The following is a 70961-nucleotide window of genomic DNA, read 5'->3' as shown; positions in this document are numbered from 1 at the left end:
GTGCACCTTTATATCATAAGTATACATGTGCAAAACCAAGGGTGAAGAAAACATGAGAAGGTTTTCTCCATAAAAGTTGCTGCTCTTTTTTTAGCCTTCAATCTGACCTGTGTTGGCACCTTTGGAATTTTAAAGGGCAGCATCTTTTTTGTGTCTACCAGAGAAACTCTTTATTGTTACTTTTCCTTGCCAGTTAATTCAGAAGTTTTGTAGAAGAGAGTTCTTCTAAGGGGAGCTCAGCAATGCAGTACCAGGCTTCTTACAATTGCTTGCCCTCCCCCTTCGTCTTCTGAAGTCCACATCTATTAGGTGCTTAAGTTTCTTTTCAGAGAGGTTTGTTTTATAAGAAGTTGCCATCTGGTACAGAAGCCTGTAGGATCACTTTATTCTTACCCATAGAGTGTAATGGTTTATAATAAGATACTGTGCTATATGTAGCATTCACTGAGAAGAGATGCTGCACAGTGTTTTGTAGCCTATGTGGTCACTTTCTGTATCTAGATGGACCATTACTGCTGAGCAGAAGTTCTTGAGTTGAACAGAGCCTGCTGTTTATGGGTCTCACAACTTGAGAGCACAAGTCAAAAGGCCAGACAGAACTTGTGATTTTTAAAGTAGTGTAAGCAATCTGTGTAGGTCCAATATTGGTGTTTGGGCAGTAAATTTGCCCTGAGAAGCTACTGGAGAGCAGAGGCTGATACAGCACTTGATAGATCACAGTTTATGACCTACTGAAATGCTACTAGTTTGAGACCCAACATCCTTGCTAGTTCATTAAAGTATGACAACCTTAACCCACAGTTTTTTGCTAGAGTAGCTTTGTATACTAAGCAGCCTGCATTGTTAACTGGTTTTGTGTTGTGCAGGCACTGAGATACCTACCCCCAAGATGGGAATTCCTTTCTAGTGGGATTATGCTAGAGGAGAGGCTTTCCAGTGGTGCTGATTAGTGAGACCTTAATACTGTCTCAGGTGAGGTAGGTTTGGGATTCTGCTACCCAGAGACCTCTCAAGTGATACCTGAATACAGCTAGGAGTGAAGGAGAGTTACAGGTCATGTGAGGAGAATTAGCTGGAGAGAGTAAAAAGAAACACTTTAGGACAAGGGTAAGTGAAAACAAGATAATAGCCATTGGGCATAAATACCCTTCTTGCTGCTTGTGTTGACTTGAAACTTCTTTCAGAGCTAGCATTGGCTCCAGGATATCCTACTGGGACATCATTTCTTCTTCATGTCAACTTCCTTCAGTATTACTATTTTAGTAATGAAACATTTCTTTGGACCTATATAAAAAGGGGCATGTTTCAGTTTTCTTTTGGACTCAGTTTTTCTATGAAATGGCATGCCACAAAAATCATTAACATTTGTGAAGCCCTCTTCTGAACAATGCTGTATAATTGGCTGTAGCTTAATTTGCCAGCTTCCCTTCACAAAAATAGGAAGATTGGAATTATTTGATGACATTTTTGTTCCACAGCTTCTCAGCCTTCTGAAAGGGTTTTACTACCTGGCTATTTCTGGTAGGCTGAAGAGAATAGAATAGGGAGGTCATTTGAAAAGTGTTTTTGAAACTAGTTCCTCTGAAAACATAGCCAGTGCTTTTCGTTTAGAGACTGGGAAAGTGCTCTTCAGAGACTCCCGAACATGGGAAACTTAGGAGCTCTATGTTGAAGGAGGGACACGGATGATTCAGTGTTCAGGTCAGGGTGCTGAGTGAAGAGCAGGTCCACACCTCTCCAGGCACACCTCGTTAACATGGAGCAGGTTGAAGCTGGTTGCCATCTTTAAAGGTGGCTTTAAGGGTTGCAGCCACATGCTCATCTACTCGCAGTGCACGATCCATGCCAGAGTTTCCAGACTCCATGGATGTACGGAGATTAGCAAAATACCCTTTGCAGAGCCATAGGGAATGCAGTTGAGCAGTACATTTTCCACCCTATTTCAGCTAAGCATATAAAAGCACATTGTAAAAGCATGTTTTTGTTGTCCTGAGCAAAAGGGGAAGTGAGGAACAAACCTACTTTTCCTAGTAGAATGCTTAATGGAAGCATTCAAGCTAAAACTCTTGTTTCCCAGTCTTCTGCTTAATCACTGAATGCTTATTTGGTTACTGTTACTTTTGTTTTAGCTGAAGGATGGTGTGCTATGTATACCTTTTTCCACCCTATTAAGAGTTTCTTTGATCATGCTCTTTGACAGAACTCAGTCTGTGCATGCAAGCTGTGAGCCTTACAGTAAATACATCAGAAAAGCCCAAAAGCAGTGATGTCATTTGATGGTGGAAGTTACTCTGGCCTGACACAATACCTGTGTCAGAAATGCCTGTATTCACCCGTTTACCAAACAGGAGGCTTAGGGTATAGCTGTATTTTGAGTCTCATTGCTTGTATCTTCCTACAAGGTATATTAAGTGGAAGAAAGATACCTATGTAGGAAATCGTTGCGGCAGATCTAAATGTAAATTGGAGCATGAACAGATTGATACAGAATTGTTCCATGCTGTGTGTTTTTAATGCCTTGCCCAGTCTGTTGTAGCCTTCAGATTTTGCAGGTGCTGCTGTTATTTAAGTCTAATAGAGCTGGGTAAAACTTTCACCTCGAGAGTCTGAATTTACTGAACACTTCCATCTTATTTTTGGTACTACATGCTGCTTCTGCCATGCTGGAAAAAAGCTCCTGTATTGCCTAATGGGGAGCAGATTTTCCTGTTCTAATTTGAAGTGCCTGTGTTACAAAAGTCATCTTTAATTTCCTCTGTCAACTTGATATGGGACTGTGTGTAATGTAACATCATAGAATTAGATTATGTAAGTGCCAAAGACAGTTTTCTGCTGGAAAGTGATAGTCCAAAACTAGTTCTAGCTGCATTCATTTGGAATTCTTCCACGCAACCTGCTAAAACTGGTATTTACAAGCATCTCAAGAGCTTTAGGAGACGAAAGTAAGTTACCTTTGTTTGCTTGCCTTTCATTGCTCAGTTCACTTAAGTAGCTTCTGTTTCTGTGAAACCAAAGAAATTAAATGAAGGATTTTAAGTGTAGCTTTTGTAGAACATGCAGAATTTATACTATGTAGCCATTATAGAGGAATCTGCAGAGCCTGTTTGCTTCTAAGTTGCAAGTGTCAAAGCTTTACTCTTAAGACTGATAAAATCTGGTTAAAAACTGCACTTTAGAATTTGTTAATTCATTCATCAGCCTTTCAAATTAGCATTGCTAATAACAGCTTGCCTGGAGCTTCATATGATCTAGCAAATTCGTCATTCACAGTCTGTTTGAGGCATTGCTAAATAATAATGTCTAGAGCTTAAGTCCCTGTTACAGCTAAAGTTCACTGCAAGTCAGCCTATTCCTCACAGAATGGAGTATGTTTAAACCAAGTACTTGCCCATCCTCATTTACAAAAGGGTTGTAGAGGAAAGAAGTCTTTAGCATGCGTGTTTCTGCTTCCCACCAACACATTGGATGCGCTCATGTTATACCCAGTTTATCAGGAGGCAGGCAAAAAGTATGGTAGTAAGAAAACCTCCACCAATATTGGAAGTTACAGACTTAAAGATGTTCCATGAGAGTTATCTGGAACATCTCTGTTCAAACAAAATTCCTGATGTTAGTTTGTAGGGGGGAAAAACCAAACCCAAGCAACTCACTATTGCAGAAGCTGATGAAAACTGTTAGAGGGCAGGAAACTGCTGGATGACTTGTCATGAAAGAATTTATTGTGGTTCCTCTGATTTCCACTATGCCTCTAAAAGACTGATTTTTGCGTATTTGACCCTTGTCACTCCGCAAAGTCTAACCCAAGGTTTATTCTGTTCTTGTTAAAATTTGAGTAAGTTGTGTAGAAATTGAAGTGTATTTTGTCATGTGGATACTTTTATTGCACTATCTTCCTTCTTGAATTTAGTAATACTTTGATTTTTAAGCTACCTCTTTATATTGAGTTCTGTGCCAATTTTGTATTTGAGTTTTAGGAAACTACACAATATTTCCATGTTTAAGTGGGAATTCATGACTTGAAGACACAGAGTCCTCCTGTTTAAAGTTTTTCTTAAAGGGCTTTTAAATGTAGTTAAAAGACTTAAGGTTTTGAAGGAGCAAAATAATTACACACTTTTAGAGCATAGATTCTCCTGTGTGTACTACTTGCTTTTAGAAGGGCCAGAAAGCCCTTTTGTAATAATCTCAGCTGAGGGCGTGACTTTTCAGGAGCAATAAATCTGGGCTGGGGCATTGTCATCTCTTTAATTTATTGCCAGTTAAAGAGCTTTTAGTTACTGGTTTTGGTATTGAAGGAAAAGATAAATTGAACACTTGAAAAACACTGGTGCTTTCTTCCAGACACCATTCTTCCCCTCTCTCCCCACATGCCATAAGCCCCATGGTGGTCTCTAGTTCCTTGGCTATAAGTTGTGCTTGCTCCCTTCAGCAAGGCAACAGGCAGCACAGGAGATTGGCACTGGTCTCTTGTGCTTGCTGTTCTTTTCACTGCTCCTTGTTTCTTACTCAAGTGCTCTTGCATGGATTTCCTCACCAGCCATAGTCCCTTTAGGGTTGTAGCTCCTCCTGAGTCTACTCTGTCTCTGTTCAGGCTAGGACTTTCCTTTCCCATTTCTCCTGCTCAGCTGTCTCTCTGCCCCTTTTTTTTCCCCCTCCTACTGCTGAAGCACTGTAGTCTGTTTTTCTTGTTACTTAGTGCCCTTTCTTAAACACCTGGACATAGGGAAGCAGTTTGTTACTGTGGGGGTGACTGAGCACTGTAGATGTTGTGGAGTCTGCATACGTGCAGCCTACTTTGATAGGTGACCTTGCTTGAGCAGGGGTTTGGACCAGATGCCTTCCAGAGGTCCCTTTAACCTCAGCTATTCTGTGATGTCTGTGCTGCCTGCTGCTGGGACTAGCACAGGGTAGCCCCTGGCCTCTTCCCACACACGACACCCTGCAGACCTCTCACTACTAAAACCCTGACAGTTATGTTCAATACATGACTGAACAAGGGTTTCTTGCAAATCAAGTCCTTACACAGGCAGTGTGGCAGATTTTGTGAGTGGTAGTTGGTACTGTATTCCTTCTGTGTTATTGTTGTCTTGGGTCAAGTAAAGGAAACTCCTAAGGATATAATCAGACATTTATAGCCAAGTTTTGTGTCTGGTTACATTTGCATCCCTGCTGATTTCAGAAGACAGAACTTAGACCTCCGCTTGACCAGAGGAGCAGCCAGAGGGGTAAACTACTTTCTTTCTGCTCAACTCTTCATCATCATGAAAACAAATCTCTGTATAGTCTCTATCCTGGAGACTTTGTATTGCTTCCTCATGCCAGTTTAATTTGAACCAGCAATCAGAAGTCCTTGCCAGCTGAGTAGCAGAGAAGTGGGAATAGTGGGAAACAGATTCACTGCTTCAAACAAAAATCAAGTTGTATATAGTTGGTGTGTGTATTTTTAAATATTTGTAATTTGGATTACTTGAATACTGTATGAGCCTTCCTGCATTAAAATGAGGACTGAAATACTTCAGAAGTACTTCCTCTTCTTTAACTGTATTAGTGTGCTGTTGTTAACTCAGAGTTGTACTGGTGAGAAGCCTGAGTTTAGAATACTTGATCTGGGAAGTCACAACTAAAGACAGCATAAGCTTTTCCACAGTGGACCTTCTATGGTGGTATACTCATATGTTCTGTGGATCCATCTTTTTAAGATGTTCTTTGCCATAGGTGAGGGGCCATAATAAGTGTTGAAATATTCAGAATAATTGCACTTACCTATTGTTTTCCTAATGTAATTCCTGTGCATACTAACCTGTATGCGCTGTACTTCACTGGAGGTATGAAAGGTAAATATCAGGTTCTTAAATTGCAAAAGGTAAATGAGTTTTGAAAGTAATTCTGTAAGACTGCATATCTGCCTGTGATCTTATCTTCTGAAAGAGGCGATGGTGGTAAGCCCGTGTGAATTTACTCAAAAGTTAATATTGGTGGTCTTTCCAGTCTCACTCAGTTTCTGAATTATTTTGATCATTTGAAATACAATTTCTCTTTACAGCTTTTGTAGAGGCTAATCTGTGTTAGTAAACCAACTTCTGGGTGATTTGTAACAGCTCTAATACTGCCTCCGACTCATACAGTTTGTATTAATGTCTTTGTAACTTATTTTGTGCCTTTTTTTTCCCCTGACACAAAATCTCAATAAAAAGCAGCTCTTTTGCAACACTGCAAACCTGTTTTATTGTGCTGATTCTTTCACTTGCTTGACCCTTTTGTTTTGTTTTCTGGAGGGGGATGAAGCTCTCATAATGGACCAGATATTTCTAATGGACTCTGCAGAAGAAAATTGACAAGGTGGAAAGCAGGTCATTTGCGAATGGCAGCGCTACAAAGTGCCTGGGAAACTGGGCCTGTCAGTACTCATCAATATATTCCACCATATCTATCACAAATCATTTCTAACAAAACCCGGCATCAGTGCAATGTGAGAATCAATTTACTACTGGCTTCAGTTGTGCTGATTGATGTGGAAAGACTGGAAACACTTTGGGGGGTTTTAGCAGAGCAAGATGTCTGTGGTGTTACTAACATTTGGACTGGGGGAGTTTCCAGGAACACTAGTTGGCACTTAACAACCCTCCTTTAAAGTGCTATGCATACGCACAAAAACATAGTCCCTGTCCTCGGGGCTTCTGCCTAAACATGGAATGGCAAAATCTGGACACTTCATTACCTGGAGGTGAGGTGATAAATAGCTTGACTGCATTTCCTAGCCCCTGGCCAGTGACAAAGAAAGTAACTGTAGTTGGTTGAATCTGGGTGGGGAAAAATGACTGTGGGGAAATAGGGATCCAGTCCTCTGTTTAAACTGGGTACCAGAGCTTCCATACCTCTGTATATGCTTTAAAAAAAAAGGTAATTTAAACATTCTTCTTGAATCCCTTGAGTAGGTGCCAAAGCACTTCATCTGTCAGGATTTCAAAGTGTACATGCTAAAGAAGGCAGGTGGTCTAAATGGTATACTAGACCTTGTGTTATGTTGCATTTCACTGTTCCTCAACATGGAGCTAAGAACAACTCCCTGTTCATGCTTCCTGGGCACAGACCACTAGAAGAATCCTTTTTGTGTTGCTTACTGCAGAAGCAAAATGCAACCACCTTAAGTATCTTTTCAGATTAATCTGTTGTATGCTTTCTAGAATCTGCTGAAGCTTTAAACACATCTTGAAGTCTTTTGAACTCCAGTGTTTTCATCAGCAGCCTGTCTAGAATGAGGAATTAGAATATCCGAAGCATACACGAGCAATCAAAGTTGTATTGTTCATCCCTTGATCTAAAGTTATAAATGGCTGTCTTTTGTTCTTGTTATTCCCAATGCTTGCGAGCCTTACTATTATTCCTCTATTATTATTATTACTATTATTTCTTACTATTATTACTTGAAGAATGGGGTTGACTGAAGAATGGGGTTGTAAATAAGTAACTTCGTGGATGCTAGGCTTTGTCAGCAACTATAGAGATAAGGAAATGACTAAGATAAGCATAGCAAGAACTGGCCAGAACCCACCTGGTGGTTACTGGCATGACAATGATCCTAAAATGAAGTGATGAAGAAGAAGGTGATAAAGAAATAACAACCAGGGGTCCCAAAGCCCACTACCGCATTTTAGTGTGCATGCAGGAGGAATTCTAGAAGTACGATGTAATGTATAAGCAACTCAATGGATATGTGTTTAATCTAATGAATATGTATGTTTAAGGACAATATAGTCACAGCCTGGTTGATGCTCAGATGAGACACACTAGGAGGAGCTATCTCTGGTGTCTTCTGGCACCACAATAAAGAATACATGCTTGTCAACTTAAGCTTTGTTGGTGAGTGCCTGGAGTTTTCCCCAAATCATACTTGAGAGGATTGAGGGTTTCATTTAGTTTTCACTTTTCCTGCTGTTTCACCACGGAGGTGGTGATTGAAGGCCCAGTGTCTATTTCAGTGCCCAACATAGTTCCACCCATACCATTCAAATTGGTTGTTCCCTCCTCTCTAATATGTTTTATCTGCATGCAGGGAACTACTGGCCCCAAAGGCTGCTTTGGTTGTCATCTGCATGAGGAGGAAGGAGTGCCTCGGTGAGCAGCCACTGCCATACTGAAAGGCTGATTTACATTGATGTACCTTTCTTTTAGAACTGGATTAACTTGGGCTGCTCTTAAATGCAGCTCTGCTTGCCTGTGCTTTGTCTGGGAACTGGCTGTATCTCGCTCTAACTGGAGCCTGTTTGACTACCAAGCCATTGTGTTGTGCTCTGTTGAGCCAAAATAAGGAAAAACGGTGCGACACCAAGAATGGGGGGAAGAGGCCACAAATTACATGTGGGAAGGACTGTGGGTTTTGTCAGTAGATCTTTAACCTTTGCTTTGTTGTGATGCTGCTTCTGTCAGTAACTTGTCACACTGAGAAGAGGAAGACACCTCTGGAAGTCATCAAATGGGAGGTGTGGAACTATAGTGCCATTCTTTGAAAGCAGGGACATTGAGAAATGTGTTTGTCCCTTGCCAATAGCAGCCAGTACTGGTGTTGAGGTGGCAGTAGGAAGTACTGCCTATTAAACAGCTGTGAGGCAAAATTACTCTCTCAAGCTGTACCAGGCTTAAATTTAACTGAAGTTCTGCTGGAAACACAGGCTGTTTCCAAGCCTCAACTCCTGCCTTTTCCAGCGTTGTGTAACCTACAAGATGCTAGATGACAGAGACAAGACAAATACTTGTGATCAAATTCTCTCTTAGTGAATAAAGGTCTCTAGTCCTCATCCATTACTTACTTAAGAGCAACTTCAGTGAACAATCTTTGCTGCAGGGTGGAGGGGGAACCTCAACTTACTGGTGAAACTATATATAATATAAAGTAATCTAATGTCATAGTTGGAAAAGTGGTTCTTGAGTGACTTATTCTTACCATTCCTTTTTCTAGTGAAGATGACAAAGATGCAACTGCTCAGATTTATCCCCATCTTAGGGAGGGAGGAGGTAATATGGGCCAGAAAGACTGAAGCATTCCTTTTGAGCTCATTTTGCCTTCCACACTTCTGTTACTGAAAGGTAGCTAAGATATGACAATCCTGCAATCTGTTCTGCAGCTAAAAGCAGGCAATTTTTGTTCATTTCTCTGTACTTTGTGTAATCCATGCAGGAGCTTGGCAAAACTACAATGGGGAATGCCATGAGGACTCATTGAAGAGAAGGCTGACTGAGCCATGCAGATGGGATTACTTGGAAGTCTGTAGGTTCAGAAACAACTTAAAATCTAGTTCAGCTTTATTTTGATTCAGCTATGGTTTGAGCTATGGACCTGATCCCAAAGCCTGGAGTGCTCTAAAGTGTATAGGTGGTTTGTTTAGTATTGGTTTAGGCTTGTTAGTTCTGAGATGCTGCATGTTGCAGTATAGAACTCCTGATCCCTAATCTGTTTTCCAGCTGCTCTGCTTACCAGCCATGCCAGGACAAGATGATGCCTTTGCTAACATCATGACAGAGCTGTAAAGCAGGTAAATCAAGCACAGGCAGCATTCAGGTACTTAGTGCAACTAAAACCTGCTGATAAAGGAAGTTGCTCATTGTGGGGTAATTCCTTTCTTGACCAACTGCTGCTTCTTCCAAGAGCTCCCGTAAGGCTTTGTCACCTCCCAAAGCTGGTAGTAGCACTTTGGATTTGATGGAAATCTACTTCATTTTGGATGGTGGGTGCACCAAATAGTAGGGACTACCCCTGCACAAGTCCTAGCAATTGGCTGACAGTTTCTCCCTCTTCCCCAAATACGAGGTGCGTCTTCCCAAATGAAAGTAGGAGCTGCAGGGCAGTATGCTTTGCATCAGGGAACCGAATGCTGGTCACTGCAGAGCTCTTTGTATAACAGGAGGGCAGCGGGGCTCCATCCATGAGCATGACTACTGCCGAAATACCCACCCTGTGAATGCTGCTTTCTAAATGACAGTGGGAGGGTTGTGCTTGCACAGGCCCCATTCTGTTTGGTTCAAGCTCTCTTTCTGGTTTGGTTGATGTTCACTGTGAAATGTTTGATTAACATCTTGTTAAAGAAGAGGAGAAGAATCCTCTGAAGCCTCTGCAAGGCCTGTCAATGCATAGGCTACGAGTGCAGCGATTAGGACAGAACCCGTGAGTACTGCACCTGAAATTAAGCCTCTGGATAAGTCACTTTTTCTCACCCAAGTCTGTTGCTTTCTTGAACCCTTGACCCCCACGCCTACCTATAAACTGGAACCAGTGTGAATTTGCCAGATCCCATTACGTTCAATTAGTGTTTATAATGATGATGCTGGGCAGAGTTAAAGTTGGCATGAAAATGTCATAGAGGAACTGAAAATTCCTAGGAAATTCAGTATTAATGCTTTGATCCTTGCATGGTGCATGGCGAGGGTGAGCTTTCGGGTTGGCGTGGCTTTCAGAAGCAGTATATACTGAGCAGGAGAGAGCAGCTTGCACAGTGGCCTCTTCTCGTGGATATTGGGTTGTTTGAATTGAGGGTCCATTATCTTCTCTAAAACTCTGAATTTCTGCTGTGGCTGTTTGGTCTTTGCCAGCGTTTGGCTGCTGGAGAGCGGTGAATGGAGCAGAAATTCACTCGGATGAGATTGTTGTTGTTTTTCCTCATAGCAGGAATTGGATTGAATGACCTCCTATGAATGCTGTTCCACTTCCTTTTCCCTTCTGACCCAAACTCAGCATGGTGGCAAACCAGTCCCTCCCTCTCCTACTGCATAGCTTTATTCATCTTGTTTCCTTATCTAAATATACATACATGTATCTGCCTGCCCTCCCCTCCCTCTATGAAAGCCCAAGGAGCAAATATATAGAGTCACAGAATGGTTTGTGTTGGAAAGCACCTTAAGATCATCCAGTTGCAACCCCCTGCCGTGGGCAGGGACACCTCACATTAGACCACGTTGCCCAAGGCTCTGTCTAGCCTGGCCTTGAACACTGCCAGGGATGGAGCATTTACCACTTGTTTGGGTAATCTGTTCCAGTTCTTCCCCACACTCACAGTAAAGAACTTCTTCCTTATACCTAACCTGAACTTCCCCTGTTTCAGTTTGAACCCATCACCCCTTGTCCTATTGCTGCTGCTACTTCATGCCCTAGCTTGGCCAAGCACCTTGCTCTGCATCAGTGCTTTTATTCCAGGATTGTGTCTCTGTCCCCATTCCTGCTTCCAGTGCCCTGAATCTGCATGTAGCTAGTTCTGGCCCTGAATATCTACCCTGTGTCCTATCGCTGCCTGGAGCAGATGCAGCACAAATGATTGGCCCTCTCCCTCTGGCAATTTGGCTTTGACTGCACAAAACAGCCAATAAAGTGGATAGGGCTGGGGAGCTGATTACAGGAATTAGCTCAAAGCTGTATAGTTTTATAGTCCAAGATAGAGGGGGAAGTGTCCACTTGAAGAATGCCATTACATTCCTCGTTTCTCCTGCTGCCTGCTCTTGATGATGACAAGTATTTAGAAGTTGCTGACTAAAAGAATAGCATACACATTTCCCAGGCACAGACTGAGGGCTGTTAGCTCGTTTTCCAGGGACTGAAGCTGGAGTGTGTAGCAATGAAGGTCATGATCTCATCTGTCTAGAAATTCTTTCAAAAGACTTTACTGAAGTCTCTGTTGAAATCCTCTCTCACAAGGCCGGTTCTCACTAGTTTGCTGAATCTCTTGATCTGCTTTGTGGTACATATATCATGCTTCTAATAAAGAGTGTCTCTCTTCTCATTCTGCTGGTGCTTTCATTCTCATCTGTATAGTATTCGCTCTCTCATAGCAATTGTTTCCCTCAGGGGTTCTTGCACTATAGAGTCAATGATTCTCCCCTCCTTTCTTCCCACCCAAAGCATGCAGTTGTCTGGCCCTTTCTTTCCCTGTGCTTTGCTTGAGACACTTCTACCGACAAAACCTTCCTTTACGCTCACTGCTTCTTCAGCTTCTCCTTTCCATCCTCCATGCCATGGCAACCTTGCAACATAACACCTTGTGTTGCCATAGCCTAGGCATCACCTATTAGTTGTAAGTTTGTTATCTATTACTGGTATGTGTGAGATGACCCATGCTGAGACGTTTGATCAGGCAGCTTTTACAGTAGATTGGCCATACCACTAACCAAGGTCATAAAAAACCACAGCTACTTTAATGTGGTTCAAACTGTTGCAGAATGTGCTTGTGTAGCCCTTTTCACTCTGTTTTTTTGTCATTTAAAGTCTCACTTTCCTCGCACACAAATCTCTTTCCCAACACTCAGAAGTAGCTCCCAAGGACCTGGCTCTTTGGGTCTGGAGACCCTTCTCAACTGCTTGCTGAAGCTGACTCATTTGTTCTGCAGTAATCACATTTTCATCAAGAGAACGCAGTAGATCTTATGGGTATGTAACTGTCACTGGCCTGTGAGACATGTAGACCTAGTTTCTAGTTCTGGCTCCAATGAATACATATATTACTAGTAATGTACTAATGTATGTATTTTACTAGTCACTGGATGAAGCCCACAAACACGGATGCCAGGCTGAGCCTTTTCTCCCCCATGTTTGTGTTTGAGTGACCGTTCTCGCTTAGTAGCGGTGACTTACTCAATTCGCTTCAAACTGCCATAAACTCAAGCAGTAAGCTCTCAATTGGGTCAAGCTGGACATAACAGCAAAGTGTAAAATTAATACAAGCTAACACTGTGCTATGGAGGGTAACCACATTAAAAATACCACGTCCTGGAGATGCTGCGGTCCAGCCTGATTCAGCCCCTCACACAGAGCTTCTTGCTTTTTGGCTCTTGTAAATCTTAGCTGTGGTCTGTCTGCCTGTCCCAGAGTTGTTGTGCTTCTAGATTCAAAGTCCTTTTCTTGACAGCTAAAAATAATCAGTCTACCAAGAGCCAGGCAAACCTATGCTGGGATCAAGAATTGAGGCAGCTTTTTCTCACCTGCCAAGACTTCCAGTGCTAAATGTTTTTCCAGTTGCAGTGTGCTCTGCCAGACACCAGGTTTTCTCCAGATGCTGTTCTTTCAACCATGTGTTTAAATCAGCGCAAACCTCTTGGTATGAAGTGCTTCCTTTTAGGCATCCAGGCCATTTACTTAGCCACATAAATAAAAGTGCTGTAAGGCTCCTGGTTTTGTGACTGTTGGCTACAAGTAGCATTTCAAGATGGTGGGACATCCTGACTGAAACAATAGATCAGTACTTGTAGTTTAGTGATGGATAAAACAGTGATAGAGGAAAAAATATCCTTTGCAGATGCTTGGAAATGGTCTAGTGGAATGTTTGTTTGAATCGTGATGCACTGAACTTGCACTATTTCAGTGAACCTCCAGAGGACAATACATGCATTTAGAACTCAAAATGCTAGTTTTTCTGCCCAACATCTCAGTCATCTTTCCTGGGAGCCTCGGAGCCAATGCAGCCAGGGCTCCCAGCTTCCTGCACCCCTGACACTATCTGAGGTGACCATAATGAACTTGGGATTTTCCAGGCTCTCTAAAAGCTCACCACACGGGGTGCCAGTGATCTTGTCAATACTAGAAGCCCTGCTGTGTGATTTATATTTGCTGCACAGTGGCTTGCTTCTTAAAAGCTGCAAAACTTGACTGGATTCCTGTGAACTTGCTAAGTTGAGGCTGCTCAGTGGTGAGTAGCAGCATCATAATGTCAGAATTTCCTGCATCCTCAGCTAGTGATCCTTTGGGAATGCTACAGTGCAGCCTGAAACCACTCGGGTTGTAAGTGATTTTGGGTTTCAAACTCTTCCCAGGTTAAGAGAACTCATTCCAAGCAAAAACTCTCTGCTTTTTCCTGACATATCCGGACTGGCCATGAATGGAAAAAAGATCTCAGGCTTGATAAACCACTGGACCTGATCCAGTGCTATGCTTTGTATGGAAATGATAGAAACCTTTAACTTGATATGAAGTGCAGGCCCAAGGCTAATGTGAGAACGTGCGGCAGTGAGAACAAGCAGCGTAGGCATGTGGAGCATGTTTGAGCCTGCCAAGTATTGATTGGGAAGGGGTGGGAATGAGTGGAGAAGCATTTCAAGTTGGCATCCATATGTGATTCTGATGCTGTCACAGTGAATTAGCAGCGCTTTCTTCTCCCTGTAGTCCATCCCAAGCTTTTGTCATTGAAGCATCCCCTTTGCCCATATCTACTTGTTTGAAAGACAAAGTGTAAACAAACCCCAAATAAATCCACAGAACTCGTGCCCCCAGAAAGCCTGTTTGTTGTGCTACTACATCTGAATGAAGACCCTCAACACTACTGAACCATCACTGCTAAAGACTGTCACAGAGTAAATGTTATAGAGGATCCAAGCTACAATTACTCATTTTGTACAGTCACTTAATCCACTAATGGGGAGAAATGGGGCAACAGTTTAAGAAAGCAAGAGAACTGTCAGAGGTTATTAAGTCTACTGGGATGATTTGTTTTGGTAATCTCTCTTGACCCAAGTACACGCTTCAGTTAATGCAACAGACTTAATGCCTCTGGTAATTAGAGCAAGAAGTGATGGGTTATCATTAGCAACTGTGAATTAGGGGTTATATTTCATTTGGAAGGCAGCATCTTCAGCAGGGCTTATTTTTTTGCCACTGCAGATCATCTGTGAGTCACAAGTGGTACATCGGGCTGACTCATTTGTGTGATTTAGTAGAGATTTTTCATACATGCTTACTGTTCCGTATGAGCAGTTCTTCTAAACAGTTGCCAAACAGAAAAAAGGCAAAATATTGGAATTTCTCATCCAGTGAATACAACTGCTGTTATTCACATGATGGAGGTGATGTTTTTATTGTACAGTTCGCAGTTCAGATTGGTTTTGATTGTAGTTTTGTAATATATCTGTCAGATCTATGAAACTGAAGAGTGAGGAAAGGAAAGGCAGGCAAGCATGGAAAGCATAAGTAAACGCCAGCTTCAGAAGATACAAGATCAAATCTAATACCATTCAAGGTATATACTCACAGAACTGTTTTATGTGGGTTTCACAGATCCACAATCAGACTCAGCTGTGGATATTGCCAAAGGCACGAATGAAGATGATATAGATTCAATATTTTTGCCGATATTAGGAAATTGCTAAATCCTCTTAGAAGAATATTGGCAAGAAAGGAAGACATGGGTACAAAGGAAATCAGCCACAAACTGAACTCCATTACAAGGTGCTGTGAGGTGGGAAATAAAACAAATCAGGGAGGGGTTGTGTGCAACATAGCTGAATCATTTCAGATGAATTTATGGAGATCAACAGGCAGAGAACTATGGCTTTAAGAAGACCCAAGATATTAAAGTGTGTCTTGAAAATGCTTAAGAACAGCTGGATAAATCAATGGATGCTCATCAAGAATAATGTGGGGGACTGCCTGTGGTCAGCTAGCTATGTAAGTAATGCTGGTAACCTTCTGGGAACACCAGAGAGGGAAGGAAGGTTGCAGTGTCCTGAGCAAGACCTACCTGAGGGTGATCCTCCCTCTCAGAAATATGCCCAGACTCCAATGGGGGCTTAAGCTTCCTCAAAAATCAAGGGAAATAAGGGGGTTCTGAGGTGTCAGAAAGGTAGCCATTCCCAGTGCAGACCTCACCTGCAGTGTTGTGTTAAGCTCAAGGGCCCCCAGTATAAGAAGGACTTGGACCTATTGGAGCAAGTCCAGGGAGAGGCCACAAAGATGCCCTGAGCACTGGAGCAGCTCTGCTCTTGAGACAGACTGTGAGAGAGCTGGGCTGGTTCATCCTGAAGAAGAGAAAGCTCCAGAGAGACCTCAGCAGCTCCCAGTGCCTAAAGGGGCTACAAGAAACCTAGAGAGGGGCTTTGGACAAGGGCTCTCAGGTGCAGGACAAGGGGGAATGGCTTTAACCTGACAGAAGGGAGATTGAGATGAGCTCTTAGGCAGAAGTTCTTCCCTGTGAGGGTGCTGAGGCTCTGGCACAGTGTCTCAGCAGTCCCTGCCCGTGGCAGGGGGTTGGAACTAGATGAGCTATAAGGTCCCTTCCACTAGACCAGGTTGCTCAAAGCCCCTTCCAACCTGGCCTTGAAAAACTGCCAGGGATGGCAAGTTCTTCCCAACATATTGTTTCTCTCACTTTCAGAACCTGCCTTTTGTCTGGCTTCCTTCCTGGCTCACATACACTGCTAGCCCCTCAAGTGAAAGACAGTAAGTAAGAACTGAGCAAGCATGAGGTATGATTCCCTAAATACTGAGGGGCTCATCTTTTTCAGTGACCAAGTCTCATGGAAGCTGGTTTGGGAAGTAAATGCCTGCACATTTTTGTGGAGTCCTCAAGTCCCTCAGGAAAAAGATGAAGGCAGATGCCTGGGAGACACAGAGAAAGGTTTGATTTGTAGATCCTGAGAAACCAGATGCCCTGCAGGTATTGGTACTCCATTAACATACTCAGTATTTGACTGTTCATAAGGAACATCATGAAGGTTAACTAGCAACAACAGTGCCTGCTCTGAGGTAGCACCCAGTGCCTACCGAAGTGCTGCCTTTTGCCACCTTCTGTAAGAGGTAATAAATCAGTCAAGGGATGTCAAAGTTCAGTTTCCAGGAGAAAATAATGATTTTATTCACAAGTGGAGTATGTCTTTCTTAATAAGGGACACTTAGCAGCATGGGATCTCATCTCTGTACTCCGTTGCTCCCTTCCATGTGCTGATGTACCATTTTTTCTAACAGCCACCAGCCCTTTCTGGATCAATAGAGCCTGATCAATTGTTTTTCCCTCTGAATTATCCATATGGGGTTGTTAGCTGAGCTGCTGGCAGAAAACGAGACACGGCTGTTTACTGTAAAGAAAGCAAAGCAAACTACGGGAGGGGACAGGCTGCAGGATATTTACTGTCAATACAGCCAGAGAGAGAGAACAGATATAAGGAGAGGGGAGCAGAGGGGAACAGAGGCTGCAGATAGCAACCCGGATAAATGATCTGAGTGTAAAAATACCCATGCAGTTTCAGACAGAAATTGTGGATGGATTGAAGTCAATGAGGGGTAGCTGAGAGTGCATAACAAATGGTTTAGTGAAGGGCTAGTGAGGCAAGGAAGTACTTGTGGCACAGAGAATAATGCTGCTGTGCACGGGCGTACTGAATCTGCAGCGCGATCTGAAAGGCACTTCCAGATCTGCCCTGAGACAGAGCAGTAGCTGGGATATTTCTCTGTGTGCCTGCATGCAAGACCCATCATTTGGAAGTAGGAAGAATAATGATTGAACATAGAAAATAATATTTAGAGCTAGTTCTCCAAAGCAGCTGGATGTCACCATTGTAACTCAAACCACAACAAAAATACTTCCTTGCCTTCTCTCTCCTCTTCTTCATCCACAGAGGAGTTAGGTGACCTGAGCTTCGCAGGGCAAGAAGGCTCTGAGCAGCTTGCTCTGAGTGCCCTTCTGCTTCCAGAGGCAGGTGAATGAGTGAAGAGTGATTTCACACTTTTGAGAGCGGCGAAGACCATCTTGCCATGAAACCATTCACAGATGAAGATGTAGAAATCTACATCCAGAGCAAGGTAAGGCTTTATCTGTCCAGATTTTCTGTCTCCCACAGTAGGTGTTGATTCTGAAGGGTGCCAAACTTGACAGTTAGTTGCTCGCCTGCTGTCTTCATTTTTGAGGCAAGATTGGGTGAAGTTTCATGAGAGCTGCATTTCTAATGAGATTTCTAGGTTTCTGTTGCAGCACGCTATCAGGGATTCCAGCTGGTAGCCTGATTCTTCAAGGTGCTTGTCCTCTTCTTCTTCTTCAGATGTCTTGAATAGTTGCTCCTGATCTGGAATTCCAGATGTGAGACTAGTTGTAATTGCCAGCATTTAATCTAAGAAAAGGTCCTTGCCTCTCTTCCTGTCCAGGGGGCTTGGCTTGACAGAAAAAAGACTGAAACTACACCAGAGGCTGCCTCTAAGAAAGATGCGTGTAAGACCTAGAGAGAGACAGATAGTGTTAGAATTCACTCATCAGTCTGTCACCTCAGCTAAGGATACTTCTCTATAGTCCATAATTAAAATAACATGTCTCATTAGTACATGCAGGCTTTAACCACATTTTCTGTTTTATGAGCTATTCCAGCATTCAGTTTTTTTTTTCCATTATGAAATGAAGTCAAATGGAATAAAATCATCAATGGAACTATCTGTTTAATACAAGTAGCTCAAAGTGAGCTGTAACAGACATGTTTCATCACAGTGCTTTAGCTAGATCCTATTTTATATTCTGCCTTCCTCAACAAAATGCAAGATGCCAAAGTGAAAACTAATTTCCAAAGGGAAAACTGTAAGGCTTTCTTTTCTGCAAAGGAGGAAATATTCTGGTTCCATGAAGGGGCTTGTAAGAAAGGCTTGCTTTCTCTGTGGAAATGTTTTGGTGACAAGTAGGTATAATTCTGTGAGAACTTTCATTTTCAGCCATGTTGTGCACCAGCAAATCATTCCATCAGAATCTGTTCAGTGAGCTATTACAGTGAACACTTCTCTGAAGGTTTATGAAGCAGAGCCACAAAGAAGGGAACAGAGGGAAGCCATGCACAGAAAGATGCTCATATGACAGCCATAAGTACAGGGAACAGAAGCAGTGTGTAGTTAAGTGAGGCTCAGAGTTGCCAATGTTTTAGGTTTTACTGAGAGTCTGTTTTTTAGCAGCCCTCCAGCTCTGATGGATTCGGAGTCTGTGCCTGCTTCTGAGTCTCCTGTCCAAGTGAGGCTGCCTAACCTTCAGATAGCCCCATTCAGCTTGGCAAATGCTGCCTGGTTTTGAAAACAGGTTAAATTGGTGCAATGAATCTGATACCAAAGACGTCTTCCTTTAGCCACTCAACAAAGGGAAAACTTGAAGGAAAGTGCATATGGAGTGGATGTGACTGGGTAAATCAGAACAAACCCAAATGTTCTTAACAGTCCTCAGTATATCCCAGTCCTGCTTCCTTCCTCCATAATAAACCCCTAAAATGACCTTGGTGTTCTGGTTTTGTGCATTTGTTTTGGCCTGGTAAAGGGAATAGTAGAAAGAGCTAGTAGGTACAGAAATGGCAGTCCCACAAAGAGCTTATTCTGTGTCTTCTACCAACATGTGCTGGTGCTAAAGATGTCTTAGGTAAATTCTTTGGCTCTCCAGAAGCTGCATTCACTCAGTCATGTTCTGTCTTCTTTTATGCCTTCCCTTCTGTAGGAAGGTTTTATCTTCCAATAGCATGATTAGAGAGCTAATTATGGGTAGCAACAGTTAGCACCATCTGTCACATGCCCCTTGTTCTTATATCCCTGCCCCGGTGATGAGGAGTACATGTAGAAAGAGGTGTTCAGTGGCACTTCCTTAATAGGTTTTTGAGAGTATATAATCTCTTAAAGATTTCATGGCAACTGCTGTAGCCTGTAGGTGATGATGGCAAACTGAATGAGACCAGAATGGATTCTCCCAGGACACTAGAGGTGGCAGAGAGCCCCTTAGAGAGAATATAACATGAGCAATGCATACAGAGGCACTCTTAAACCTCCATTTGAGCTGACCCCCAGTGATTGTTCACTTTCAACAGAAAAAGCCTACTTTTTGTACCTAAAAGCTCCTAGAGGTGTTCCACTTTCCCTATCACTCATACCATTTTCATGTTAGAGAAACCATTATGTATCTTGCTGAGCAAGTCAAGCTTATTGTACTGCTTTAAGCAGTTATATTAACTTAGTTAACTGGAAGGGGAAGTATTCAAACTCTGTTCATTTTCAAGTTCAGTGTTAGTCAATTGTTATTCATTTGTTAATTGATCTTAAGCAAGCACTAGTCCTTTTCTACCATTGTATGGTCTTTGCTGTGAAGAAGTGAACCTATCTATCACCTCCCAGGGCTAGGGGACACATTTCAACATGCTTGAGTGTTCTGTCTGACAGGTCAACTTTTGACAGGTGTCCAAAAGGACTTTCAATGAAGTGCTTGTCAGTGGTATTTTCTAAAGGGAAGAGTGTTGTTTAGATGCTGAAGAAGTTAAGCTAGGAGGATGCAGAAGTTATGGAATAGGATCACAGAGTGGGTTAGAAGGGACATTAAAGCTCATCTAGTTCCCTGCCTATGGCAAGGGGTTGGACACCTTCTACTAGACCAGGTTGCTCCAAGCCCCATCCAACCTGGCCTTGAACACTGCCAGGGATGGGGCAGCCACAGCTTCTCTGGGCATCCTGTGTGAGCGTCTCACCACATTGTATAATATTTCTTCCTTATGTTTTTACTTCCTTTTGCTTTGGAATAACAAAAGACTGTAGTAATTATGTTTGACTGTGGCAATTATGCTTGATCATTCACTTTAGCTGAGCTATTAATGCTCTAATACTCTTGTTCCATACCTGCAAACAGCCCGATTGGGGTTTTAATTCTAGCTTCAGGTGGAGTTTCATTTTCTGATCTAGGTTTTTAAAACCTCCCACTTGTTTCTGAAATTCGTTTTCTTGCCTGAAAACAATGAGATTTTGTAGAATACAGTGAGGAAAGATAAAAAAACCAACAAAACAAAAAACAAACAAGAAGAAATTAAAGCAAAAATTGAAACTGAATGAGATAGAGCATTAAGATGAAAAAAAGGACAGTAAACAGCCTTCCTATTTCACTCCACAGAGGTAGTTATGGATGGATAAGTAATGATGAATATGTTAATGAAATTAAACAATAGTGGAATCTCCTTTCCACTTTGGCAAATGCATAGGGATCTTTGGGAAACATTTAAATGTCCTTTACTAAAATGGTTCCTTTCTGTTCCTCCTGTTGAATATCCTTGTTTGGATTTTGACCATGCCCTTACACACCTTTTATTTCTCATGTGTATGTGAAGGTTCAGATTCATCTCAACACCTAGGGAACAATGAGACCAGCTTTGGAAAGGTACTTTCTCACTATCTAGGGAGTAGACTTTCCTTTGAACTTCAGATATGAAGACAGTATGAATATTTTTAACATATAATGTAGGCATCTATTCCATAATTCTATGATCTAAATGCTGCCACATACACCCGCAACCTGACTAATGCACTCAGTATCTCTAATTCTTGAAGTCTTGTTAGCTCTTGGAATGGAGCATATCCTGCATGTGAGAATGGCTAGTGTATGCAGGGGAATACTTTATCTGCATCAAGCAGATAAAGAATGAGACTGTAGCTGGTTGGTAGTGAATTTTCATGGAATGAATATGAAGAGCTCATTACATGAATTTTCATGGAATGAACTCTTTCTCTTCCATCCAATGGCATTGGCATGGAAATATCAATTAACGCTCAGCAGTCCTAATATTGGCCCTTGAGTGTTCACCAGATGATGTTCATCAGCTGACGTTTACCAGCTCTGTCTCATGGTTGTTAACACACCAGTAACAATAAGTTTTATTCCTACTGCAGCACAGGCACAAATGTTTTAGGATGCATTATGTTGCTTGCCTCTGTTTCCAACTGGAGGCAGGGACTGCAGTTACCTATAATATGAAGTGTCTTTCTTGGAACCGACAGGTAGAACAGCGACATTATGTGGTTTCCAAAGCAGTGGAGGAGGTACAGAAAATTATCCAGCAACTGACTGCAGAAATCAGCTACAAGGCCACACGTTTCCAGGCTATTTCCAACTCTGGCATTCACAATGAGAATATTAAGGTATGAATAAAAGCTCTAATGTGCTCTTTGGCAGCTTGTGGGAATCAGTGATTTCTCCATTGGGTGTTTGTATGGACAGTTACCTCATCCAAAATGCTACTATTGATGCACATTGGTGGTTCTCTGTGAGGTTCTAGTGACTTGACTGGGTTATAGGTACTTACCCATGGACATCTTACAACTAGAGGGGGATCAGAGAGGGATGGGTGAATCAGGCAGAGCCTCTTTTTACAGCCACTGCTTTTACAAAGAACATCTATTGCCAAAGCTGTCAATCTGCAAACAGGAGCCAAAGCTCTTTGGGAGGTGGAAAGAAAAACCTGTACAGCAGTAGCAGTAGAAGAAAACCACTCATGTATGTCTTCCCGAGCTATGAGTCACATTTTTCACAGGTGGAAAACCTGTCAACCCACTAAAAAAAAAGAGGGGTGAAAAAAAATCCTTCTTCCGCTGTGAACCTTAGAAAGCTCCTTCAGAGAAATATGGGTTTACTTAGTCATGGATTGAAAAGTTCTTTTTTACTGGAAAGAAATATGCTGGTTAGTGGGAGAAGTTAAATGTCTCCCTATTTTAGCCCATCAAATACCAAAATGATAATATCCTGTCCCAGCTGTGACAGGAGAAGGCTGGTTGTTTCTTGTGACTACTTAGTGCAAGTGCAAGGATCTTAAGGTCCTTTCCAACCTAACTCTTCAATGATATAAGAAACAAGCACAGCAATGGCAACTTCAGATGCAGAAGACCATTTTCATCTGAACCAGTTTACATACTCTTGCTCTGTCAACCCTTATACTAAAATGTAGCTCGTTATGGATCAAAGCACAGCAAACATATAAAAGCATGAGGCAACTTTTGCAGCTGTCTAGGATTAAAAGGGAAGAGCTCTGTGCGTATGAAGCTCCTGGAAGGGTATGGAGGTAGAGGCAGGATATAATCATCTAGTCTGAAACATTGCTCTGGGGACAAACACATTGAGGTTTATGTCTATTCTGGAACTTAATGTATCCCAGGGCATGTGGTCCTGCCAATAGGAATGACCACAGTGACATAAAATGGTGCCACATCCTGGTTCATGTGTTCCTTAGTGCCACAGTTTGCTGTCCACTTCTTATAGTTGAACAAACCTGCTTAGCTAAAGAGGTCTAACAGGGCAAACAAAAACAAGGGGACCATTACTGAGCAGTAATGTGGTATTATGGCAGGCTGACCTGAACAACTTCTGCTTAAAAGAAACCGTCAAAATGTATTCAAAAGTGTCAGATTTGTTATTCAGCTGAACTCAGTGCTATAAATCTGTGGAAGTCACACTAGAGGGCCTGGGAAATGGTCTAGTAGCTACGGAGCAGCAAAGAATGGGTTAATGATGTTTTTTTTTGCTTGGGCTGCTCTGCTTCCACAAAATAGGACCTTTAATATTGTTGCTGATGTAACCTAGCAGGGACTTGCTTCAAGGGAAAGCCAATGCATTAACTTTTCTCTATTTAATTTTGCAACGTCTTCTTTCTGTCAAATTTACAGTGACTTTTCAGAACATTCTGCTTCTGGTTAAAAAAAATTGAGTTTACGTGGTGAAGGATCTAGATTTGTTGAAAAGCTACAAACTTCCTTCGAATATGCAGGGCTGGGTGAGGAATAGAAAGTAGTTATAGATAGTCAATGTTTTTCTGTAACTTGGGAGACAAAAAGTCAAAGTCTTTAATAAAAAAACTTGAAATAAAACTAAAATATGATCTTTTTAAAACTTTAAAGTGTTTGTTTTAGTTGTGAACCATCATTTTTGCAGCTGCCAACTTTGCAGGGCTGATGCAAAAGCTGTGGAGGCTTCAGTGGGCTGGAATGAGCAGGTTATTGTCCTGAGTAATTACTAGTACAACACTGCCCAGAGGCATTGCCAAGTGTTTAACTCTCTAATCATGGTGGGGGTGAAGGGATTTTCCTTTAACAAATAGGCTCGAAGGAAGCTTGCAGCTTTGCTCTGTGAATGAATGACCTGGCACATGCTTTCTCTCTGTTCTTCTTGTTTTCCTTTCTGCTTCTCTCAGGACCAGCCAGCTCTACTGGCCAAGTGGTCAGCTATGCTTCGGGGAAAGCGCCCATTCCACCCATCCATCCAGGTACAAAGGCTTCCTGGTGCCTGCAGGTCCCTGTGCCTGCTTCCTGCTCACCCACCCTCTTCTTCACCCACCTAACTGATTCTCCCATGGCTATTTCAATCCTCTCCATGACAGACTTGCTTTTTTGCTTTATTTCTGACCTAATAATTCTGCCTTGTTGGGATATCCTGGCCAGGACTGTAAGAATGAGGCTGTATTTCATTTACCCAGCATACTGCAGGCAGGTTTTTAATACAGCAGAATCGGTCCTAAGTTTCACGCCCCAGAATGTGAGGCTTTTGTTCAAGCCTGTGACTTGCTGGGGCCTGTGGTCTGCACATGGCATGCAAGACCATCGTGTGACAGAACATAGGTGTGAGACTGGGATTTGTTCACACCAAGAGGACACCGGCTGCCCAGCCTTGTGATTTCTGGCGTTTCCTGGTAAGCCCCATGTGGAGGAGCCTTGTGACTCACAGAACACCTGCAGCTCTTCCCTTTAAAATCTGCTGGGTGCCAGTGCATACAAGGCAGCATGTTGGTGTGAGGAGGAACAGTGGTTTTATCTGCAATGTGGCCAAGGCAGTGAGATGAGCAGCAGGTGTATGACAGCCACTATATTTTTCCCTTATGAAGCCTAGCACTTTGTTCCTGAGCTGCTCACATGGATTTCTCAGCCCCACCAAACCTACTTGTAGCCTGGTCTACAGTATCATTCTCCCAGTACCATCCTGCCTTTAGGTGGTTCACATTTGACAAAAAAAAAGGGCTTTCTTGTGTTTCCTTTGCCTTTTCCGTGCTTCTTGCTGGCCATCTTTGGTATGTTCAATCCACTGCCAAGGAGCAAAGAAGACCAGCTACTCCCTGTGGGCAAGGGAGGTGAGCATGATAGCATGGAAGCACCTAACACCATGGTCCTCAAGCAAGGCAGAACTAGGGGGGGTAGCTGGGGTGAGCCAAGAGTACGGATTGTCAGGCAGATCTGTGCCGATAAGGCAGGTCTGAGGCGAGGTCAGGCCAGGAGCACTCATCAGGGTCAGGATCAAGCCCAATGGTGGTAACCAGGGTCAGATGCAGTCTATTGACCACTAGGCAAATCCATAGTGGCCAAGTAGGTCTCTGAGGCTTCAGACCTACCTTCCCTTCAGGCTGGGAAGGCAGCCTGCAGGTATGACAACAACATCTATGGCCCGACTATGGCAGGCATAGCTGTCACACAGCTGGAGACCAGCACTCCTATGACATAGCCTGGGGCTGAGCTGAAATGAGGGTCCCAGGCTCAGGGGCAGAAGGTGTGAGTAGAAGTCTCGAAAGGCTACATAGGGTCACTAAAGCCTGTTAGTGCCCTCAAGTAACGGCACTGGTACCTCTGTAGTAATATTTTAACTCAGCTGAGCCACCAGAATGCTTTGGTTTATTACAGGAGAGTGACAAAGTGTTTGTTCACCTCTGGTGTACCCACCTTGCAGCAACAACTGTCACTTCACATCCTGCTCGTGCAGCAGCTTCACTTCATTAACGTCAGTGTAAGTTACGCTCGGTAGCAAGTGGAGGTGAAAACCTTCAGAGTCAACATGGTAAAAATCTGAAGGAGTTTGGACACTCCCTCTGGAGCCACAGTTGTCAGATGGTTCCAAACTAGTGTTTGGAGATGTTTGGCTGTGTCCTGGGTCAGCGTGAGGTTTCGTGGTATTTGTGTCACCTTATTCACTCTTTGCAAATACTGTTTCAGCAATGGTTTCACTGGAAAATGGTGATTCCCAAAGTGAGGTCAATTAACTGGCTTGCAAACAAGCCTATTTGAGGGTTTTCCTTTGGTTACCATTTTCATTCTTGCACTGTTTGTGGCTGACACTCACTAGGAGATTGTTTCATACTGTAGCTGGCTGAGACCTGGGTTTATTTCTGAGCGCCATTGCTCAGGTGTGTCACTTGCCTCACGTCTCTGTCTCTTAAAGGACAGCCATATGTAGGGAAACACTTCTAAAATGAATGGGCTTATTTTCTGATGCCTGTAGTGGACTTTGAAAGAGATCAGAAAAGTGCACTTCTTGCCATAGTTATTATTGCTGTTGAGATCTAGGTTTATCTCTATAACAGTTCTGAGGCAGTAATTTGCACTACTTCATTTCCCTTTGCTGGATCTCAAAAAATGCTCTCTGATGATTCCCTTGGAAGCTGCTAGTTATTACATCTCATGCAACTGCAAACTAGGAATAACAAGGAATGGGGGAAACCATGGCAGGTGTGGTGACAAATCAGTGCACTCTCATATTTTAATGACCATGGCTGTCACATCAGACCCCTAAGACAATTTCATTTTAGTCTGTGTACCTCCAAATAACCCTCAGACAGGCACAGAACAGGTCCTGGCTATATTCAACTGCTCCCATCATACCACGGCTTTTCCATCTCTCCAAAGCCCCAGTTTTACCTATTACTTCCTTAAGCCTCTTTCCCTTACTTCAGGCTTATGGATTTGCCCTTGTCTCCTTTCTCAATGTCTCTGCACTCTCCTAGGTCTTAGCACCCAGCCAGTTCCTCATCACAGTTCCTCTGCGTGGCCTGACCGGGTACAGGGAGTGCCAGGTACGGCACTGGCGTTATTACACCGTGCATGGAGCCAAGCTCCTCTCCTCCGTGCGGGACCCTGAGGAACTGCATCAATGGCTGGAGGTGGAGCAGTTCTCCAAAAGCCTTCAGCAGTGGCATGAAACGGACGTGAACATCGAAGGTGATCTGGTTCCGGCCAAAGTCCTTGTCGTCTTCCGGGAGCTGGTGGAGAAGTCAATTATCTCCTGTAACCTCTCCAGTGAGTTTAGTGGGGACAGGTACAAGGGGAACTAGATGACTTCTACGCTGATAGAGGGAAACCATCACACCCACAGTGTTTGTTTGGCTCACATGATCAGAAGCCAAGAAACATTAAACCCCTACAAAATAAGGGAGCAGTGATGTATATATAGACCCACACTGAAGACAGAATTAAGTGATTCTTGGACTCTTTGTACCCAAGTTGTTGCTCCTTTCCTAGGAATGTGGGTATGGTCTCCAGCAACATCACCTTCACAGTTCAACCACGATGCAGCCCAGATTTTCAGAGCATCAAGTAATTTGTTTGGGAAAAATCTTTTTCTACTACAGCACTTTCAATATATCTAGGCTATCAAGAAAGCTACTATAGGAAAATCGGATACAGGGAAGACACGTAAGTCTGAGGAGAAAGTGTCTGAAGATGTGCATAGGGCAGATAGTGCTCTGGGGAAAGCTTAGCTGTCCATAGCCTTCCAGCATAGGGTGGTGGGAACTAAGTAGAAGGATTTCTACTTAAGCAAAATCTATTGGACAAGCGCTCTTTTCCTTAGTGTCCAAGTTACTCCAGTGCTGTTCAGCAGAACGGGACTCGGGAAATTTGCTTTCAGTAGTGGTGCTGATCCCTCTGTGAGCAATCTTGTTTATTTTGTATATGTATATTGAGCAATCTTGTGCCTGTTTATTTCCTCTGGCTATTTACAGTGGAAGTGTTGTTAACTGCCATAATGCAGTCAGCAGTGCATGCAGCATGCCTTCATAGCTGCAACATCTGTAGCTGACGCTGCCTGAACAGTGATCCTCATGCTTAATTCTTGGCACCCTAGAAGCATGTTATAGACTTCAGCTAATGACCATTTGGCTTGGTCCAAACTAAATAGTCTATGTCTATCTTTTTGCATCAAGATATTGTGACATGATCAAATCCAGACTGTGGTGCCTCTTCTCACAGCACATTTCCAGGATGACTTTACCCATCAGCAGCCTAATATGGGTCTTCTGTATTCCAGAGAAATAGAAGCCATTACCACTAATCTGATTGAACTCTGAATTTTAGTTGTGGGAGAAAGCAAGTTAAAGTCAAGCTCAGCTTAGATCACTGCATTCTTCCAGGGGATGCTTGTTCTCATAGAAATGGAAAGGTGGATGGGAATGAAATGTCACAACTGAGGCTCAGAGGGAAGACCGGGTGGAATGGGCTTGCATCTGAGGCTCTACTTATGTGAAAGTCATTGTGTTGAAGTGAAAACCTGACATTGTGTTCAGCAGCAGTACATCAAGTTGTGGAGCCAGAAAAGTTACTTCCAAGGGACCCAGTGAATGGTGTTTGGGCTGATGATTCTGATGCCTCTTTTTGTAAGGCCAGCTGAAAGGAGATGGGCTAAGATGAAGTCAGGAGGAGTCATTACAATTTTTGTTTGTTTCTGTGAAAAATGAATGTTTTCCATCCCACAGTACAGGAAAAGATACAGAAAAGATTCCCCTGATTTCATTGCTTCCCTGTTTTTAAGTCTTTGAGCACCAGCAGAACCAGTTTTTGAGGTGTGTCACTTTTCATTGGTGGAAAAACAGGCAACACAATTGCAATGGTTTTGGAAATGCTGTGAACATATTTACACGCTGACAGTGGTTGTTCTAATCCCTTTAAGCTGCCAGGGATCCCTGCTGAGGGCTTGGGAGCAGAACAGTTCCTGTTTTGGTGCCAGGCTTGGCTCAGCAGGGAAATAATATGCAGGTTTTACTGTGGGTAATAAAGTTCTGGTTGGGATGGACTCCACTGCTTAGAAGGTAACTTACCCCTGTGCTTTTGGGTGAGATGCTAAATTGCTATTGGGAGTAGGCAGGCATCTCCTCTGTGAGGGCAGAAAGGTTGCCATCCCAAATGGTCATCACTGTCCCTTCAAGTCTGTTGTGTGGGCTTCTTCTCCTTGGCCCATGCCTGTCAAAATGAGGTGGGTTAACATGCTACTATTTTAACTGGTTATAATAAATGTGCTCTGACTTTTACTTCAGTGGGTTAGAGCACGATCACACAATTGGTTCAGATGGCAAAGCTGAAGGAACAGTGACCCTGCCAGAGTGACAGGGAAAGCTGGGGACAGAAACTTTTTCCATGGACTCAGCTGGGCCAACAGGAGACATCTCACTAAGAAGTCCATTACTTGCAGCTTTCATTCCTTTCTGCTCTTTTAGAGCATGTTGTTCCTGGAGATGAGCCACTTTCACCAAGGAAACTTCTTTCCTCCATACCACCATGGAACAAACTCTTTTTGACACTCAGCAGTCCCAGTGAGGCAAGCAGCACCTTTTTTTATGACTCCTCAGCACAATGGGCCATAAATTCTGGCAAATTCTTGGCTTTTGGCAAATGCATCTCCAGAAACAAAACTTACAGATACCCCAAAAAACATTCGGAATGACCAGCAAGGGTAAGTCATTGTGGCTGATTACAGATTTTCTGAGGGAATAAGGACATCTTTAGATATGAAGCATTCATCTGGTCCCTCTAAGCTGCAGTAATCTCCTTGTACCGTACCATTACAAATGTTAGGTTGCACCAGTTGTTCATCTGGTTTAGCTGGTTCTAGGATTTAAGAGGACCCACAGTAGAAAATAAAGCATGGTAACCGACTGTGAAGCTGAGAACTCCTTCATTCCTTCATCTTCTATTCCCAGGGTAGATGGGTAGACTTACTTAGATAATAAGCTTTTCCTTGTGTTCTGCTTATGGCATTGGAAAGAAAGTGCTCAAACAGGCCAATAGATCTGCAAGGTCCTAGATGGCCTTTTGCTTGGCTTGTAGAAAAGGATCTTTTAATCTTTATTATCTTCTCTTGCTGTTCCTTCACAGGTAAAGTGACAATGCTGGAGAGCTTCAGCTCAGGGGTCCGAGTGGCTGTGGAGACATCAGAGTCCCAGGTTGAGGTGGAGCTGGTCCCTGCTGTGGAGATTCCAACTTGCTGGCCTGAGAAAGCCCGATGGCCTCGTTGCCTTAAGCGTTGGCCTTCCCAGGAAAAAGTGCAGTGCATCAAGGTGAGCAGTGTAAAAAGCACCATTAGCTCTGTGCCAGAATACACCTCACAAGTGTGTGACAGTGGTTTCCCAAATGAAGGACTGCATGGTGATGGTGGGCAACAGCGTGGTTGGGAGGTGTATTTTCTAGAGAAGTGGCATTTCAAAGTATTCTGTCAGGGACTTTTCCCCCTGTTACAGTGGTGAATCCTACAGAAACAAAACTGAGTTAACTGATGAGTCCCGCACACAGCTCTGCCTGCATAGCTCAGTGCTGACACGCATCATTCTTGCTGCTTTCCTCTGTCTCATGTAAACCTTCTGCAAATGAGCTGTTATCTTGCAGTTTTCCCTCCAGCCTAATCCCATCTTTCCCTACAATGTTCATGGCTGAATTCTGGAACTCGAGCTCAGCCCTATTGCCGTGTTCATGCAGTTCCCATTCTACCTTCTAGTCCTGCTCCCTTCTCATGCATGACCTGCTGTTCCATGGCAAAGTGCCCGCAGAGCTGCGCCTCTGCTTTAGTAGCTTCGCTAGTACTGTACGTGGTGGTTCTAGACCTGGATCTCCTCAGAGCAACTGATATCACACAAGGAAAGAAAACACATTGCATGTTTGTTCGACTAAGAATTAGGATGGGAGCATGACTCGTGTTTGCTAAACCTGACTTAGAATAAGCTTTGAGAGATGTCACACATCCTTTTCATAACATCCTTCTGCATTGCTCAGAGAAGTTTGCTTCTGACCTAGTACCACACTTCCCATTTTATCCACAGTCACTTGGTTTTGACCTTTTGGCCCGCTCCAATTACCACTGGCAGCTGTGCTTTTCCCGTGCTGAGCGTATGCTCATGGAAGGACTTGATGAAGATGGTGGTTGTCGCATGAAGTGCTTCAGGGTTATGAGGCAGATGAAGGAAGATGTCTGGTGTGCTGGAAATAAACCTATCATCACAGCTTATCACCTGCAGGTAGGCATCACCGTGATACCAAGATACAGTCTTAGTATCTGTTGCAGTGGCTTCCATCCAGTAATGTCAAAATATCATAGCATAAATCACTGTAGTGTCTATGTAACTTCTAAGGTAACTGTCAAAACTGCAGTACCATTTCATTGCTTTACAGCGGCAAGATGTTCAGCAAATATAGGTTTCAAACTTCAGCAGGAAACTGAAGCCTGTAGGAACGTTGTGACTGCAGGAACATAAACAATATTAGAGTTGAGGCCCCCGCTCTGTTTTGACTTCACATAGGCATCGTAACTTGGTTACCTCCTGCTTCTTGACTATCCCAGTCATCCATGCCTGTCTGTCTGCCTGGAGGAAAATTGTTCATTTGTCTTTGTGGGTATGCAGCAAACAGAACTCTCTTAAGGAAGTTGGGGCTGTTCAGCCTGGAGAAGAGAAGGCTGCGTGGAGACCTCATAGCAGCCTTCCAGTATCTGAAGGGGGCCTATAGGGATGCTGGGGAGGGACTCTTTGTCAGGGACTGTAGTGACAGGACAAGGGATAATGGGTTAAAACTTAAACAAGAGAAGTTTAGATTGGATATAAGGAGGAAATTCTTTCCTGTTAGGGTGGTGAGGCACTGGAATGGGTTGCCCAGGGAGGCTGTGAGTGCTCCATCCCTGGCGGTGTTCAAGGCCAGGTTGGATGTAGCCTTGTGTGGGATGGTTTAGTGTGAGGTGTCCCTGCCCATGGCAGGGGGGTTGGAACTAGATGATCTTGAGGTCCTTTCCAACCATAACTATTCTATGATTCTGTAAGTGAGCATTATTTCATGAATGAGATGGAAGCTACAGTTCTGGTCCTGTTTCACCTGGGGTGGGAAAGGAAGAAAGAGGTAAAGGGGTGATAGCATCCTCCCCACACGTACTTCAAGGTTCAAGATGGCTTCAAACAACATTTGTAAAGAAGAGATAGAAGGCTCTGCTATGGCTGTGTCTCCACATCCGACAGCTGCAGACACTGATGGACCACAGGCAGCATCATTTATCAGACAGCAAAGCAGTCCTGTTTTCTGGGCTCCTGTTTTCTCCATCCTCCTGGAGCTGCCAGGGAGAGGATGTTCTCCTACCTTAAAGCCTCAAGCCACCAGGATTCCACATTACTGATTTTTTGGTGTCCAAAAACAGATACACCACTAAGATTTCTCCTAAAGTAAAGTTTGCAACCATCAGATGCTATTATAGTCATGGGACTAACATAAGTCAAGACGGACTCAAAAAAGGAGTTGGCAAGGCTGGTTATAGCTTAGCAGAACATGAAACTTCTCGGTGCTTGTAAGAACAACCTGGTAGAAAAGCTGTCACAGATAAAAGGAGGAAGTGGAAAACCATTTAAGCATTAGTAACGATTTCTTTCTCTGGCTGAGGGAGAAAAGGTGCAGGAAGTGCTGTTGTACGGACTCTTGATCAAAATATAAAAGCTCTTTAGAAGCTCTTTAGTTCTTTACTGTAACTGCACTTCAGGCTTCTACTGCAAAGGATTGGTTTTCCAGACAAAAGAAATGTTTCATCACTTATATTAATAAATAAATAAAACCAAGAGAGAAACAGTCAGTAGATAAACCAGCAGTTGAGCAGAGGCTCAGAGTTAGCTTTCTTCACACTATCAGGTTTCCCCTGTCAGAGGTGTCCACCAATTATGACTAAACAAGGCTCCATACGAAACAATCCCTCTATGGCAGAGGAAATCCTTGCCCCAGAAGGTGCGAAAGCCTTAGAGGACCAAATAAGCACACTCATTATGCTCACCTCCATAGGAATGAAGTTCAGTGCTTGGAAGTTTGAAAAGACCTAGGTGCTTTTTGAAAGACAACTCTATGCCTCCAGTAGACAGCAGTTAGTGATGGTTCAGTAGTAAATGCTAGGGATAGATTTGGCATCTGACTGGAAAATCAGTACTATTTTCCTTGCCTCCAGAAACTTAATTGTAACTACTGTCCATGGATCATGCTGGAGTAGTTTTACCATGACAAAAGGCTCTGCAAGTCTCCAAGGAGTAGCTTTCTCAGAGTTCCAGCTCAAATGCCTCGCTATGTCTTTTGTTCCCTGGCAGCATTTAAAAAGAGTCTTCATGGTTATTGCAGCTGTGAACACAAAATTGTTCACACTGGATAAGGTGTCTGAGAGGAAATCTTTCAGCAATACAACTATTTCAAGGCCTATTGGAGAAAAAAAACAAACCCAGGCAATCCAGAAGAGTGTGGGTTATTTCGAACAAATTCCATCCCTGAAGAAACAGAGGAGTTGAAGGCTGTAGTTTGGCCACATCTCATCATGCCTATGGGTCTCTTGGGGTCATTGAATCTGCAAAATTAAATTGGGATTCAGAGGAGAGTGAGGAACTTAGCAGAATTATTGAACCCACTTTATACTTTACAGACTGATTTGGCGTTGACCAAGGCAGTCAGTATGACTGTTTTGGTAGAGTTAAGTATAAGTGCCTTGACAAAATTCTTCTCAGTCAGGAGAGTCTGAAAAATGCAATGTGGGCAGTGTAAAAATAATACTCTAAGAGCAATCACTATATGCATTTGGTTATTTGAACTACGGATTTCTCAAATGTAAAATTACCTATAATAAACTTGGGGGAATAGAACACGGCACATGCTGCAAGTATCATAGGTCAGAAAAAGCGAGGCTGCACTTGACCAGAAAGCATGCCCTCCACCTGCAATAGTGGATTGGAGTCTCAATCTGTTTGGAATGCAGATCTGTGCACATCTTCAGCACAAATGGGGCTGAAGTTGACAAATAATTATGTTAATCTGATTGTTTTTCTCTCCCTCCTTGCACTGACTGGCTTCTACTTTGGTATAATGGGCTATTTTCTACAGCCTAGCAGGCCTGGCATTTATACAGAGGTTACTGCTGGAAGGTGGCAAATAGGCTAAGATTATTTTAGGAAGACTATTTTCCTCGGGGTCCTGGCCCAGTCAGTGGAGAGGGGCTCCTCTGGGAGAGATCCTAACCAGGCACATCAGAGCTGCTTTGCCTGATTCCCAGAGGAGGCTTTAGTTGTGATCCCTGTGTCGCAGAAATGTTAACAGGGGGAGATAGCAGTGTGAGTCTCTCTGATTTCCGAGGCTGTCAGCCATTTACTAGCACTAAAGTGCCTTAGTAAGCTGTGTGAGCCCTCGACAGAACCTCTAACACCTCTTCTTTCCCATCTGCTTCTTGCAGACAGTGCTATTCTGGACGTGTGAAAAATACCCACGCACCAAGGATTGGCGCTGCTTCCCTGAAGCCTTTCTGAGGCTGGTACAGAAGCTGCACAAGTGTGTAAGCCAGCACTTCCTCAAGCATTACTTTCTCAAGAACACCAATCTGCTCAAATATGCCAACACCAGTGACCTGGACGTGGTGGCCAGGAGGCTCACAGTCTTCTTGGAAAACCCTGTCTTTTGCCTGGACTAAGGCTGGAAAGGGTCTCCTTGCTCCTGTCGTGAGCCAATCCCCCACCTCCTCTCCCAACCTGTGGCTGTTCTTCGTGTCCTTCCAGTAGATGCTGCAGCTGGCTTTGTAAGGCGGTTGGCACATGCACTGTGAAAGAGAAGTGTCAAGTTGGCAGCAGTGGGCGGTGAAAACCGAAAGGAGGTATCACTTGATGCCCAGCTGATCTAATTCGCTTTCGGTAGCGACAGCCTGCCTGGAAGCCACAGCCAGTGAAGCCCAACTTTCTGTGTCAGTCAGAGCAGGCAACTGCCTTGTTCTGTGTCTCTAAGTCTTGTGGCACCTAAGCAGAAAGATGGTGCAAAGAACTCTAGCTCTGCTGCCTACTGGCTGTGTAACCTAGCGCATTGCTGCCTGCTCCTTTCTCACAAGGACAGCGGGTTTAATTCCCTGCTTACCTCACAGGCCAGCCCTGCAGAAGAGCAGAGGAACATTTCTGAAGTGTACTGAAGCTGAAAGCTTTCTCCAAAGCACATCGATGCCTCCATCTCCAGTTCAATGGGATCCTGCTCCAGTATGAAGACAACCATGCTGCTAGTGTTGAATAGCTCAAGGGAGGCAAGAAGAGGAACAGTGGTTTTTTGCCTCCTCCTAGTTTTTCTCTCCTCCACTTCCACTTGCCTTCCAGTTGCTTCAAAGATGTTTTCTTCATGTTTGCCTTTGCCAGCTGTGTTAGTGCCATACAACCAGGGGGCTTTGCCAGAGCAGGTTTCACTCCCACCCCTGGCTCCATCCATTAGGCTGGAAGAGGAGAGGTCTTTCCTTAGTTGTTAGCACCCATGTTATTTGGGGTGGTGTACAGAAGGAGGATATTTTTCACAGGCTGCTCGCTCCAGCCCCCTCGTGCTTTTAATATTCTGGATGTTTAAAAAGAAAATCATTTTTAGTGTTTCAAAAGAAGAGAGTTCTAGGATGAGTGTGAAGGATGTTGGTTTTAATGCTATTAAACCACTAAAACTAAATCAAATTGGGCTTTTCTTTCTTACACCAGCACAGGAAAGTAAGTCATTATCTCCTTTGCCAAGGGAGGTGCTGAGATAGGGTTTGCAGCCCATACTTCAGTGGGCTGCTTCAGCGGATGGGCTGTAAATTGACTATCCACGATACAGCGTCTCCCCCTTGCGTCAAATCGTGGGCTCACCATGCATTTTTAGCACAGCCTCTGCTCTCTGTCTTGATTTTGTACGCGGGAGTGTCTTCACAAGTCCATGGGAATCCATGGGACCTGCTGGGATTCACCCGAGAACTGAAGGAGATGTTACAGCAGGATCCCTTTCGATCATCCACCAAAGGTCTCAGGAATATAGGGAGATCCCTGCTGACTGGAAGCTGGGCAGTGTTACTCCAATCTACAACCAGTGTGTGAGGGAAGAACCCAAGGAACTGCAGAGCTGTTAGTGTACTCTCAGTTCCTGGAAAAATTATGGAGAAGACTATGCTGGGTATTACTGAAGTGCCTTTACAGAACAATGCAATCATCAGTCAGCATGGGTTCCCAAAGGTAAAGTCCTGTTTAACCGATCGGATATCCTACAGTAAGGTCACCTGCCTAGTGAATGAAGGGAAGGTAGTGGATGGAGTTTTCCTGGATTTTAGTAAGGCTTTTGATGCTGTCCCTCACAGCATCCTTCTGCACAAGTTGCCCAGCTGTGGGATGAGATGGTTCATGGTGTGTTGGGTGAAGAACTGGCTGAAAGGCAGAGCTCAAACGGCTGTAATGAATAGAGCTACATCTGGTTAATGACCAGTGATATTCCTCAGGGCTCAATTCTAGGGCCAGTGCTGTTCAATGCATTCATCAGTGGTGTGGATTCAAGAGTTGAATGCACCATTAGCAAGTTTGCTGATGATACCAAACTGAGAGGTGCTGTTGATTCTCTTGAGGGACAAGAAGCCTTGCAGAGGGATCTAGATAGACTGGAGCATTGGAAAATGATTAATGAAATTAATTAAAGTTCATTTAATGGGATTAAATTTAACAAATCCAAATGCCAGATCCTGCAGCTGGGATGGAGTAGCACTGGGTACAAGTACAAACTGGGAGAGGGGTGGCTGAAGGGCATGTCCTATGAGGAGAACACATGAGAGCGGTTCAAAGCTGCACCAGGGGTGGTTAAGACTCACATTAGGAAGTATGAAGAGACAACCCAAGAGGGTGGTCAGGCACTGAACAGGCTTCCTAGAAAGGTGATTGATGCCCCAAGCCTGTCAGCCTTTAAAAGGTATTTGGACAATGCCCTCAATAACATGCTTTAACTTGGTCAGCCCTGAACTGGTGAGGCAATTTGACTAGCTGATCACTGTAGGTCACTTCCAACTGGAATAGTCTAGTCAATTCTATTTGCTTCCTCATCCCAACTGTGTGGTTGTTCTTCTACTGGTCTCCTTTATCCGATCCCAGTGTGCAGACCTAACCCTACCATGAAAGCAGCACCCTCTTTGCTCAGAACCTGGGTATGCCCTCCAAGTCATCTTTCTATGTGGGTAACCTCATTGTGTGGAACTGTTTTGAATTGGTAACTTCACTTGCTAAACCTTTGCTCTTCAGGGTCATTTCTAAATGGGGCACCAGTGGCAGCTTTGTGATGACACCGTCCCTTAAAGCATGGTCTTCCTGTTTCAGGTGAGCAGAGCTGGTTTGGTAAAGAACAAAGAGATGTCAACCTGCTGAGCAGATTCAGACAGCTGTGGCAGTGAATTAGTGTCTCTTGCTTTGCCTTGGTTTTGTCTTGTGGTCAAAAGGCTAGCTTCTGAAGCTGGAGAAGGGCAAAAGCAGATTGAGAGGACAGTGAAAAATGTTCAGAGCTCTTAATCCTACATTTGATATTTTACTGCTCTGATGCATCATCTGTTTGGAATTTAGTTATGGCTGTTAACGAACTTATATCCCTTTGTAGCCAGGGGGAAGTGTTTCAGTGGTGATATCTTAACTTGGCTGCAGCCAAGTATCTGAGCTCAAGTATCTGAGTCCTCACTTGCTGTGGTTCACAGCCTTCCATGAAGCGAAATCATGGGCATGCACTGCCTAACGTGGAGTCACGAGGTGGAAGGTGCTGCTCTGCCAGGGCAGCAGCCTCTCACAGCCAGGCATGAATCAGCAAAGCCAGTAAGTAAGCGTGGAATGATGGATCATTTTTTTGCTCTCTCTTCTTGTTGATACACAGGCAAATGCATCAGCTAGAATACGCTGCTATGGAGAACAACATTGTGACTATATATATTTGTCCCTGCCCATGGCAGGGGGTTGGAACTAGATGATCTTAAAGTCCGTTCTAACCCTAACTATTCTATGATTCTATTCTAAAACTAAAGATCTGCCCTGGAAGGTAAGTTGCGCCTGACCACAAAGGCACAGGAACCATCTCCATCTTTTTCTCCAGAACAGTGAGACATGACGCAGCTGGCCACTAGCAACGACTGAAGGGAAAGGCTTTGAACAAAGAACTAATACATTCATTGAAGCAGTTGAATACTCCTATATCAGAGATAGGTCTGAGGTATACTGCATACTATCGTATATTGTCTAGGGCAGGTCTGGTTGGGTGCATGGGAATTTTTTGTGAGGTAGTTTCTTGTGATGATGGAAAAGTTGTGCAGGAGGTCTCTGATAAAAAAAAACCTTGCCAAACGTACTCGTTGCATTTCTTATCACCATAAACTTCCTGCAAATAGCTTTTCACTTGTACATCCAGCCTAATTGCAACATCATGCCCTTACCCCAAGGTTTTCCTCCAGGAAAGGATATCACATTGTGTTTCCGCTACAGATTAAGTTTTATGTTTCATATTTTCCAATTTTCTTCTAAAAGAAAGTGAGCATCTTGACAAATACAGACTTACATGAAGTACATTAAATTTAATCAGAAGTTTGATCTTTGTTCAGAGCATCTGGAAGGGATGTGATGCTCATTTGTTCTCCCCCTCTTTTTGATTACTTTCATGTGTATTTGCTGACTCCCAAAGGCGCTATCAGGGAAAGAAGGAGAATTCTTGACTTTCATAACTTCGTTACCGCTGGCTGTGACTTTTTGCTTACCTCTCAGTTTTGCTTTCTCTCTTTAACTGAATGACTGCCTTTAAAACAAGAAGGGGCAAACAGCAGCCAAAAGGGAACTGTCTTTCTTGCATGTTAGATGTAAGGAAGAAGTTCTTTATTATGAGGGTGGTGAGGCGATGGAGCAGGTTGCCAGGGAAGTGGTAAATGCTCCATCCCTGACAGTGTTCAAGGCCAGGCTGGACAAAGCCTTTGGTGACATGGTCTAATGTGAGGTGTCCCTGCCCATGGCAGGGGGTTGGAACTGGATGATATTAAAGTCCTTTCCAACCCAAACCATTCTATGATTCTATGTGAAGCACAGCATTTAAAAACAATAGACATTCCCAAAGCATTCACATAAGCAAAAGAGGGATAAATTAAACTGCATATCTGTGATGAGACATGGGGTCAATGAGTGTTTACAGAAATCAGGAGACATGAGACAGCAACTGTGAGAGGATTTTGTCTGACCGAACCCTTGGCCGCCACTGTTTTTGCACAAAGTGATGGCACTCATCCTGAACACTAACTGAGGGGTATTTGAGGTACCTGAAAGGTAGCTTGTTCAAGGTAGCTTGTTGCTAGCTGCTGGCTGGGCAGGAGGGGGGTGTGTGACCCCTGCTGTTCTGCCATGTGCTGGAGCCTTAATTGAGCCTTACCTGGGACGAGGGATGCTGAGATGGCTCATGGTGGGTGCTAAGGGCCACCTTACAGCTATGGGGCATTCTCAGCCCTCACCACAAATACCACTGCGCCTCCATCTGTCAGAAACTTCCATTTGAAATGTGTCGCTCTACTACTTTAACAAAGCTCGTGGTATTTGTCCATTTACGCTGTCTGCCTCTAAATCACTAGAGGGCAACGTCTCCCTCTCCAGCATCTCACTCTTGAAAAATCAGCATCTTGTTACTTACCGTCGAAATGAGACAAATGAACTCGATTAATTTAATGCTAAATTCTACTGCCAAAAGGAAGAGAAGGGAAGAGACCCTTTGAGAACTTTCTAATAAATAGCAAGACTCAGGTAAAAAAGTCTCTAAACTCTGGGAACCAGTCCAAGAGCCAGAATGTGGATTTATTGCTTACTGCAGCAAAAGATGGACTTGCAGTTATTTCCAAAAGCCTTGGTGTGGGGAGAGCACCAACAAGCAAAGTGCAGGCAGGGTTCTGGGAAGGAGGGAACTTGCGGGAATAGCCACCACTCTGCTGCATCAGAGCACATGTCCTGCTCGCTCCCCACAGGGCTGGGCCCTGGACCCAGTGAGAAGACAACATGACTATGGCTCCCACTTTCCCCTTTTTCTCCTTCTGCCCTCTGCCCTCCACCAAGAGATTCTCTCTGAACAGTTTTTCTGATGCCACCCCTTTGGCTCTGGTGGGAATTGTCATTTCTGTGTGCACATCACCTCTGCTTTATGCCATGGGATCCAGGTGTACACAGAGGCCATTACCCCCTCCTTACGCTCCCATCCTTATTTTGGGGTGATGTCCAGCTATGAAGTTAAAGTATCTTGCAAACTATGCTCCCAGTGGGACTTCCCTCTTTGAGCCAAACTGGAGCATGGACAGTAATAGATAACAGGCTATAATATTGTGATAGGTAACAGGCTAATTCTGCCTTCACACTAAATATCTTTCTCTTTACCAATGCTTAGGATTGCTGCTTTTAAGGAGAAACAGATTTTGTGTTATTTCCCTCCCTGCACCACCAAGACTCTCATCTGAGGCCCTTGTACTGTCCCATAAGATGGTGATACAGCATCAATGCTCAAAACATGGTAAAAGATCTCACTCGCCTCATCAGGCCAAACTTTGCCATCACTGCAGGAGGTGTGTGGTGCCCTTGGCCTCTTTGGGGTCTCACTTCTCTGGCTGGAGCAATATGCACAGGTAGCAAATGTGTTTTAGGCTGTTCTCACCCAAGCCATTGCAGCACAAAGAAGTGGAGAATGCTTTTGTTATGATACAGGTATTGTCAGTTCTGCTCCAAGTAACACCTCTGGTCGGAAAGAAAGAACTAGATCAGAGCCTGGCTTTTAAAGCATCTCCCGATGGGTGATGAGGAATGCACAGATGCTACCAGACACCAGGCCTGTGGAGAGTGCAGAATGTATTTTCCACAGGAAAGATTCTCTAATTTACCCTTAGCATCCTCACAAATAGAAACAATAAGGAAATGCATCAAGGAAAAATTAATCAGATTGAAAGGCTTTGTAGTAATTAGAGAAAAGAATGGCATCTTCTCAGGCTCCCCTGGGTGGTGGCAATTACCAGCTGCACAACTGTGGCTTCTGCAGCTTGAAGACTTCTGGATTAAAAAGCTAAATATCTTCTTGTTCCTTTCTTAGGGAAGCTACTTGTGGAATCAGGCAGCTACACAGGCCAACAGCCCAGAGGAACGTGCATCCAGCCTTCTTCAGCCTGTCAGGGCAACACTTTGCAAGCAGGGCAACCCAGAGCCTGATCCCAAACCATGGCTCAGTTGCATCTGGTCCATTATACTTTTGCTGTTGTCTTGGAGGAGCTTGGTGCTCTTTGCTATCCAGCAACCCAAACAGCCAAACCACTTCTGCTGCAACTGCAGGCAGCCTTAGACCCATCTGCTTCTGCAGCACATCCCAACAGCAAAGGCCAGGTCACAGCCCCTTCCGGCGCCAATACTGTCACTATTAATTCAAGAGAGCTTATGAAAATCCATTACCAAGCTAGTAATGAACCAAAAAGAAAATGAAGCTCAGGAATTTAAAAAAACTTCCCTCACAAAAAGGAATTGTTAAGGAAATGAACGTCAAGTGGTAAATTCCTGTGATCCCCTTTTAAAAGGGTAAAGGCACATAGTTGGGAAGGATCTCGTCAACCACCAAATCTATCCACTGGTCTTTCTGGTCCATTCCCCCACATGAACCAAGAGCTCTTTCAAAGGTAACAGGGTAAAGGTTAAATACTTTGCTCCTGGCTTCTCAGGCAGGCTGACTGTTTCAGCCCTGTACAGATCATCGGGAGCCGCCTTTGAACTTTCTGCCTCAATGTGTTCACAGCCGGTGCTGTCTGGTTTATACCAATACAATCAAGCTGCTGCTTTCCCTCCATAGGGTTTTCTGTCTGTCCAACCATCTTAAGCTCCCTTGGCTTTAGCTGAGCTTGACTAGATACGCCAAACTCGTATGGTCTCAATATGCCAAACTCTTACGGTCTCTTTTTCTCTGATAAAACCTCTGTTCCAGTCCTGCTCTGCACTAAGTGTAATTCATCTCAATGCAGATAACCAGGGTGGTTTTCAGTATTCCAGATGGGGATATTCCAGTATCTCCTGTAATGGTGGCACATCACATAGATGGTGCTAATCCATGCAGCATACCCCCTGTGCTGAAGGGGAAGGTACACCTAAGGGTCAAGTTCCCTTAAAATATAACTGCAGCTTCAAAGGTGGTAAGCCTGTCGTCAATGATTTCCTTTGGCAAACCAGGTTAGGCAGGTTGAAAGGCTAGTTGAAAGGCCTGCCATGGTCTGGTTATCCTGGAAGTGAACTGAATCCCGAGGCTGTGCGCCAGCAGATTCATCATCTCTGTGAGACCTGAGTTCGGGCCAGAATCAATGAGTCTGTTTCAGTCTGTTCCTCTCTGCCCTCCCCAGTTGACAGCTGGCTCTGGGCTGTGCTTCTCCCCCACTTCATCCCCTTAAGCCAGTGGTAGACACCATCCCTCCTTGTAACGCAAATCCAGCTTTTTACCATTAAGCTGAAGAGTTTGGCTGTTTTCTAGCTGTGTCATTAAAATACCATAGACTGGAGAGGCAACAGATCAGTGACCAGAGCTAATAGGAGCAAAAAGGATTAAATGAACAATAGGTCTTGAGCGTAATTTATGAATGCCATTAGCCTCTGAGAGGGAATTACCTTACGGATGCTGTTTTGAGGGGGAAGGGAGGAGGTCTTATCTGGGGGTGGGGGGGGAGAAGAAAGTATCTGATTTCCTTTGGATTAACAAGCAACAATATTGATTTGCCATGTGATACATCTCAGGCTGTTATGTTTAGATCAGGTATAATAACACCTGAACAAAGACAAACTTCATTTTCTCTATCTTGTGTTCAGGCCTCCGTGGCCAGCGAATGCTGTGTTGTGTCTCTCAGCTGCTGGTCACAGAGCATCCTGGTAAAGCACAGTTCTCCATCAAAACTCTGCAGAAAGGCAGGTTTTCTTTTCTAAGAGGCATGACATCAGTTGCATGAGTGTCTTCTTGCAGCCTGTGCACCGGGGATGGGACTGAGCAAGCAATGCCTTTATTTGCGTGCCTCCTTCTGCCTTTCGTCTGATAGCCAACACAGTATCTCATTAAACTGCTTAGCTTGGCAGCTGGGGCCATTTGTTATAGTGTGATATGAAGGATCATAATCAGATTAAACCCCAGGATCATATTGTGGAGGGAAAGATTAGACTGGAGAATAAAGAGGAAGTTTAATTTTGTGTGACAGTGCAGGGTTGACTCTAGTTGGGGCAGCAAAGGGGGTTAGAAAGTAATTGCGGAGGCTCAAGCTGGGGAGGAGGATTTCTTTTGCTGGCCTCCTGCCTGGTTTTGAGCAGAAGGGTTTTAGCATCTGCTGTGAAATAGGGAGTAGCTCTGCTCCCTACCACCTTCCTCACAGGGTTGGTTCACTCTGCTTTGCTTCCCAAATGAGGGCTTGAACAGAGGGCTTGAATGGAGAAGGAAAACCAGTGGATGTAAATGATGCCAGGAGCCAAAGCTGCATGTGCACTGAAGCAGGGTACTTCTGAGATGGGGATGCCCTTAGCACTAGCCATTTGATTTCCTTTATCTCTGTTCTGGAGGCCCAGGCCCTTGAGCTGAACTGCTGTTCCTCAAATCCTTCCTACTCCAGCAGATTCAGCAAAGCATCCTATGAGTCCTACAGCAGTCCAGGGACAGGAGACACCCTCCAAAAGTCATCAGGAGCCCTGCAGTGTAAATATACAGGTAGGTGATTTTCTGTGAGCTACTCTGACATGATTTGGGCTAGTATTAAAAGCAGCAACATGAGAACAGTTGGCAGGTTGGGAAAGGCATCTGTGCCACCTCCAGTGAGAAATGGGTTCATGGGTCAGAGCAGCTCTGGTCTCTATCCTGAGCCCATTTGACAGGCAGGTCTCATGGGGAGACCCCAGAAACCAAGTCAGACCTCTACAGCTCACTCCATGGGCATTGCAATGGGCAGCAGGTATCCCAAACCCTGCTAGAAGGGCTTTTTATAATGCTGGCTGCCATGGAGCAGTTCGGGAACCTCCGTTTTGTAATTTCCCTGTAGTCAACAAGCAGCCACCAAAGCAAAATCTGTGGAGAGAACACCTCTGGCTGAGGTGAGCTCTAGGTTTAGTGGGGATGCATGCACTCACATAACCACGTGCACCTACCTCATCGTCGCTAGTCAAAACTATGGGAACAATAAACATATCCACTTTCAAAAACCAGTGGCTGGGCTGAGTCCCATCCCAAATGAAGTAAGCAGCTGTCAAAAAAGCGGAGATAAAAATGGATATATAAATTTTTTAAAGCTGTACCTAAGGCCAGTGTAAGCTCTGTTCCCGTACTCCCTCTGTTACTCGTCCTGGAGATACACTTAATGAATAATATATTCTCTCATCAACTTGATCTTTTGCTCAGATACTGTACCCGCTTTCTTCTCCTTTGTCTGTTCTCCTTTCCCTAGAGACTAAGTACTTTATGTCAGGAGCCTGGCAAAGGAAAATCTTCGGTTTCATTGTGCTTCCTGAAACTTAACACAATGCAAACCCCCAGTGAAACCTCAGAGTAATGAGGAGATCCTTTTCTGAACAGCTGGAAAGCCACCAGAGCCTTTCCAGACACTTCTGGGGTGATGGAGAGGCACTTGGTGGGGAGCAGATAGATGAGACTCTCATGCCCTGCTCCTTGTGAGAGAGCCATGCAGATCACTAATGACATTCCCTGGTTTGGGATGATGAAGTGCCAGCACGCAGTGGATGGCAGTGCCAGATGCTCGGAATATGGCTTGGGGGCACATGCATCCGACATTAACAACCAAAACCAGACAGCAACAGACTGTCTTCCCCTCCTGGTGCCTGACAGAAACTGAGAAAGGGCACTCACACAATGGGAGAGCAAAAATCTAGCCATGACACTCTTTAACCTTGCAGCAGGACGGAGGGATGCTTGTTGCTCCCTCTAGGCCAGCTGGAGTCCTGGGCTGCCCCCTGGACCTCTGCACGCTCTGTTGGCTTTGGGCAAGCTCCTGGCCCCATGAGAAGCCAGGGAAACTGCTCCATAAGCAGATCCCTTCAGCAGCACTTAGAGGCTTTTCTGCTCAGCAGTGGTGGGAGCAGAGCAGGGGCAGACACCCTGCTCCAGCTAGTGAGCCCACTTTGGCTGTAGCAGTGTCCAGTGCTGCACGGGGTGAAAGCAGCTGCGTGCTCTAAGGAGCTGCTCCCTCTGTGGCATGAGACACTCCCGAAAACATCCTTGCTGATGAAAGAGGCTGCTCCCAGCAAAGGCATCTCAGGTCTTGCTGAAGGTTTTAATAATGGATGATGAACATATGCGATATGCATACAATATACATTATATAATGTACATAACTAATCTAGACATACCTAGGCTGGATTTTCCTTCATCATTCTCTAAAGGTACATGGGCGATATGTGTTCAGAGCAAAGCCCAAGCTCTCTGCCGATGCACCCAGCTGGAACCAAGGGTGGCTGCCCCTGTGCAAAGAGCACTGCTGAGAGGAGGGGACTGGCCCCATCAAACACTGTCTTCCTGTTGCTCTGGTGACTTTGTCAGATGAGGAAGCCTGTGCCCAGGCACTGCCCTTGTGTTAGAGGCTCTTCAAGGCAGTGATCCTGCTAAAGCCCCACAAAGAGAGGCCCCAGTCTTTACTACACCTCTTGGAGCTGCTGCAACCCAAGAACTTACTTGGAAATGGCTTAATGAGGCCCCTCCAGGCATGGAGGGAAGGGAATCTGAGGCACAGTGGTAAGATGTCAGAGCTGATGAAGTCAGACCCTATGACATATACAGACATGGGGCTTATGACAAGGGAACAGTGACACCTAAAAACATGGTACCAACCCTCCAGCAAATCAAAGTACTTCAGGAGCTGTTAAAAAACATCCAAAACAAGAGTGAAGACCTGAGATGATCCCTGCTCTGCCTCCTGCATGTGCAACAGCCACGTGGCAAGCTGGACTGACAGAGGTCGGGATGGGATGTGAGGGCAGCTGGGACTTGGAGCTGGCAGCAACCTTATCAGATAGCCTGGGCAAAGCCATTAATGTGATCATACTATGGAGAAGCTGTAGCAACTGGCTGCTTTCATTTGAGAAAGCAGAGTTTTTCCACGCAAAGTGGAGGACCACATCCCTGTTTGTGTTACACTCTTTAATTTTCCCCTTTTACTTAGGAAACCACAGCAAAAGCCACTCTTGCTGTTCTCCAGCTGAACGTCTTTGAACCTTCAGCCTACAATCCAAACAACAAAACAGAAGACAATGCTTCTACAAACAGCCAGTGTTTACATCCAAAATACATGCAGTGCTAGCATCCGAACCCAGTGTCTGCTCACTGAGGTCTGTGTAACACATGGTTAGTGAGCAGGCAGGCTCTGGGGTGTTTTCCTGAACAGGAAACACCTCAGAAAACACATAGAAACTTTGGCAATACTCCTTATTTCAAATCCAGCCTAAAGCAGCCTGGGAGAGGCTGGTCAGGTACCCACGGGCTTGCTGTGCTAAGCCTACATTGGCAGTTCACACAGAACCAGAGGTATGAAGAGGTACATCCCTTTCCCAGTTCACAGAAACTGGTCTGGTCTGTGACCAGTAATAAAGAAAAACTACAGTATGTGCCAAAGCCTAGGGCTTAATAGACAGAAGCACGAATGTCAGCCCAGCAAGAGTCTTGTAATGCTGACAGCAGAGCTATGTGGGAACAATATAATGGTTCTTACCTATGTACACTGGACAGCAGCTCAATCTAAACACTACTCTCTAAGAGGCTGCAATTCAAACTTAGCTTTTATTGATCCTTGTTCAGTTGTCTGCTCTTATGAGCTGGGAAAGCCCTATAACAAAACCCTGGTCAAAGGAAATACAGGTGCTGGAGCCTCATTGAAACACCTGTGATGTGAGACACACAGTAGTGCTTTGAAAGAAGATGACCATTAAAATCACCTGGATTCCCTCTTTTTCTTCCTTCCATTTCCCTTCACTTCATCACCACAACATCCCCAAAAGCATCTTCAGATCCTTTCCTCATCCTGGCCTGGGAAAGATGCAGGTGTGTTATGAGCATCAGCTCACTTCTGGGAGCCTGCAAGAACTGGGTAAGACTTGAGCTGGGTTTAGCAGGGCTTTTAAGGTCGGGAAGCTGTAGTTTCTTCCAAGCATGGCCATTTGGCACAAGTAGTACTGTGCATCAATTTGAGAGGGGGCAGGGAAGTATGACTGCAGTGTTGCATGTTCCAGGCTTCTCCTTACTTGTATTTGCACATGGGGTGAAAGGATGGCCAATGTCCTGTCCAAGGTGGTGCAGCAGAGGGTGGGAGGCAGACCTGGACTCAGCTCTCTCAGCCCTCTGACTCGCTAATGTGTGCTGAGCTAAGAAAGTTATCTGTGACCGTATGGCTGCTCCTGTATACCAAAAAGCTGCTGCTGTTGGTGATGCTGTGTTGTCACTGGATACAGTTAACTGGCTGACTTCCTTTCTGTTTGTTTGTTTGTTTGTTTAAATCCTTCTTGGTGATTATAGAGCCATCTCCTGACAAATTGCAGTGCTCTGTTTGCAGTGTTTCTCGTGCCTTGGATGTAAGTAGGTTTCATTAGTTTCAATTGTTCCTGGCTGTAAATGCAAGGCTGTCATGAGAAGGGCATTATATATACTGCTGCCCTGGCCTCTGTCGGAAAGGTGGTCCTGCAGCAGAGCAGGAGTGACTGTAAAGACGGTATTTCTCAGACTGACCAGAAACAGCCGTACTTGCAGTAATTCTGTTCCTCCAGCATGAGCAGGAAGCTATTAATAGTATCTGTACCATTATCACTACCTGCCCAGAAACACAGTGGCAGTGTGTGAATGGGCACTATCACACTTCCTGTTGCAGGGAGGCAATAAATGCTTCTCTGCCGCCCTCCTGCTACCTGGCCTGGCCAGCTTGGGCGAGAAAGCCGCTGTGGGGTGCCTGTGTCTCAGCTCCATGAAAACACTGCGGGGTCTAATGCTATATTTGGGAGCAGTTTGTGCACTGCAGCTGCATCCCCACGTGGAGGGGCTCCCCCTGTATCTGTTTCCCCCATATTCAGGGCAGGGCATTGCTGCTGCTAGCAGCTGGGTGCTCTGGTGTCCATCAGGGTGACAGTGGGTGTGCAGCTCCCACAGCTCAAGCTCTGCCTTCCAGAAAGAGCCCCCCCTTGCTCTCCTCCTCTTCTGCACCCTGAGCTTATAGGGTCTGGCGTGAGCAGGATAAGGAAGGGGCAGGTGAGTGCCCACTCATGCCCTCTGGAGTGCCACAATACGACCCCTACACTTCTTTCCCTGTAAAAGCCGTGAGGAGAAGGAGCTGGGGGGCTCTGGGTTATCTCGGTTGGCACTGGTGTTATCTACTTGGCACTGGGGAAGAGAATGCTGCCACAGGCCCTGCTTCGTTGACTTAACTTTACATGTGTGTGACCATGCCCACTGCAGGCAGCCCCTGCCCCCGTGGTCCTTGTGCAAGCTCTTCCTTCAGAAGTAGAGCTACACCATGTTGCTGGTATTACACCATGTAATGGGAGAAGCCTTCAGGCACCAAAGTGGTTTTAATACTGAAAAAGTTTTCCCGACAGTTGACGGCACGTTTAAATGCGCTGAGAGGGCTGCTGGCTGCAGGCAGGTGCTGGGGCTGTGTGAACAGGGAGGCATGTGAGGATGCTCCAAGGGATGCAGAGGGAGCCCTATTCCCCCACACAAGACCCAGGGCAGCCTACACCAGGCATCCAGGGCCTTGGTTTGTGGGAGAGCATTGCATTTTGGGGTCATCTGCTCCTCCAGGCAAGGGCTGGCTCCGTGGGGCTGCAAGGTACCACAGCATCTTCCCTCCCTGGATCCTGAATCTGGGAGCCACATCAGGGTGGCTGAAACCTGTTTGAAAATAGCAGTTCATGCACACAGAAGCCTCCTCCTTTCCCCCAAAACCTGATGTGGGGAACGTGGTCCTCTGAGAAGTGTACCATTAGGAACAAGCTCCACTTGTGGGGAGTGGCAGAAAGTCCTGGGCCAGGTAGAGCTGCTCCTTTGTCTTGTTACCTGTGCTTTGATAGGGGGCCCCTGAGTGCAGGGTAGCCCAGCATCAGACACATCCCAGCCAAGGCAGTAGGTACTTCCTCAAAGTAAATCCTTCCCTCCCTGGGCAGAAGCCACAGATGAGTGTGTCTGCACCCCTGGACTGAATTTGCCCTCATGGTCAGGTAATGCAAAGCGTTGCTTCAGACTTGGGCAGCTCCATAAGAAACTTCTGAAAAGCTCCTCATTTTAATTGCCTCCAAAGATGTAGGGTTTTTTATTCCCACCTGCTTGGATCCAAGCCTGAATTGTTCCCCCTGCGTTATCTGTGCTAGCATGACTGAGCAGACTCTCCTCGGGCAGCAAACGTGCCCATTGCCCCATGCCTGCCCCATGCCCCTCCTCAGCCCCAGCCTGGGCCAAGAACATCATGTACCTGCTAGTGGGTGGTGTGTTGTCCTTTTTCTTTCCCTTTTAAATGAGCGTGCTGGATTTATTGGGCAATGGAAAATTTCCATTCCAAATGACTCAAGTTACGCTGGAAACTGAAACATTTAAAAATTTCTCAGCTGCCTTTTTACACAGTGCTCTCTTGTCCTTTCTCTCTGGGAGAGCTTTTAAACCCGCAGATGAGCTGCAGGGGACACTCATTGCCCTCCCCTTCCCCAGACCACAGTGCAGGCTCCTGGATGCTGAGCGTTGCGGATCCCAGTGTGGGGTCCCGATGCAGCCAAGCACTTTGGATGAAATCACTTGCCCTAAAGCCAGACATTAGGCTTGTTAATGGTGGCAAGTGCCTCCTTAACAGCAATGCTGTGCGATGGTAATCAGATCCACCGGGTCCAAATTCCTTCCCACCCAGATACCAGTTCAAGGAGGCAGCTGGTGCTGTGCCAGCATGAAGGAAAGTCCATGCATGAGGGTAGCTGCTGTGGGGCAGGACCCATCATTACTTAGCACAGTCCTTCTGCCCTCCTGCTCTGATTTGGGTCATCCCTGAGCTCCTCTGATTTCACACAGCCATTCAGCAAAGCTGGGGAAGCCATAGGCAGTACCTTGGTATCTGCTTTGAGCCTCATCCATCTTGAAATGCTTGTCTATAAATGGAGTTATTTCAGAGTAGGGGAAAAGCGCTCGCTCTTTACTCCACACGTGTTGTTACTTAGGCAGGGTGATTAACATGCAAATGCGACTCGCATCCAAATTAATTGCTAAGCAAGGGCATGCCCTGTGTCAGCAAGTCAGCCCATCCCTGAGTAATGTGATTCCTGAAGGCAGTACGGCTGGGCACAAAGAGCAGCACAGCAGCCAGCCCTGCCTAGTAAGCAAGGTGATGGGATGTGGGAAGTACATCCAGTGCTAGGGAGGACCTGGCCCATACAGGTGTCCCCCACTCAAAGGAGTCGCGGTAGGGAGATGGGTACCTCCTGTGAGCATGCTGGCAGGCCCCTGGTACACACATCTCCCATCCCACGAGGCAGCTTTCCAGTACCTAAAGGGGCCTACAAGAAAGCTGGAGAAGGATTTTTACAAGAGCATGTAGTGACATGACAAGGGGGAATGGTTTTAAACTAAGAGGATAGATTTAGATGAGAGATAAGGCAGAAGTTCTTCCCTGTGAGGGTGGTGAGGAGCTGGCACAGGCTGCCCAGAGAAGCTGTGGGTGCCCCATCCCTGGCAGTGCTCAAGGCCAGGTTGGATGGGGCTTGGAGCAACCTGGTCTAGTGGGAGGTATCCCTGCCTGTGGCAGGGGTTGGAACTGGATGAGCTTGAAGGTCCCTTCCAACCCAAACCACTGGGATTCCATGTGTCCCTGTGGTAGGACAGATGCTTCCAGCTGCAGACATGGGAATCATAGATGACAAGCATGGTCCCATTGCAGCCAGCGGGGTGAGGACAGGCTGTGCAGGTGAGCCCAAAGCGTCTGGCCTTGCGCTACTGTGACCAAATGACTCATGTTGCCCTGTTTTCCCAGAGCACAACTGGCAGCAGCAAGCCAGGCTGAGGCTGAATCATTGTGTCCAGAGCAGCGTATGCAGAGTGCGAGGGGCCATCTCCAATCTGTGCGCAGCGGGAGCGCTGCTGCGGCCGGATCCGTGTGCTGGGTGGGAGCGGGAGCTGTGCTGCAGCAGGAGCAGCATCAGACCAGCGTGCTGCCTGCTGCAGCGCGGCTGGAGGCTTGGCTCTCAATGAGAGGTTAAGATAATCCTGCCCTGTCCTTTGGCGGGGTTGGGTTTCCACTGTGAGAAACATCATCTCTGAACTGAAGCGCTGCCTTTGCTGCAGCTCTGTGGGGTGATGGAGAGAGCAAGTCATGCCTGTTCCACCTCCCCTATGCTCCCTTCCCAGCTCTAGCTTACCATTTTTCCCCCTCTGTCAATCACAACTATTTGTACATCACTTCTATCATTTTCATATGTAATATTACTTCTTAAAGCACTAAAGAGAAGATGACAGACCTTGCTCTGCATCTTAAATGTAGTGGAAACCTCAAGACATCCATGCAGGTGGCTGCACTGGGCAGCACTGACAGGCACTCACAGTTGTAGCCATTCCAGTTAAGCTCCAGAGCTTGGAGCCATGTAATTATGAAAACACCACATTTTCATTTAAAAATAATAAAGTATTTTTCGAAGCCCAAAGGATGGGGGGGGGGGGGGGGGAAGTGTGAAAAATGAGTTTCAAGCTTCACTAAGTACCAAACAAAAATCCTACAGATTCCTTTAGAAAGCATGCTTGGGTTTGTTTTTAGCCATCTTCATGACACTTGAAAGTCTCACATATGATTTTATTTTACTATTACTGTTATTACTCCCCTTCCTCCCTTTTCCCACAAGCTGAGGAGCTGGCAGGAAAAAGGCAGCCATTAATCCAGCCATCAAGTGGTTCTGAAAATACAACCTGTGGCAACGTAGCTGAGATGGGTGGTGGTGCAAGGCTGGCTGTGTACATAGCCAGGGAGGAGCCTTCTATATTTAAAGGCTAATATGATGGTTAGAGCAGAAAATAAGACAAGCGAATTTGTTAATTAGGAATTGAAAGCCTCGGTCCCTGCAGCCCCGGTACACATCGTGCTTTCTTCCAGCCTTTGGCTTCATCTCCACCCTGTTTATTTCACCTTTCTTGTTCATCTTGTATGTAATTATGATGTCTTGGAGCAAAGGCTTTCTCGTCCCAGTGTGGCAGGGCAGTCAGCTGCAATGTCTTTTCCTGCCCTTCAGGCCCCCAGGCCTGAAGATTATGGGGCTCTGTGAGCCCCATAATACACAGCAATAGCTTTTGCAAGCTCTTGATGTTAGATGAGATGCCTTTGACCTCAGGATGCCATTTAATAGCAAAGGCTCATCTAGTGCTGGTGTTAGCAACCAGAAGATGAGGTTTCTTTGAGGTATCGACTTCCCAAATGTTCCCGTTCCCAGTGTCATAGCAATGTTCTGCTTGAGCAGCCTTGGAAAGGAAAAAAAAGCTCAAAAAACATTTGACCTTCAAGATTTCAAAACCAATGAGTTTTGCAACTTGTGGCTCCGTGTGGGACTAAAGGCATCATACCAAAACTTGGGAGAGCAGGCGCTGCTGTGTTGTTTTTGGCTTGGTATTCGAAGCAGGAAGTGCCCAAGGTCTCAGGAAGCCAGTTTCCACAAATCCAGCCTAATTTTGGCAAATCCAGAAGGCTTGGAAATGACAGCTAGCTCTTGCATGACCTTCATCACGTGGCAGCGGGAGGGTGGGAAGAAGTCTGGTTCCAGGGTATTTGAGGGTTTCCTCATTGCTGAGAAACAGCCTGAGCATTACAGAACAAATGCTGCACACATCTATCCCAGCTGCTCAGAGATGTTAAGCCTCGGGCTCTACATGCTTGGATTTCTCTTTCCTGTGTGTCTCGCAAGCCCTGTGTAAGGTGATGGTGTTTCTCTATGTCAGGTATCACCAGTTGGTCTTACCCAGAGCTCAGAAAAGGTTTTTTTGTAGGTTAGCAAGGGCTGTTTGCCTGCTCTGGTGAGACAGGGAAAGGCTGTTTTGGGCCCATCCGGCAATAACAAAGGTTGGAGTGTGGATATTCTCAAAGAACAGGGTGGGAGGGGGCATCTCCTCATCACATGCTCACTGTAGTGTTCCCAAAGGCTGCAATGCACTATCAAACCCAGTAATTCCCTGGGGTGATGATGATCTGTACCACACTTGTGCCAGCTGCTTTATGTTGACCCACAGCTGAGAAACCATCCTGCAGCAATCAGGTGGTTTTCCAGTCAGAGGTCCATTACACTTAATACCAGCTATCTGTAAAGCTCTCTGCTCCACCTACAGCCTTAAGATATTTCTTCTCCTTAATAATTCAGTGCTTTTAGATATGCACAGTAAAGATCTGGCCCCTTTCAGTGGGGACTTTGCCTCCCATGCAGCGAGCAGAAGTCTCTTGGTGTGATAATGCTGCCCTTTCCCTCTGGGATGGGCTTGCCTGAGCAGATACCAGAGGCAGCAGTGCAGCTTTCCCCTCAGAGCTGGAAAGTCGCAATCCCCACCTAAACCTCCCTGAAAAAGCCAGTTTTAACAAAGCTATAACTGTCCAGATTTGCTCTCCTGCTGTGATTGCTGGTGCAATCCAATGTGGGGCATCCTGGGGCTTCCCAACAGCCACTGGTGTGGGGCTGTCCCATCAGCATGGCCCCATTCCCCTGGCAGCTTCTTATGGCTGGTGGTGCTGAGCCGATTTATCATCCATGGTTCCATGTGTCCTGTGACTGCTCCAGGCTGTGCCAGTGCCCAGAGTGAAAGAGCCTGTTGTTCCCCTTGAGGGGTATAGTCTTGCCAGGTATATCATGTCCTCACTAAGGGAGGGCTGCTTATCTCCTAACCTGCAATGTGCCCTTGGGTATGTGTCCATACAACTATACGAAGCAGCTGGAGTCTGGATGTGGGGAGCATGGGGGTGCATTACACACACATGCTCTGTCCTTGCAAGTGGCTGCAGGTTTCTGCCCTGGAACACAGTCATCTGAGGAAATATAGATAGCAAGAAACCAGTGGAAGGCACAAGGGAGTTAAATGGGATGGTTAAGAGAAAGAAAAGTAGTGAAAACTTTAACCTTTCCTTCCTCTAAGGACAGTGAAGATACCCTCTCTTGTCGCTGTACCTGAGAGCACTCGTAGCTGCAGACACCCTTCTCTTGACCTCTAGTCTTGGCTGTACTGATTCTTTTAAAGGTATTTTAAATTAACTGATAATCATGTGTGAGGAAAGGCCAGAAATAAGCTGAAAATCCAAGCTGCCCACCAGCTGATGTGTCCAGTGTGAGCAGGAGCCTGGGACAAGGCTCCTCTCTGCTGGCAGGAGGAGAGCTGCAAGGCTCTCCATGTGGCTTTGCTGCTTTTACTGAATCCCCAGGAGCATCAGGGATGATGCCGAAAAAAAAGCAACCACCCTTAAGTTAGCATGCCAGATGAAGGAAAAAGGCCAAACCCAGCAGGATTTGCCCTTTATGATGGTGGGGCTCACAGACAGGCACTGCTGCAGGGAGGGTGGGATGCAGCAGCCAAGGATGCGGATTACATCTTGAGGTACCCAAGCACAGGAGCTGGCTGCTCCTGGGTGAGCTGGCCCCAGCTGCAGGGGACAAGGGACACTTGGAAAGCCATGCAGGGAGGGGAATGGCTGGTGTGCACCAGTACCTGAGTCTGGTACCACCCAGCACCATGGCCCCTCTTGAAGGGCGTCACAAGCAGTCTCACCAGCCCTCCCAGCTGCCCAGGTTTTGGCTGTGTTGTGACTGCTGCTGCAGTAGTTTTCCACCAGAGAATGTGTGCGAGGCTGGGTATTTTCCAGCAAGTGAGACAGAAACATTGACATCTTCCAGGACCCCTCAGAGTCATCAGCTGGTATGGCTGAGTCATGTTTATCTTGTTTTGAGGGCTGTGGCTGCCTCTCTGCCTCTTCCTCTCTCCCCACCCCTGCACCTCACGCTGGTACAACCACTGCCTTGCCTCCCTGCACATGTGAACGCTACCAGCATTGCCTTGAGGTGGCTCTGACCACTCCTGTGGCACATGCCATGTGGGAGGCGAGGGCCAGCCTGCTCCATCCCTCCTCCAAGCAACATCTCTCTGCATCCTCTAATTTGGTCCATCATGGTCCTCTGCACTCTTCAAGTCACCCCAGCTCCCCTGCCCTAAGCTAGTGCTTTTGGATGCTTAGTCCTGCCATGCCTTTGTTGTAGCATCCTTCCTCCTCTTCAATCCCCCCTGCCCCACCACGCTTGCAGGCAAGGCAAGGAAGTCCCCCACTGCAGGGGTCAATTCAGCTGCTGCATGATGTGATGTCCAGCATCATTGTGTGTGGGACAAAGTTCTAACTGAGGCTCTGTGGAGGTATTTACAAGGTAGGTCATGTAGTCCCAGCCCTTTCTCTGCAAGGGATGTAATAGTATTCCTATTTTAAATTACCTTAATTGGCCACCCCACATTTTTCTGAAATGGAAGTATTTTTGCCTTGTGTCTGCCTTTTCCCACCCCCTGCAGCCCTCCCCTTTTGGCTGAGCTCTGATTCACATCTGTGCCCCCCATTAGCCTCAGAGAGGTGGCCGCGTCAGGACACCCTCGCTCTTTCTTGTCTCAGAGGGTGAAGGAGAGCTGGGCTCTTCTCCAGCTTGGTGGCTCCAGGGCACCCAGTCGTTATCTTAATGAGCAGGCTTATCTCAGGATCTGTTCCATGAGAGCAGCACATAGGCAGCAGGAAGGTGAACTGTCCCTTAGGCCTTTTCCATAGTCCTTTCACTCCCCAATGCATTCTGCCTCCTCCTCCCCATCCCTGGGACTCAGCTCCCGGTTATCCGGCTGTATTCCAGTCGACTTGGGTGCACGCAGCTTGGATGCACGTGTCTGTCCTGTTTACCACGACAAAAAGAGGCAGTGGAGGGAGATGTACAAACACAAGCAGAGATGCAGGCAGACGTAGGGAGGGGGACAGAGCGTAACCAAGCAGTATGCACGTCGATGTGCGTGTAGCACTAGGCAACCCGAGCAAGACTTGCTCTGTGGCTACAGGAGACACGCAAATGTGTGTGCATACGCAGGCAGGCACATGGGGACAGGACAACTGCAAACGCCAAGGAAGAGACAGGCAGACACAGCCAAGCAGAGGAATAGGAGGCAGGTTAACGATGGGGAGAGCTGCAGAGGCACGTGGCGAGGGGAAGAGGCAGGAGCCTCTGTGCAGGGCGTGCACACAGGCGTGTGCCACAGCTCCTGCTCCCAAGGGAAGGGGCGAGTGGCTGGATGAGTCCAGCCTCCTCCCTGCTCGCTGGCTGGATGCAGAGCACAGACAGCGGCTGCTTTCAGCGCCGGGACCCACCCGGAGCAGTTGTGCTCATTTATAGACAGTTTCCTGCCCTTGGCTGCCTTACAAAACCTTGCAGCGAAAGTCACCATGAAAGAAGTTGTTTGAATGTCGAATGCTGACCTGCACAAGCCCAAACCCGACGGCCCAGAAATGTGGGCTCATTAATGCCTCCTCGCATAATGAGGAGAGGAAGTAAAATCCTTACTTGGTCAGGACATTTTGAGGCTGCCTCCGGGCTGGAATACTTGCTTGGCAGCTCCAGCCTCCTGCTATAGGCTCGACCCAACTAATCCTTTTCTCTTGGCTCCTTGATCTCTCCGACCTGTCAGCCCTCCCTCCCCCAAGAAGGAGAATAATAAAGTCCCAGTCTTCAACAGGAAGGTTTATGGAGCCCTCTTGTAAGAGGAGCTCCCAAGCAAGTGCCAATGGGGCTGCCCTGCCCAGAGCTCACCTCACACACCTCCTCTCACTGCTCTGGAACTGAGGATGGGAAACCAAGTCCCCATCACTCGCTCTGAGCCACCAAGGTCTGCTTGTGGTCACTTCCTGGAGACAATGGCTTTATCCCTTGGACCAGTGGCTGGCTTTTGGCACGGGAGCCAAATCAGTGAATGGAAACATCCTCCCTGCAAGCTGCAGTGACATCCTGCTATTGTTGGCACCCCTTGGCAGGTTTGTTCAGCTGCTTTGTACCAGTTGACATCTCCGGACTTTCATCAGTGCATCGTATCACCATAAGGCACACGGGCTTCCTGACCTAGTGCCCAAGGAAAGCCCTCTTCTCCTGTTTACGGTCAGGATGCAAAAGTAAAGGAAGTTGAAATGCTATTCAGGAATCCACTCCAGGCTTTAATCACTACTGTCACTGCTGGAAGACGTGGGGAATGTTGAAAAATAATCACGGTGCTGTGTAATAGGATGCAGATGTTCAGGTTGTGATCTATCCAGACACTGTGACCTCCTGGCTACTGGAAGACAAGCCCTAATCAAAACTCTTGGAGTATAAAAAGCTGCTCCCACAAGCCTCCAAGAAACCTGGAAGAGCTTTGTGTGTGATTAGTAGATGCACAGCGGCTCTCACCAGGACCCTGGCTGGGGTAGGATGTATCTGTTGACAGCATGGGAGAGCCATGGTGGCATCTCCTTGTTATGGCACTGCTGCTGGGGGGACAGGGGTGAATTGCTGCCCAATGATGGGGTTCATCCCCAATCTCAGCTGTAAACGCACTGATGCTACTTAGGGGATATAGACGAATCTCTTCGCTTGCTGCTGAGGCATCCTAGTTGCAAATGAAGGGGTGGAGGTGACCTTCCCACACCTTTCTTCCCCCTGCAGCCCACCTCTGGGCACAGCACAGGGCAGCCTGGGTTAACCATGGCTGGAGCTGGTTTGCAAAGGCCCCTGGCAAGACAAAAAAGTTAAAATTATGAGTGTTTTGTAAGCTGTAGTGCATTAAGGTACATACACACACGTGTATCCACACAATACGTGTGCACCCACACTTCCCTCTGGAGGGGTGCGGGTTGGTGAAGCCCTTTCCTTTCTGTGCACAGTGACCATGTTTGTCCTGTGCTGTTCTGTCTCATGCTGGAGCCAGCTGACTGGGAGTTGCCAGGGCAGTGCTGGATAAAGCAGAGGAGGAAACTGCCTTCTCCAACAGACCATCGCAGTCCTGCTGTGCTCCTGGGAGGCAAAATAGTGCAGACCTCTTTGAGCTGCCACAGTGAGCCTTCCTGCTGCCACCAGAAAGCAGGGGTGGGGAGAAAAGGCCCAGACAGTGCCACTGCAGCTGGCTGTGCTACCCATCCTGGCTTCCTTCTCTCTCCTCCTTGGCACTCCCAGCAGCATCTACCCTGGCCATCTCAGCTTCCATGGAGGAAGAGGAGGCAGGGAGATGAGAGGGGATCAGGACTCCATTCTACATCCTCCCGTGGTACCCAAGCTCCCAGTAATGACTAATGCACTGGCCAAAAATACCAGCCAAGCAGCACAGAGTCTCTCCTCCCTCCAGACATCATGGGCGCAGACAGTGATGGCAAATCCCAAAATAGCAAAGTTAGATAAATACAGAGAAAAGAGTTTACAAATTTCCAAGAGGGTGACAAACAGCAGTGCTCGCTAAGGGCCGGAGCTGGTTTTAATCCAAAGGCTTTTTCCGTCTGCAGATGCTTTCCCCGCACAGAATAAAAGATAATTTACTTTCAAAGCAAAACGACCTGAAATTTGAAGACTGTTTGACTCACAGAAAGTGATGCTGGGGACTGTGCTACAGCAGAGAGAAAATCTGTGCAAATACATGCCTTTAAGACCGAGAGCAGCTGAAGCCTCAAGTTTTCTCTTTCAGAGCTCCATCACTTTCTGCCGGCTGAAAGCTTGAGTGAGTAGCTATTAGGAAGCATATAGGTAAGAAACTTTGTAATCTAACTGGAGCAGGGAAGCAAGACGCCTGGTTTTTCTTCCAGCTCTGCTGAAAGCTTTCTGTGTGAGCTGGATAAATCACCTTGCTTTGACGTACCCGTGTGGATGCAGATCATGGTACCAACTTCACTGGAGTCAGTGAGGCATGTTCACCTGCCATTTAAAGTCAGCAGCACCTGGAAAACCTTCACACGCTGCAAATAGCCTATTTTTAATATCAGTGTTGCTGGTCGTGTCTCATCCTCATGCTGTACTTGATGAGGATGAGAGAAACGCACGGCCCTGGGGACGCATCATCCTCTGTGCCAGTTCACGCAAAAGTCACAGGGATGAGGGGGGCACAGGTTGGATTCCATCCTCATTTTGCACTCGAATAGGCACTATGTGCTTGCAAACAGCGCAGTGGAGAAGGCAGAACTCCTTCCTAAGCTCCCGTGCTTTCTGTGGCAGGGACACTAGGACAGCCAGCTGCTGCCTGGGGATGCTCGCCCAGATGAGCTGTGGCTTGGCTTTCAAACCAGACCAGGCACACTGGGTGTAACGGAGACCCTGCCGGTGCCCCTTGCTGAAAGGAGCATTGTTATTCCACGGAAATGACCTTTGGAGCCCAAGTGTCCTTATTTAAAATGAAACAAAACCAACCCTAACCGCTCTTTAGGCAAAAACAAATTAGTTGTTGTTGCTGCACAGCTCTGGATACACTGCGGTTGTGTTCCATGCTTCTCTCTGTGACAGGTCGGTCAATACATGGTGCTGCCTTAATTCATTGCTACCCTGCTCCCACGCAGGTGAGAATGGCAGGAAAAGCTGCAGGTCTCCTCCCGCACCTCATATTTAATTTCCCCTGGGTTAAATGACCACAAAAAGAGGAAAGCGGTCGTGTAGGTTTAAAACTGTCGAGCAGGAAGCAGAAAACCATTGCGAGTCTGAAGTATATTATTTTACATTTAAAAAACCCCACTGTTGTGGGGGTTTTTAAAACCCCACTTAGAGCTCTCTCCTTTCTTCTTTCCCTCCAGTGAGCTGATGGCTCTTTTCAAGCATCTCCCTTTGCTGCCACTCCAGCAGAAGGTCGCAAGAGCTCTGCTTCATCTGCCTCTTGGCTGGGCGGTGAGCTGTAAAAGCAAATTTGGAAACAAGTTGCTCTGGCTGCACTGCTTGTTTGCTTTCTTTTTAGAGTATCTAACCCTTTACTTGTACCTTTTTGTCCAGAGACAGCGAGGTACAAAGAGTTTCCCAGCCAAGCTTTGCGGTAGCAGAAAAAGGTGTATGTTCCTATTCCTTCCCTGCCTCCCTCCTCTTGTGTAGCTGCAGCCAAACGTGGTTGGTGTTAAAAGTTTGTGACCCTTGCATGGTACTTTTTGAGATTTTCCAAGCCAAACCCAGAGACTTTGTTTCCAAACCAACTTTAGTTTTCCAGTGGGGGCTGGATAATCACAGTGCAGAGGAGGACACTAAAACCACAGCTTGAGCTTGGAGTCGCGTGTGTTTGAAGCATCCCTTGCCCGGGAAAATCCCAGAAGCCTGCTGAAGGATGCCTTGCCTTGAGGATGTTGGTATTTGAGTGGATCTTTTAGGAGGCTGAAAGGGGCTGCCTCCTTAGGAGAGGAGGGCTGACCTGGAGAGGGGGCTCTGGTGTGACCATGAAGCCACAATGGCAAGCACAAAGCACCACCAGACAACTTGTCCCAGTGCTGGAGAGCAAAGCTTCCTGCACCTTGGAGGAAATCTCCATGGATGCTGCCAGCATCCACCCTTTGGGGTTTTGGGCCCTTGGGGGTGCAAGTCGAAGGGATGCTATGCAGAGGGGCATGGAGTTCCTTTCTGCACCAGCCCATGTGCAAGCCTGTGTCTGTGGCAAGAGACTTCCCAGCCCAGGGCAGACATGCTGTCTCCTCTCAATAATTGCAGCCTTGTGCAGGGCTCGTGTGGCCCAGAGCGGGAGCTGGCTCCTTCCCCTCCATCGCATTGTCTCTTCCCACAGCCTGGCTCCCATGGGGCTCACAGCTTTTCCTCTCCAGCTCCCAGCCCAGCTCTGCCTTGCTGGCTCAGTCTTGTCCCTCACATCTCGGTGCACTCTCCTTTCCCTCTCCATTCAGATTTTCCCTTCTTTAGCCCCACTTCAGTGTTCTCCCTACACTGCCTTTTGCAGAGAAGTCCAAAATGTAATGGGGAGATGCAGAAGCGGGCTGCCCATTCCGGAAGCTTGTCCATTCCTTTCACCTTGTCATCTATGCTGCTGGGCTGCAAAGACCCCGACTGTGCCTGCCTGGCGGGGATGACAGGCCCCAGATCCTGTCCACACAATAGCAGCACTGTGCTGGAGAAAGCAGCTCTGTCCGGCTGCCACTGCACTCCGCATCCGCTGAGCATGTGGGAGGGGAGGGTGTTCCTCTGCTCTCCTGAGCACTGATTGCTGGACAACATCAGGGAGAGGATGGAGGGATCAATGCCCAAGACCAGCATCACCTCTTTCCCCTGTGCATTGCAAAGGCAGGTACCACTTTCCAGGGATAAGGGTGACTTTGCAGTTGCCAGGCTGGCAGAGCTTGGACCTTTGCTCTGCTACAGGTTCCCAGGGGAATTTTGGGCCAGGTATCTTGTGCCATGCTGGTACATTGTGATCCCTACAAGCCAGGTACACAGCTGGGTCCCTGCAGCTCCACACTCAAGGTATGGGGAAGGAGCCCAGGCCTCCCAGCCCTGGACCAATACCATGCACAGAGCCATGAGATGCACCAACTTGGGGGTCTCTGAGGCAGCCCCATGCTGTGCAGTTTGAGAAGACCTACAGACTCTCCCCATGTCCTTTGCCATCAGCAGCACAGCTCCACTGATGGGGGCCATCAGACAGACCTTCTGATCCTGGCTCAGCATCTGGCATCACTGCTGGGCTGGTATAAAAGGTAGCTTTCTCAGCCCTCTCCTCATCCATTAGCATCTTACAAAGCCATGAGGTACTGCAAAGGAGTGAATGCAGCATGAAAATAATATTGCTGCCACTTGCAAAGCTGTGGCTGCATCCAAGGCTCCCAAAGAGGGAAGGAGGAGGACGGCTCCCCTTGCCACGAGAGCTGCCAATAGCAATGGCAGAGCTTTGTGGGCAGTAGGGGCTAGCTGTTTTGCTCCATGGCCTTACAGCAGCTCTGGGAGGGGTGGGAATTGGGAGCAATGTGGGGGTTTGCCCTCGTGTAGGCATTCCCAGCTGTGTGTCCCACCTAGAGAAAGAAAAGGCAGCTCTTTCCAGGCTGATTAATGTGTTACCGGCCATTATCAAAGGGGAAAAAATCACAACTTCCTTCTGAGCTGCTCCTAAAGCGTAATTCATGCTGGGGCAGAGGCAACCTTGGAAAGAAACGTTCCCATCAGGGCCATAAACCCCCTTTCAAACCCTAACTTGGAAAACACTCAGATTTCTCTTCCTTCCTCTAAGGATTTCACTGTAAAAATCATTTGCAGAGCTCACTGCTTCACAGCTCGGGGCTGTAACACAGTATGGGAGGTTTTGATTCACGGGGATTGATGCTGCTCTTTGGTAAGCTGGGGCCCTTCCTAACCACTGGCCCTCTTGCTCTAGCTTGGCCAGGGAGGCAGTGGGTTGGTTTGATGGCATCCAACAGAAGATACGTTGCTTGGTTATTGTAGGGCACCTCGAGATCCTGCTGATGGCTGACCTGTAGGTGCAGGTTTATTATTGCAGGTTTGCTCTTGAGCTCCTCTGTGTGTAACGGTGATGGTCTGGTGATGGCTGAATCAGTGATACTGATCTCCCACATCTTCCTCTTTCTTTTTCCTGAAGGCCACTGCAAGCATCTTTTGTGGAAGGAGGAAACACAAAGGGCTCTGCAAGCCCACAGCAAGGAATGAAGGGCCTGTTTGGGTTTCCCTGCATGCCTCAACTCCTTCCATGCACATGTGTGCACATGCATGCCATGGGCACCGGCCCTATTAAAAAGCCTCCTCTGTAAGTTTTGTTTTAGCTCTTGGAGAAAGAGAACATCTCCCTCACTTCAATTCATGCATTGAACTGAAACTATGTCTTCCTGCTTCTGCCCTGTAGGGGTTAAACCCTGGGGTTCAAACTTAAACAGGAGAGATTTAGGTTGGATAGAAGGAAGAAATTATTTACTGTGAGAGTCATGAGGCTCTGGCACAGGTTGCCCAGGGAAGCTATGGCTGCCCCATCCCTGGCAGTGTTCAAGGCCAGGTTGGACGGGGCTTGGAGCAAGCTGCTCTAGTGGAAGGTGTCCCTGCCCATGGCAGGGAATTAAATGACTTTTAAGGTCATTTCCACCCAAACCATTCTATGATTCTATGATTAGAAGACCGGGCTAGGGTTTAAGGACCAGTAGGAAGCAAGGGAGGTCCCAGTTGTTCTGTCCCACCCATGGGGATTGTGGTGGAGCCACCCCCTGGCCGGCATGCAGGGAAACTTGCTCCTGCAGGGCAAGCATGGTTTATACTTATACTATATACATGACTTATATACAGAGCCAGTCCTTCCTTCATCCTCATCAAAACGGGTCCAAATCCAGCTTGCTTCCTGGCAGCAGAGCTAGGAAGGGGCTGCGCAACCATCAGGCTGTGAGCCAGTCACTTTGTGACGGCAGGACGCCTGCAAAGCCTGGTTCCACAGCTCCAGCAAGTCCTCCGCCTGGGATAAAACCCCTGAAACAATGGCCCCGCTTCCCAGCAGCCAGCGATCCAAAGGATGCTGCGTGCTGAGGCAGTCAAACATGCGAGGATTAATGACAGCCAGAGGAAACTGCTCTCCGCCCGCACCGGTGTGGGATTCAGCAATACAATAGCCAGAAGGAGCACGGATGCTCCTCAGCTTTTTCTCAGGGCCTAGGGTAAATAATCCCCTTCGATGGGAGCCGTATGGATTCCCGTAAAGCTGAATAGCAAAAGCAGTTTCCCAGGCTCATGGTTAATAATCATTGTTTCCCAGGCCACATAATTATTATTGTGACTGTCAGGAACCTGGGGGAGAGAGCACAGGCACCACATTTTCCCAATCAGAACAATTTAATTCTACTTAAAAGGAGCCAGCTGTGAAACAGTAAGTGCACCCTGACCCTCAGGAGAGGAAGATGGTTGGTGTCCATGTCCTTGTGGACCCACTACCCCCTGCACTAAGGAGGACTTGGAGCTAAGAGCATTTGACAGAAACCACAGCTCCACATCTCATGAAATTTGTCTCTGGGTCTCAGATACCACAAAAATGCTTTGGAAATTGCTGCAGGATAGAGTGAAGCAGGGAGGGAGGAAGGAATGTGCTCAACCCAGCAGGGAAAAGCAAGGCAGCTTCTGTACAAGGGCTAGGAAGAAGAAGGGTACAAGGCTTTCTGCAGGCAAGGTGAAAGTGTTTTGCATGGCACAGGCAGGAGAAAGCAGCAAGCAGCCAATGGGCATGCGTTCGTTCATTTACAGGTGAGCTGGCAGTGCTGGAAGCCAAGTCTTCCTGGATGGCGATGGGAAGCTATGGAGAGCTGGCAACTGCAGGGCTTTTAAGCAGGGGGAAAAGAAGGACAGGCACCCCAGCAGCTCCCACAAGGGTAGATAGTGCAGAGCACCGGTTAGATCACGCTTCTAGATTACCAGCAAATTAATTTGCATGGCGGGAGAAAAACGATGCTGCAGGCAAACTCCTGCCTTGACAGGTTGGAGCAGTTACCAGGCAGCAGGCGTGGGACCAGCCTCAGATATCACCCGGAGGAGACAGGGCAGCTCGAGCCTGCACAGTCCCACCGCACAGCACTGCGCACGCCAGCGAGCCCGAGCCCATGCAAAGGGGTGGGATGCATGCCCTGTTCCTCACACGTGCCAGAGCCAGCCAAGCCCTGCCCTTGGCAGCAGCAGCGGGGCTCTGGCTGGTGGAGGAGACACACAAACATGGCATGGCATGTTTGCTGGTCCAAAGTGTGGTGAGGTTTGCAGGCTGCGCATCACCAAGCACCTTCTTTGCTTTGCTTGGGGGGTTCCCTGTGTTTGCACGCTCCCCACACTGGGTGGTACTGTGAGAGGGAAGATACAGTACAGTTCAGTGAACAAAGGTGATGTTTGAAACAGGGTGAACAGGGTCTGTGTGGGTCTCCTGTTTTCAGACTTGGACAGTCTGGCTTTCCTCATTTATCAGCAGTGCCCTCACCTTGTTGTCCAGATCTTTCTATGCTTCGTGGAAGAGACTGTTTGGGAGAACAACAGCTGAGAGTGAGACAGTCATTCAGTAGATTCATCCATCCCCTCTCAACCAGGCTCCTAAGTAGAACTATGGGGTGATAGCCCCAGGGATTGGAGGCTCCCATCTTTATCTCCTTTCTCATCCCCCTGCCAAAAGGGTTTCACCTCAGGGATGTTATGTAAATGCTTTCCAGTGCCAGCACCCAATTTTGGCTACTCAGGTTACAGGAAGATTGCAAGAGCCATTTGGAATAAAGGAGCAGCATTTAAAGGGGTACAGCAGCCGCAGCACATAGGGTCTACTGGGAGCAGCACAGCTACAGCATCTCCCAGCTAAAGGCAAAGACCGAGATGTGCTGGGCTTGCAGAGGAATCCATGTTCGTGGAGAGTCAGAGCAAGCTCACTCCTTACTACAAGAGAGACATTGAGGTGCTGGAGCAGGTCCAAAGAAGGGCAATGGATCTGGTGCAGGGCCTGGAGCACAAGTGTCATGGGGAACAGCTGAGGGACCTGGGGGATTTGGTCTGGAGAAGGCTCAGGGGGGACCTTATTACTTTCTACAGTTACCTGACAGGAGGATGGAGTGAGGGGGGGTCGGTCTCTGCTCCCAAGGAACAAGTGATGGGACAAGGGGGAACGGCCTCAAGCTGCACCAGGGGAGGTTTAGAGGGACAATTCCTTCCCCAAAGGGTGCTCAGGCATTGGAACAGGCTACCCAGGGCAGGGCTGGAGTCACCATCCCTGCAAGTGTTCACACACCGTGTAGAGGAGGCCCTCAGTGACATGTGTTAGTGGTGGCCTTGGCAGTGCTGGGGAATGGTTGGACTCGATGATCTTAAAGGCCTTTTCCAACCCAGCTGATTCTATGATTCTATGATAAGATCAGGAAAGGTTACTTCGAGCAGGTTTGAGGTGCAGGCAACTGGGGGGTGATGACTTGCCTGAGGTTACACACAGCAGTAGGGTGTAAACACAGTCTCCTTCCCTATGCTAGGACTGGTGTGCTCTTTGGCTGCAGTCTGGTTTCATCATGTGGTGACTGTTCTCAGAGCCATGCTATGGAGGGAAGAAATGTTGGATTTTCTGCTTCCAGGTCTAAGTAAAGGGCTCTCCAGCTCCAAGACATTTCTTGCAAGCAAGCACACATTTGCTGTGAGGCTTTTGGGAGCTGTGATTCCCTCAGCTCTTGCAGCTCTGCCAGTAAAGGGGAAGCCAGGTTCAGGGGTCTGCCTCGTGCCTATTACCAGGACAGTAACACTGCCAGTCAAATATAGGAAAAGAAATGCCTTTTCCCTGAATCCAGTTCTAGAACACATGGGTCCCTTGGGTTAGATTCTGGCTCAAAAGAGAATCTTCTCCAAATAGACCTTCTCTAGGGACTTTTCTGGCATCCTCTGCAAACCTTTCTCTGTGGGTCATGATACTGTCATGGAAATGGGCAGTTGAGGTTGCCAGACTGTTGGAGTGGATAACAGGATAATCTCCTGCTGGATGGGAATGGAAGGAGGCAGGTGGAGGGGGAGACCTGGCAACAGGGAAGGGCGAGGCAGGTTTCCTGATGGACACATCACATTCCTGAGCCCCACACTGCACCTTGGGAAGGTAAGGCAGGGCCCAGGCAGTGGCAAAGCCATCATTCCCTATGCGTGCTCCTTTTCAGAACAGGACCTGTCTGGACCACTCACTCCTTGGCCATTCAGCTGAGCCAGCCACAAGAGGGGTCACATCAGATCAGTTGGCAAGGGCTGAGTTTCTTTAGGAGAGGTTAACGCCAGTGACATTCAGCTTCTGCCAGGGACAGTTTGGAGGTGTTGCTGCAGGAGATGGGCACCTTCTCTATGCTTTGAGCTTTGAGCAATGGGCCTGTCGACATCTTACAAAGGCACACAAAGAGCAGCCAGAAGCTGCTCCCAGCAACACAGACGACAATAACATTCCTGTTGCCTTCAACTGCTGTCGTATTCGAGCCATTGTATCTGTTGACAATAGGTTGTGGGGAGAGCTGAGGCGCTTCCAAAATGTCTCTTCAGAGCCAGCCTGTGAGTGATAGAATTCTTTGATACCTTGTCAAGGCACCAGTGCAAACATCAACTCAGCTCCCTGAATGGCTGTGGTGGTGGTATGCTGGAGAGAAAGCAAGACCAGGATAGGGGGGGTTGGAAGGACAGAAGAGGGAGTGAGTGGAAGGATGGAGATCCATCTGTAACCCAGACCTTCTTGCTTTTCTCTCTGACAGTGCTCCCCTCCTGCAGTATGTATGGTGACAGAACCTGTTTATATTTTGTTTCTGTTCTGTTTCTCTCTTTGGACTTGATAGGAAAGAAAAAAAAAAAGAGCCGCAGATGCAATGGAAAAATGAAGTGAGAACAGCAATGCTCCTAGGTCACCCTTCTTCTCCTTTCCATTATACTTGCCAAGCACAACCCATTTCGGTCTCCGCTAACAATGCTTCAAGCTGCACTACACCATGCTCCAGCCCTCCAGAGCATGAGCTGAAACAGAATCTCCTGGCAGCCCCTGGGAAATGCAGCCGTGAGGAACATGTACAACCACCGTGAGGCTTTTACCCCGACTCCAGAGCTGCGGGGTGACACCATCATGAGATGAGTGTGCCAGGGTACCACGTGAGAATCGCAAATGGCCCAGGAAGACACCACATGCAGCATCGGAGAGAGCGGCCAGCCACAGCTCTGCGTGCGTGAGAAATGGCATGGCAGTTAGGATGAGGCTGTTGATGAGCCCCGGGGGGGGTTCATACACGAGTCCGTTGTCTTTATTCAAAAAGATATAGTTTTTCCCTCTGCTTGTCCACAATCCTCATGGCTCTGAACTGCTTGTGTTTTGGTCTGTCCTGAAGGAGAGCTTCAAAACATAAGGAGCATAATCATAGAATCATAGAATAGTTAGGGTTGGAAAGGACCTCAAGATAATCTAATTCCAACCCCCCTGCCATAGGCAGGGACACCTCACACTAAACCATCCCACACAAGGCTTCATCCAACCTGGCCTTGAACACTGCCAGGGATGGAGCACTCACAACCTCCCTGGGCAACCGATTCCAGTGCCTCACCACCCTAACAGGAAAGAATTTCCTCCTTATATCCAATCTAAACTTCCCCTGTTTAAGTTTTAACCCGTTACCCCTTGTCCTGTCACTACAGTCCCTGACGAAGAGTCCCTCCCCAGCATCCCTATAGGCCCCCTTCAGGTACTGGAAGGCTGCTATGAGGTCTCTACGCAGCCTTCTCTTCTCCAGGCTGAACGTAAAGCCCCAGGCAGTAGCATGTTCAGGTTGCCTGATCCCTTGTACTTGGTCTTAAAGATATTAAAGTTGAACTCTCTTCAGCAAAGTCACCTCTGGCCTGTGGTCTGCAGCCCCCTGTTTCTGAAAGGTCCATGAAAGGTAGCTAAGGAGAAAACCTGCGGGCCAGTTTAAATTCACAGTGTGGGGCTTGTGCATTCAAAGGGAGAAAATATTGTGAAGATCTATCAGAAAGGTTGAAAGCCACCAGTAAGTGAAACTGGAGGCATTTACAGGAGATATGGCTATGCTGGCTGTGGTGTATCTTTTTATTCCCAAAGAAGTTTTGCCTGCTTTTAGAAAGCACTGCAGGACCTGGTTCCTCTCATAGTCCTCCCTTAAGTATTGGCTACAGAGTAAATGGAGGATGTTTTTCTTCCCTGAATATCTATTTCCTTCCTAAATAAACCATGGTTGAGTCTGTTGTAGGGTTTTTGTTTTGGTTTAGGTTTTGTTTTATTTTCTTTTAATGGAAGAAACACAAGCCAGTAAGGGTCTTACAAAGCTTTTAGTCCCTGGATACTATGAGGATTGTTGAAATCACTGAACACAGAATAGGAAAGGACCTTGGGATCAGCTAACCCATCCACCTTTCCACGGTAGGATTAACTAAACCTAGCCCATGCCTGGCAGATGTTTTCTGACATGTCTTTAACAGCACTCCAATCCTCCAGCCTACTCGGGAAGTGATTCACTCACCTTATTATTTAGAGATGGTTCGTGGTATTGACCTGGATCTTACTGTGTTTTAGGCACGTGAGTTTGACTTTTCCCAGTGGGAAAAGAGAATGGGTTACTCCCTTGCATTTTGCAGTGACCTTTCACATGTTCAAAGCTTATTACTGTGGCTCCTCTCAGTCTCCTGTAGACTGGATGAAAACAAAAGCCATGCTTTCTAGACTTCCCATCACAGCTGGGGGGTTGGCTGTGATGGGAAAGCAGCTGGGCCACCCTCTCTGCAGATTTTCCACTGTCTGTGATAGTGATGATAGAGAGGGAGTGGATAAAAGTATGACAGGTCAAATGCCACCAGTGCTCTGCACTCACATTGCTCAGCTGAGAGCAATTTACATGCATCAGCAACAAGATGCCCTTTTGCAAACCATCCAAATGCTTGAAGCTGTGGTTCCCCAAAACTGCCCTCATCATCATGAGTCACAGGACAAAGGAGCTGCTGGGTTCGGACCCTGTTACCTGGTCTGTGTCCTCTACTGATATGAACCTTGTGATCTCTTCTGCTCTGACACTTACCTCTTACACCACTGAGCTTCCAGGAAGCCTTGGACTGGGACTCAAGCACCCACTCTGTGTGGGCAAGTTCAGACACAGGTTTTTGCAAGCAGGTCTTTGCTTCACCCATGGACAATTTTCATCTGGGTGGTTTGCCTCCAGCCCCATCTGTTGTTGTGGCTTCACGCATGCAGCTCGTGGCTTGTTCTTGCCTCCTACTCCTTGGCCTGCCAAAGTCCCATCCCTGTTGCAAATACCACAGCCTTGAAGCAGTCAGGTACAGTGCTCCTCTCATGTTACAGAGAAATCAATCCTTTTCATCCATAGAGAAGTAGAACTGCATTGAACTGTTTTCTGAGTCGGCGCCACTCTTGAAGCTGGTGAAATGTCAGGATTTGGTCCACGGTTTCTGCAAGGCTGTTGTATGGTAAACCTAGGCTAATCCCCTCTACGTAAGTGAGGCTAAATTTTGTTTATGACAGGACATTGCTTCATATCAAACCTATTGCACGGACACACTTTCTGTCTCTAGTGTTATTGTCTAATCCTCCTACACTTAAGACCTGGGGTCACCCCATCAATATTGCAGTGGAAAGAAGTATTGTCTCACTGCATTCAGCAAGACAAAATCATGTTTGCAGGTAACATTCCAACAGCTCTTCTTATTCAGGCTGAAGCCTGGGGCATTTTTAAGGTGCTTGGGAGACTTAAGTGTGGATAGCTTCATTTTGGCCTGCTGACAGGACATAAGACTTCGGCCCCATCCTCCACAGGTTTCCCCTTAGCTGCTTTGCAGTGTCATAGCATCCTTTCTGCCACCACACAGACATACTTAATGGCATGCCTTGCACTTCTCCTGCAGCCAGGACTGTGGCCTGTGTCACCTACATGTGCTTATACCCGTATCATCCTCTTCATGCACTCAGAAAGAGGAGCCTCTGAGCTACCAGTAGTACGATAATGAAATGGTGAGCTTGGTCATAGAGGTGGCCTGGGAAATGCCCAGCTTTAGGGTTCCCTCTGCCAAGTGTTCCTTGCCTCTGCCAGAAAAGATGCAGCTAGGTACGGCATCCATGCTAGCATGGAAGTGTTACTGCTGGGGAGTTCTGCCTCCAGAAGGCCATGCTCAGCCAGTATGAAGCCCTCGTACTGGGGCTATTGGTGGGATACTGTTGTCATTGCACAGCAAAGCTTTGTAATCCCCCTCAGTACATACTCATACAAGCTTTCAAGAGCAGGTGCTTTTCACAACCAGAGCAATTGCATGCTGCAAATCAGGGTGTACTTCATGTTGGTGGTTGGGTGCCCCCTCCCAGTGGCAGTTTTGGGTTGGTCACTGACACATGGGGACCACACCATGTCCTCCAAAACCAGCACAGTAGTGCCCCTGACAGCTCAGTCTCTCTGTGCTCAGCACTGAACAGTTTCACCTCCATCCCCAAAGCATCTGTCTCACTGACCTTGGCGCTGTGGTCGCCCTCACAGATCCCTACTCAGGCTGCATGAGAAAGAAACATCCTCAAAGCCATAAATGATCATGTATTACTTCTGTTGAGGTTATCAGTGGGAGTCCCTACCCCAAGATGAGAATTTTGCAGTGGAGATCTGTATAAACAGACATGCTCTGTGCAAACTCCTGTGCCGGTCTGCTTTGCACTTGAGGTCTGAACAAGTTGCATCTCTACTTGCAATCGCCGATACAAACTCTCCTCATGCATACAGACCAAACACTGCCTGTCTTACTGGGTTCCCACTCCAAATGACAATTTTTGAAGTCCCTGGTAAAATTTATTCTGAATTCATGTTCTAAAAGGGCAGGAAGCATTCAGGCATTTCCTTATCCCAGAAAAGGTGGAAAAACTCTCAGAAGATGACCTACCCTTTAACATGCTGCTTTTGTTCAGAGGATTTCTTACACTGGAAGCCAGGTCTGATGCTTGCTTAGCTGCTCTGAGCAGTGTGAAAATGTTGTATTATGTGGTTGTCAGAAAACCATGATGAGGCTTGTCCACTTGGGAAATTTTACTGACATAACTTCTTTGACTGTCTGAATTATGCTGGTGTAGCAAAAGAGATGATAGATATGACCACATATTACATGTCATTCCTTAGCTAACAATGCCGTGCAAAGAACATGTTGTGGGCAATGCCTTG

At 46.5% G+C, this 70961-nt stretch overlaps 1 protein-coding gene across 2 annotated transcripts; it reads left to right on the top strand.

Moving 5' to 3' along the window:
* Positions 1–16948: 16948 nt before the first annotated feature.
* MAB21L3 (mab-21 like 3) lies at positions 16949–34959 on the top strand. 2 transcript variants are annotated; one of them, XM_065675643.1, is made up of 6 exons: positions 16949–17545; positions 21509–21649; positions 26263–26476; positions 29405–29586; positions 30343–30537; positions 33753–34959. In XM_065675643.1, the coding sequence occupies exons 1-6, from the start codon at positions 17498–17500 to the stop codon at positions 33984–33986; spliced, it is 1014 nt and encodes a 337-aa protein (XP_065531715.1). In that variant the 5' UTR covers positions 16949–17497; the 3' UTR covers positions 33987–34959. The 2 variants fall into 2 exon arrangements, with proteins under 2 accessions (XP_065531715.1, XP_065531714.1); XM_065675642.1 differs by having other exon boundaries at positions 26263–26554.
* The last annotated feature ends 36002 nt before the right edge of the window (positions 34960–70961 follow it).

This window comes from Lathamus discolor, chromosome 4, assembly GCF_037157495.1.
Source record: "Lathamus discolor isolate bLatDis1 chromosome 4, bLatDis1.hap1, whole genome shotgun sequence".
Taxonomy (NCBI): domain Eukaryota; kingdom Metazoa; phylum Chordata; class Aves; order Psittaciformes; family Psittacidae; genus Lathamus; species Lathamus discolor.
This window is presented reverse-complemented; position numbering and strand designations above follow the sequence as displayed.

Bases quoted from the DNA above. Each gene is read 5' to 3' on its own strand.
- MAB21L3 (XM_065675642.1), top strand. From the start codon at position 17,498: ATGAAACCATTCACAGATGAAGATGTAGAAATCTACATCCAGAGCAAG. The intron at 17,546-21,508 runs GTAAGGCTTTAT...TGGAACCGACAG, and splicing joins AAATCTACATCCAGAGCAAG to GTAGAACAGCGACATTATGT. The intron at 26,555-29,404 runs GTGAGTTTAGTG...GTTCCTTCACAG, and splicing joins TATCTCCTGTAACCTCTCCA to GTAAAGTGACAATGCTGGAG.